The 72089-nt window shown below is 43.9% G+C and overlaps 3 protein-coding genes across 6 annotated transcripts in view; 2 read left to right on the forward strand and 1 right to left on the reverse strand.

Moving 5' to 3' along the window:
• The window catches only part of LOC106566237 (5-aminolevulinate synthase, non-specific, mitochondrial), a 13047-nt gene extending 5976 nt beyond the window's left edge, over window positions 1-7071 (reverse strand). The window contains exons 1-4 of the mRNA XM_014134127.3: window positions 6908-7071; window positions 2809-3036; window positions 2268-2450; window positions 673-798 (exon numbers count right to left, since the gene is read on the reverse strand). Coding sequence (XP_013989602.2) covers window positions 673-798; window positions 2268-2450; window positions 2809-3013 — 514 coding nt within the window. The 5' untranslated portion in view covers window positions 3014-3036; window positions 6908-7071. The remainder of the gene's footprint in view (window positions 1-672; window positions 799-2267; window positions 2451-2808; window positions 3037-6907) is intronic.
• Window positions 7072-12051: 4980 nt separating this feature from the next.
• Window positions 12052-44049, forward strand: LOC123725582 (protein shisa-5). Of its 2 annotated transcripts, XM_045691987.2 has the most exons (6): window positions 12052-12377; window positions 26315-26477; window positions 36842-36886; window positions 38652-38776; window positions 40879-41112; window positions 42564-44049. In XM_045691987.2, the coding sequence occupies exons 1-6, from the start codon at window positions 12314-12316 to the stop codon at window positions 42764-42766; spliced, it is 834 nt and encodes a 277-aa protein (XP_045547943.1). In that variant the 5' UTR covers window positions 12052-12313; the 3' UTR covers window positions 42767-44049. The 2 variants fall into 2 exon arrangements, with proteins under 2 accessions (XP_045547943.1, XP_045547944.1); XM_045691988.2 differs by lacking the exon at window positions 36842-36886.
• A 19857-nt stretch (window positions 44050-63906) lies between these two features.
• LOC106566244 (inositol-pentakisphosphate 2-kinase) overlaps window positions 63907-72089 on the forward strand; it is a 42006-nt gene continuing 33823 nt past the window's right edge. For all 3 annotated transcript variants that reach the window (XR_014379825.1, XR_014379826.1, XM_014134136.3), the window contains exons 1-5: window positions 63907-64161; window positions 64598-64657; window positions 65360-65455; window positions 67539-67605; window positions 68181-68308. Coding sequence is in view for 1 of the 3 variants with exons in the window: in XM_014134136.3 (XP_013989611.3) it covers window positions 64081-64161; window positions 64598-64657; window positions 65360-65455; window positions 67539-67605; window positions 68181-68308 (432 nt within the window). In the remaining 2 variants the exon portion in view is untranslated. The remainder of the gene's footprint in view (window positions 64162-64597; window positions 64658-65359; window positions 65456-67538; window positions 67606-68180; window positions 68309-72089) is intronic.

A 72089-nucleotide genomic window follows, 5' to 3' on the forward strand; every position in this document is an offset into this window, starting at 1 on the left:
TTTTAACTTAACAGCTTTGGCTCTAATTAATGATTCAACATATTGTCATTATGAAAAAAGTATAAACACAAACAGCAGTCCGTATTAACATGTCATCGGCTTGGTCAAAACGTTACATGCTCTATTTTTTTTTTACTACTAAAAATCCAAACTGTTTAAAATGTATTTAGGATTTATGTCAATCTAACAAGCCAGGTAACAAAAAGCAACTTTTCAGAGACAAAGATGTGGTTTGTTAGCTAACTAGCTGGGTCATAATTACCAGAACAAAATCTGACAACATTCTGTTCAACCATTTCAAACTTCTTTTTTTTTTTTTTAAATCACCATAAATGGAAACCACATTAAAAAAAAGGTAATGATTACATCTATGGTGATCTGATGACTGCGAGCGTGAATAAATTAATGCAATGTCACCTCTCCATGACATTCACAACACATTCGAAGTTAAACGTCACTTGGGACAAGCAAGGCGATATAAAAAAAAAAAGACTGACAAGAATGGTTATAGTCGTTCGAAAAAGGAACCATAAACCAATTCTTTTTTTTTCACCTTCAGGACACATAGTTACAAATCCTATTAAAAAAAACTGCTTTATATGCTTCAGGCTGCACAATTAAACTTCCCTACAGGGACAATAAAGTTCGGTTTGAACAGGCTTTGTGACTCACAGCTGGGCATGTTCTCCTGCAGCAGTTGGGAAACCCTGGTTGGACGTTGCTTCAGCAGCTTCTTCATCAGATCGGAGGTGTTGACCGGACCAGAGGAGCTGGCAAGCACCTGGGCTGGAGTCACATCTAGGAGAGACACACCGTGATTAGCGATGACTGAATTAAACAAAGTTTTATTGTATTATTTCTATGGGCTGTATCTGACAGACAGGTCAAGGCTAGACCCTAGATGTACCCTACATGACCAAAAGTATGTGGACACCGGCCAAAAGTATATGCTCGTTAGACATCTCATTCTAAAATCATGGGCATTAATATGGAGTTGGTCCCCCCTTTGCTGCTATAACAGCCTCCACTCTTCTGGGAAGGCTTTCCACTAGATGTTGGAACATTGCTTCCATTCAGGTACAACAGCATTAGTGAGTTCAGGCACTGATGTTAGGCAATTCGGCCTGGCTCAAAGCTGTTCAAATTCATCCTAAAAGTGTTCAATGGGGTTGAGGTCAGGGGCTCTGTGCAGGCTGATCAAGTTCTTCCACACCGATCTCAGCAAACCATTGCTGTATGGACCTTGCTTTGTGCACAGGGGCATTGTCATGCTGAAACAGGTAAGGGCCTTCCAACTTCTGCCAATGTTGGAAGTACAGAATCATCTAGAATGTCATTATATGCTGTAGTGTTAAGATTTCCCTTCACTGGAACTAAGGGGACCGAACCATTAAAAAAAACAGCCCTAGACCATTATTCCTCCTCCACCAAACTTTACAGTTGGCACTATGCATTGGGGCAGGTAGCGTTCTCCTGGCATCCGCCAAACCCAGATTCGTCTATCAGACGGTGAAGTGTGATTCATCACTCCAGAGAAGACGTTTCCACCCAACGCTTGGCATTGCCCATGGTGATTTTAGCCTGCTCGGACATGGAAACCCATTTCATAAAGCTCCCGACGAACAGTTCAGAGACAGTTGAGAACTCAGTGAGTGTTGCAAACGAGGACAAGCGATGTTGACTCGCTACAGCAGTTGGTGGTCCTGTTCTGTGAGCTTGTGGCGCCTACCACTTTGTGGCGGAGCAGTTGTTGCTCCTAGACATTTCCACTTCACAACTTGTTGGAAAGGTGGCATCCTATGACGATGCAACGTCAAAAGTCACTGATCTCTTCAGTAAGGATATTCTACTGACAATGTTTGTCTATGGCGATTGCATGACGGTGTGCTTGATTTTATACAGCCATCACCAAGGGGTATGGCTGAAATAGCCAAATGCACTAATTTGAAGGGATGTCTACATACATTAACTCTTGTTATGGGCTGAACAGTAATGTCAGTGTAATAGGCAGAATATCACCGATGAGGAAGGACATTCAAGACGACAAGGAAAACATGTATAGTATTTATTTTTTATGGCTTTTACGGCGTACATCTGTATTAGTCAAACAATATCAGCCTCCAGGTTATTAGGACTATTGTTATGTACCTGTGAATAATAAAGTAGATGTTTAAATTGTGAGCCTTAACCTGTAATAAAAAGCCTATGATGCTTCTGTATTAGTACTAAAAGGCATATAACTCCAGCTGGTTTAACCTCTTGTTTACCTTTCTGGACGGTGCGGACCTCCTGCACATCCTCCTGCAGCTGGATGCTGGCCTGGCGCACCACACCGCTGTTCTGGCCCATCTCAGCTGCCAGGAAGGGGCACTTTGAGGTACCCGAGGCCTGGCCAGAGAGGGGCATGGGGTGGCTCTGAGGCAACTTGATGGTGGTGCCCCCATTGGCTCCTAAAGAGGACAGAAGATACTAGGGGTTAGGAGATGAAGAGCAACACACACACACAGCGTTGAAACTACACCATACTCTGTCCTGGGGATCTCCATGGGTGTGCGCTTTGGGTTTTTTTGCCCTAGAAAACTACACAGCTGATTTAAATAGAGCTTGATGAGTCAGTTATTGGAATCGAGAGTTTTCCTTGCCATGAGTCCCAGCTGTACTCCTATAGACTGTTATAATGCCATAGAAGGTAAAAACTCATGTCTCAGGGCAAGAGTTTTCCCTGATCGTGTGATCTGACCACCATGAAGATTCCTGCCTCAACATAACCCAGCAAGGTTCAGTCGAAGATGATATCCCTCCACTTACCTGGTGTCTGGGCTGAAGTCACGGTGTCCTCAGTCTTCTGCAAGCTAGCTGAGGAGGAGCAGAGAGAGCGGGCCAGAGGCTTGGAGGCCAGGTTCATCATCACTGGACATTTCTGTGCATAGACCACCAGGGACTTCCGGGCCTGCTGGAGGAAGGACTGGGGCACGCGGGACAGGAACGGGCAGCGGCGAATTAAAGTCTCCATCCTTACACAGTGATTGTCAAAGCCTGAGGGGAAACAAAGGTGAAGATTAGGACAACATCTCTCCTTTAGAGCCCAACCAGGCTAGACAACATTTCATTTAGAGCCCAACCGATATAGCCATTCATCCATGTTGTAGGCCGATATTGGCCTTTCGACGCTATACATTGTGTCAGCCGATAACGGATAATAAATAGGATGAAAAGGGGAATGTCATGTGATCTGAACACTAGCGGCCATTCTCATAATGTCCTTCTTGTCACAATGTACGAATTCAACAATTGAAGCATAACTTATTGGACATTTACTCTTTTGGATGGCAATTTAAGAGAATTCAGTGTGGAAACATGACTAATTTCCCTGCTGTAAAACAGTCTATCAGCAGGTATATTGGTGTCAGACCCAAATTAATATACCTTTGGGGCTTTAATCTCCTTTGAGTCAGACTTTACAAGTAAAAAAATTTTTTAAAAAAATTTGAAATTGTGCTACTAATGCACATGACAGCACAAACACGTCTCATAAAAATAATGTTTTTGTTTGGTTAGCTTTTGGAAAATTTTAAAATAAAACATTTTTCCTTCTTTAGAAGTTCCAGCTAGGCAGGCTAACATCAGCTAATTCATTTGCTAGCTTTCATACAGTAGGCAAATATTCATAATTACATATTTAAAATGTAAGTAGACATGCAATCATAATTGACTTTAGCGCATATAAAGCACCCACAAGATACCGGTGGCTGAAAACACAATCGTTGCGGGAAAAACGAGTGACGAATTTCCAGACAAGGGCAGTCCATTTAAAATGCATTCCTTCCTCCCTTCCTCGCCCTGCAAGTGTAAACTCGTCAAACGTCATCAGAAGTGTCCACTTAAAAGACACACCCTCAAGTTAGGTGTTTGGAACACAGCCTCAGTTTTCCTAAACAACCTCCCTTTCTTGGAAACACTATTGTTACAGTTGGAAGGAAGGACCGTGTTGTTCCAGTAGGGAGGGTAAACATTCAGGCAGCTCTGACCCTAATGAAGCTCTGTATACAGCCTCCAGTTAAATTGTGTTTGAGGTATTTTAACCAGTTAATAAAAAATAAAGTAAATGTAATTGTTCCAATAGTTTGGGAGTGGGAAACATACCAGCACCCAAAATTGACATGTTGAATTATTTTGGCGTATTACATTTTAGAATGCCCTAATTTCCCCCCAATGTAATCGGGACAGTATGCATTACTACCTTAGGACAAGCTCTCATTTTCACCTCAAACAAGCAAGTGAAATTACACAATTTGTACCTCAGATTGTCAAAGTAAGCTTAACATCTGATTTGGTACTGTTGATTTTATTTATACACGCCTGACAGGTGTATAGATGGACGCAGCTGTCCATTTCAGACTCAAATGGCGAAGAAAATGTATGGCGCCCTCTTTAAAGAAAAAAAAAAAAGAGCCACTGTCCACAAACAAATACACATGACAGTCAAGCCAGCACTCAAATGAGATCCAATTCCTGTCTATGTAGAGATGAAGTTACCCAGTCAAAAATAAAGTTGTTTCATTGTTCGTTTTGGCCGTCTACCGTAAACTGTCCAACAGGTAGCCTGAAGGTTCAGAGCGTTGAGACAGTACTAGTGACCGAAAAGTCACTGGTTTTTTGAATTCCTGAACTGATTAGGGGAAGAAAAAACAAAATGCTGGTCATTGTGTCCTTGAGCAAGGCTCTTATCCAGAGACACATACAGGAGCAATTAGGGTTAAGAGTGTTAAATGACTCACTACTGTAGTGTCTGGATGAGAGAGTCTGCTAAATGACTCCCTACTGTAGTGTCTCTGGATCAGAGAGTCTGCTAAATGACTCACTACTGTAGTGTCTCTGGATCAGGGAGTCTGCTAAATGACTCCCTACTGTAGTGTCTGGATCAGAGAGTCTGCTAAATGACTCTACTGTCAATGTAAACAAAGACTTGATAAATGGCCACTACAGGTTCTCATGAAGTATACCCAAGTTTGTTGTGGTTAGTCTTTTAGCAGAGCGCAAAGGGCTCATGTAGCAGCAGAGAAATGTCCCCGTTTCAGTGATTTCCATACAATATCGATGTGATTAATTGAACACAAATTTGTTAACATCCTAAATTACTTATTTCAATTGATCGATTTCCTTATATGAACTTAAACTCTAAAATCGTTGCACACACACACAATGATCTAAAGCATGTGGACACCTGCTTGTCAAACATCTCATCCCAAAACTATACGCATTAATATGGAGTTGGTCCCCCCCCCCCCTTTAATGCTATAACAGCCTCCACTCTTCTGGGAAGGCTTTCCACTAGATGTTGGAGCATTTGTAGCTGAATGAAACCAGAGCATTAGTGAGTTTAGGCACGGATGTTGGGCAATTAGGCCTGGCTTGCAGTCGTTCAAATAAGTGTTGCAACCAAGGACAGATTATTATTCTTTTTTTTTTATGCTTCATCACTTGGCGCTCCCATTGTGTGAGCTTGCGTGGCCTACCACTTTGTGGATGAGCCGTTATTGATCCTTGACAATTCCACTTCACAATAACAGCACTTACAGTTGACCCAGGGCGGAAATTTGACAAACTTACTTGTTGGAAAGGTGCATGTCTGAATCTAGTTGATAATACCCATTAAAAAAAAACAAGTTCTAATTTAGCTAAATAAACGTAATATGAACAAACGTGTAATTGCAAAGAATCCCTTTACACCAAAAATATTGTATTTTCAGCTGGTGTACAAAACCTAATGAAAGAGGCAAAAACAAAATGGAAAGAATAGAAATAGTGCACATAGAACACATCTGCCGCTTCTTAGACTCAATGAGAATGATCTGTGTGAATTTCGTCTGGTCACCCAAGAAGTTACATATTGCAGATTTAAAATAAAAATTAAAGTGTAAACTACCGAATGAGCCCAAAAACATGTTGATTTTTTAAATTTTAAACAAGTGAAAATGAGTTTGTCCTGCCTTCTTCCAGTCAATATGATTTTTTTTTTGTCATGACAAAAACATTTGACATTTAAAAGTATTTTACAATCTAGTTATATTACATTTGTGTGTGATCTGACAGGCCAAATGAAGTCAAGTGAGCCTAAAATACCAGCAGTTAGTTGTAAATCAATTCAAGACAAAAGTTTCATATCTACCAGGTTAAGTATCTACACTTACATTTTCAATGTCATAACTCGCATGCTGACCACACCGTTTTATTTAACAAAATACAGTTACATGTTATTCAGTCACCAACACTTCTCACGGACGTCAAAAAGCGTCTGCGTAGCTAGCTGAAGTACCATACAGGTTTAATACTTCTCGACCTGTCCCCAAATTAATACAGTTTGGTTCAGAGTTAGTTTTCATACACCTGTGTGTCTTGATGGACAAATTTAACATGGTGGTGGTGGACGCACACACCCAGACCAGTCAGCATGTTACCCAATCAATCACTTTAGCAAAAAGGGTTTTTTCTCTTATTTTTAAAGAAATAAAAAATAAGTTAGTTAGCTAAATGAACTAGCAAGCTAAGCATGGTCCGTGTTAAATGGTATCTTTAGGACACCCCATTGAAGGTGACAGTTATAAAAGGTAAGGGTTAGCCGAAGGAGCTCGGTTAGCACTGACAAGCTAATCACTGACCCCGGTTAGCCCCTCTCCATGACGACCAGAACTCAATTCTTCCGTTTCTCTATACATTCATCCGCTACATACTTCATTGCGGATAACAAACGAACATCAACGGTTCGTGATGTAACGTTAACATTTTGACCGGAGCCTAAATATTCTGGGTAGACATGCAAGGTTAGCCCCACTAACTAGCATACCGGGCATGCTAGCTAACGAAACCTAATAAATGAAGGACGAATGTCTATATCTAGTTTGCTTACCTCGCTCGGTATGTTTCGGGTTACCTTCTCACGAACGAAGAAAGAAATGAAAAGATAACTTTGTAAGACCTCAACGCTGGTTTCAGTGTAAATATAACTCTAATGCTTCGTTATCCTGCACTGAGGACGAACGGAAGGACAGGGATATGCAACCGGCTTATAACATCTACTGCGGCTATTAAATATCGCGAGAATGGGAGTGTGTACGTCATAACCCCGTCCCAAAACAGTCCAGGCTGTTACCATCCCAGACAGTCCAGGATACCGTCACTAGTTACCACAGCCACAAAGTCATAACCCCCCATCCCAGACAGTCCAGGCTACCGTCACTAGTTACCACAGCCACAAAGTCATACCCCCCCCCCCCCCATCCCCCATCCCAGACAACCGTCACTAGGTACCACAGCCACAAAGTCACAAACCCAATCCCAGACAGTCCAGGATACCGTCACTAGTTACCACAGCCACAAAGTCATACCCCCCATCCCAGACAGTGCAGGCTACCGTCACTAGTTACCACAGCCACAAAGTCATACCCCCCCATCCCAGACAGTGCAGGCTACCGTCACTAGTTACCACAGCCACAAAGTCATAACCCCCCCCCCCATCCCAGACAACCGTCACTAGGTACCACAGCCACAAAGTCATAACCCCATCCCAGACAGTTCAGGTTACCGTCTAGTTACCACAGCCACAAAGTCATTACCCCCCTGTTTCTTCAATTTCACTTCTTACAATGTTTTTAAATGTCACCTTCACTTAACTAGGCAAGCCAGTTAAGAACAAATTCTTATTTACAATGACTGCCAACCGGGGAACAGTGGGTTAACTAACTGCCTTGTTTAGGGGCAGAACGACAGATTTTTTTTTACCTTGTCAGCTCGGGGATTCGATCTAACAACCTTTCGGTTACTGCCTCAACGCTCTAACCTGCCCCAACGCTACCTGCCGTCCCAAAATGTGATTGTAAACCTACCCTTAAACCACATTGCTAACCTTAAATGATGACCAAAAAGCTAATTTTAGTTTTCATGATTTTTCTTTTACAATATAGACAATTTAGATTTTGTGGCTGTGGTGGAAACCGCAGTCCCCCCTTGCCCCCAGGTAATGTTCCTTTATTTCAAAATCAACATGTATGACTCACTCATATCCTCTTTTTCTATAAACAATTAGCCTACGTGTAGCTAAACATTCATTTATGAAGTCTGCATTTAGAGTTTGTGGTTTCGAATACATGTTTTTGTAATTGTTGTCTTGGGAAATAAAATACCTTTATTGAAAGAGAATGGTCACACGTTGTATTTGGTAATACAGTTTAAATTGAATTGACCAAACACAATTTTGACCTTCCATTGTTGGTCAAATTAAGAGATGGGGAAGTGCTGAAACAAAAAGCTTGACTGTGATTTGTTGTGTAAGTGCTCCCTTTAGTGGCAGAGCTGCAATATAGCAGCATTGCATCGTGTTCTTATTTTTAATTGATCAAATCAATTAGGTGAATGATATTCTGGATATGTGAAGCATCTTTCCATTCAACAATTTTCTGTAAATTGAAGCTTGCAGAGAACTTGTGTGTTGAATGTTAAGCGTGTTTAAATGCCCATTAAACACGGGGACAGCCCTGCAAGTCAGCAAAACTGTCTTTGTTTCCAGCTATTACATTTGTGTGAAATATTCAAAAGCAATACGCTCAGATCTACTACTTAAAGATGGAATTAATGATAAGACCACCACTTACAGCTGCCACTTCTTCTGTGGATTTTTTTTTTTTTTATGGCAGTTGGCAAACAACTTTAAGGTGCATTACTGCCACCAACTGGCCTGGAGTGTGGACCAGAGACAGGGAAGGTATAAATCCTACCCAATAATCTCGTAACATCCCCTGAAGATTTCCCCAGCAGTTCACTTAATCCTGGCTCTTTAACCCAATTATTCCTCAAATCTAATAACAATCGTTCCCTTTCTCTCACATATTTCTGCCACTGAAATAGAATGTGTTCCACTGTCTTCATCTTCTCCTGACAATGATCACACCTCTCAGTCGGATGTTTTCTCACCAATTTCAATGTACTGTTGAGCCTTGTTGTGTCTCAGTCTCAGCCTTGTGAATACACTTTCCTCTCTTCTCTCTCAGCCTGAGGACCTTCCTGCCCTCCACCTTTTCCTCGATTTTATACAGGTGTCTTCCCTTTCCCCTCCCTGTTCCTTTCCCCTCCATAGAAAATTTGTGGGCAGAACTGAAAAAGTGTGTGCGAGCAAGGAGGCCTAGAAATCTGACTCAGTTACACCAGCTCTGTAAGGAGGAATAGGCTAAAATTCACCTAACTTATTGTGGGAACCTTGTGGAAGGCTACCCGAAACGTTTGACCCAAGTCCAACAATTTAAAGGCAATGCTACCAAATACTAATTGAGTGTATTTAAACTTCTTACCCACTAGGAATGTGATGAAAGAAATAAAAGCTGAAATAAATCATTCTCTCTACTATTATTCTGACATTTCAAATTCTTAAAATAAAGTGGTGATCCTAACTGACCTAAAACAGGGAATTTCTATTAGGATTAAATGTCAGGAATTGTAAAAAACTGATTTTCAATGTATTTGGCTGAGGTGTATGTGAACTTCCGACTGCAGCTGTACACACGTACCATTAACCACATAGAAGATAAATATTTTTACAATGAAATTATAGGTTGTCCTTTTTCTTTCATTCCTTTATCTAAATATTCTGCAAATGGAAACAAATCCTTTTCTCTGCTATTATTCTGACATTTAACATTAGGATTAATAATCACTAGGACTTCAACAAATGGAAATACCCAATGGACAAAAAACAATTTCAGTTTCTCCTCATCGCTCAGCCACATAATGCCAGGGAGTATCTGGTGGTCTGTCTCCTCATCACTCAGCCACATAATGCCAGGGTATATCTGGTGGTCTGTCTCCTCATCACTCAGCCACATAATGCCAGGGTACATCTGGTGGTCTGTCTCCTCATCGCTCAGCCACATAATACCAGGGTATATCTGGTGGTCTGTCTCCTCATCACTACATAATACCAGGGTACATCTGGTGGTCTGTCTCCTCATCACTCAGCCACATAATACCAGGGTATATCTGGTGGTCTGTCTCCTCATCACTCAGCCACATAATGCCAGGGTACATCTGGTGGTCTGTCTCCTCATCACTCAGCCACATAATGCCAGGGTACATCTGGTGGTCTGTCTCCTCATCGCTCAGCCACATAATACCAGGGTATATCTGGTGGTCTGTCTCCTCATCACTCAGCCACATAATGCCAGGGAGTATCTGGTGGTCTGTCTCCTCATCACTCAGCCACATAATGCCAGGGTACATCTGGTGGTCTGTCTCCTCATCGCTCAGCCACATAATACCAGGGTATATCTGGTGGTCTGTCTCCTCATCGCTCAGCCACATAATACCAGAGTATATCTGGTGGTCTGTCTCCACATCACTCAGCCACATAATACCAGGGTATATCTGGTGGTCTGTCTCCTCATCACTCAGCCACATAATGCCAGGGTACATCTGGTGGTCTGTCTCCTCATCGCTCAGCCACATAATACCAGGGTATATCTGGTGGTCTGTCTCCTCATCACTCAGCCACATAATACCAGGGTATATCTGGTGGTCTGTCTCCACATCACTCAGCCACATAATACCAGGGTATATCTGGTGTGATTAATTGTGCTTTCCGGAATAAGAGCAAGTGTATATTGTGGTAGAAAAGGGAGTAGAGAATCAAATGAGTTTCATTCTCTATTTATTCGAGGTCACAATAGTAACATAGTCTTTCCTCTTCCATTTCACCACAATATCGACCTGTTTCAATATGCAGAGGCAAAATCCCTGTTCTGACCTGTTTCAATACGCAGAGGCAATATCCCTGATCTGACCTGTTTCAATACACAGAGGCAATATCCCTGATCTGACCTGTTTCAATACGCAGAGGCAATATCCCTGATCTGACCTGTTTCAATACGCAGAGACAATATCCCTGATCTTACCTGTTTCAATAGGCAGAGGCAATATCCCTGATCTGACCTGTTTCAATACACAGAAACAATATCCCTGATCTGACCTGTTTCAATACACAGAGACAATATCCCTGATCTGACCTGTTTCAATACGCAGAGGCAATATCCCTGATCTGACCTGTTTCAATAGGCAGAGGCAATATCCCTGATCTGACCTGTTTCAATAGGCAGAGACAATATCCCTGATCTGACCTGTTTCAATACGCAGAGGCAATATCCCTGATCTGACCTGTTTCAATACACAGAAACAATATCCCTGATCTGACCTGTTTCAATACACAGAGACAATATCCCTGATCTGACCTGTTTCAATACACAGAGACAATATCCCTGATCTGACCTGTTTCAATACGCAGAGGCAATATCCCTGATCTGACCTGTGCACATAGCGATCTCTTCCTTTTAGTTTCGGTTATACATAATATATATCACACATACGAATTCACCCTTAATCAAACAAAAGGTTCTCAATTTGGGTTTATGATTAATCTCGTCCATCCATTTTTTCCCCCCCACATTGCATCAACAGTTGTTTTAAATCATATCTACGTCTCCCTTCATTTTGTCTTTCGAACAGATGTTCACAGTCAGACTGTTGAAAAAAGGTCAGACTCCCCTTATGTATAGATCCCATTGAAAAACTTTAACTAGCTATTCTGGCAGTTGGCATATCCAACAGTCTGAGTGTGAAGACGGTGGATTTTAATAGTATTTATCACACATGTGATTAATTGTACTGCACAAACAAAACAACGAGTCCAAGAAAGTGGACATTATAGTATCTGTGGCTGAAAAAGGTTTTTTTGGGGGGGGGGTTTCCAGGAATTCACTATCAAAACATTGCAAAGAATACTGTTACTCTTCATTCTCAGGCCCCAAAGCCTGTAGAGATCTGAATAATGAGTACATTGAGTTTTGTTTTGGTTTATTTGTATTGTGTTTTAAATGTTTTGGGCTGATAGTAAGTGGGGTCATGGACATCTAGAATTTGTTTGTGGACCACCATAATAATCAAAGAGTCTGTACACTAGGTGGAGACAAAACACCATTAGGTGTAGTGTGCTATAAAAGTTTATTAAGGAAGAAGAAGGATAAGGGAGGGGAGCTAGACAGCCTGCGGTACCGCTTTTGTGGACAACAACTCCCATTGTTGGGCGGAGAGACAAATATCTTGTCGGTATTTCCAAAAACCGCCATCTGTACATCGTTTCGGATTAGTAGTATGCGTTGAATACTTGCATCAATCTCCCATCATTAGTTGTTTTAGTATTTTTGGTAGGGACATAGAAAGTAGCTATTGTACCCGGTGGTGGGGGGCCGTGTTACCGTCTGAATTTAACGGAGCCATGGCGAAAAGTCTGTCTCTTCTTACTGGCATTTTGTGTGGGACTCTGATCCCCTTCGTGACAGGTGAGTTTGGTCATCCTATAACGAACAAACATTTTTTATTTTTTCTCCCTCTGTTCCAACTTTTTATATCAGTCTGGTTATTTGTTAAGTTTTGTTTTATTATTTCCAGAGCTAGCCTAGCTAACTAAGTGAAATGACATCATCTGCTGTTTGCATTGCTCAATGTCTTGAGGTGGGGCGAGTCTGACTGTCTGCCTGTCTGTCTGTGCTGTCTGTCTGTGCTGTCTGTCTGCCTCCCTGTCGATCTGTCTGTCTGCCTGCCTGTCTGTCTGTCTGTCTGTGCTGTCTGCCTGCCTGTCTGTCTGTCTGTCTGTCTGTCTGTCTGTCTGTCTGTCTGTCTGCCTGCCTGTCGATCTGTCTGTCTGTCTGCCTGCCTGCCTGCCTGCCTGTCTGTCTATCTGTCTGTCTAACATGCTCATGTCTGTTGTTAGCTACATGTTTCTATGACTAGTTATAGCATGACTTTGCCTTTTGAACTAAAGCGTGTTTCAGACGTCCAGTGGTATGTCGCCCAGCGCAGAAGTTGTGCTAAAGCTGAGCTCTGCATTGGGCCGTGCAGTGTTTACGGTGATATGCAGTGTTTACGGTGATATGCAGTGTTTACGGTGATATGCAGTGTTTACGGTGATATGCAGTGTTTACGGTGATATGCAGTGTTTACGGTGATATGCAGTGTTTACGGTGATATGCAGTGTTTACGGTGATATGCAGTGTTTACGGTGATATGCAGTGTTTACGGTGATATGCAGTGTTTACGGTGATATGGCCTCTGCACAAGTCAGGACATTTATACTTCCTGTGCGTCTTATCCTGGACATGGCAGAGTTGTTGCCAAGGAAGTGAGTTTGTGTGTGTTTTTTTATACAGGAGCTCCATCTTTCACCTACCCCAGTCATGTGAAGGCTCAGTCCTCCGCATTGTTAAACATGTTGAGAGGCGCAAAGCGATGCGGTATCGTCCATAGAGTCTGCGTGCATACGGAGGCTCCGCATTTTGCGTCACACCATCCAGCTGGCAACTCCGACCACATTTTCAGATTTAACAACAACAACAAAAATATTTCACCTTTATGTAACCAGGTAGGCTAGTAGAGAACAAGTTCTCATTTACAACTGCGACCTGGCCAAGATAAAGCAAAGCAGTGCGACAAAAACAACAACACAGAGTTACACATGGAATAAACAAAACATACATTCAATAATACAGTAGAAAAATATATATACAGAGTGTGCAAATGAGGTAAGGCAATAAATAGGCCATAGTTGTGAAGTAATTACAATTTAGCAATTTACACTAGAGTGATATATGTGCAGATGAGGATGTGCAAGTAGAAATACTGGTGTGCAGAAAAACAAATATTGTGATGAGGTAGGTAGTTTGTTGGATGGGCTATTTACAGATGGGCTGTGTTCAGCTGCAGCGATCGGTAAGCTGCTCTGACAGCTGATGCTTAAAGTTAGTGAGGGAGATAAGTCTCCAACTTCAGTGATTAAAAAATATATATATATATCACTGAAGTTGGAGACTTATCTCCCTCACTAACTTTAAAATATATATATATATATTTGCAGTTCGTTCCAGTCATTGGCAGCAGAGAACTGGAAGGAAAGGCGGCCAAAGTAGGTGTTGGCTTTGGGGATGACCAGTGAGATATACCAGCTGGAGCGTGTGCTACGAGTGGGTGTTGCTATGGTGACCAGTGAGCTGAGATAAGGTGGGGCTTTACCTAGCATAGACTTATAGATGACCTGGAGCCAGTGGGTTTGACGATGAATATGTAGCGAGGGCCAGGCGACGAGAGCATACAGGTCGCAGTGGTGGGTAGTATATGGGGCTTTGGTGACAAAACGAATGACACTGTGATAGACTGTATCCAATTTGCTGAGTAGACTGTTGGAGGCTATTTTATAAATGACATCGCCAAAGTCAAGGATCGGTAGGATAGTCAGTTTTACGAGGGTATGTTTGGCAGCACGAGTGAAGGAGGCTTTGTTGCGAAATAGGAAGCCGATTCTAGATTTTGATTTTGGATTGGAGATGTTTAATATGAGTCTGGAAGGAGAGTTTACAGTCTAGCCAGACACCTAGGTATTTGTAGTTGTCCATATTCTAGATCAGAACCGTCCAGAGTAGTGATGCTGGTCGGGCGGGCGGGTGCGGCAGCGATCGGTTGAAGAGCATGCATTTGGTTTTACTAGCGTTTAAGAGCAGTTGGAGGCCACGGAAGCAGTGTTGTATGGCATTGAAGCTCGTTTGGAGGTTAGTTAACACAGTGTCCAAAGAAGGGCCCGAAGTATACAGAATGGTGTCGTCTGCGTAGAGGTGGATCAGAGACTCACCCGCAGCAAGAGTGACATCATTGATATATACAGAGAAAAGTGTCGGCCTGAGAATTGAACCCTGTGGCACCCCCATAGAGACTGCCAGAGGTCCGGACAACAGGACCTCCGATTTGACACAATGAACTCTGTCTGCGAAGTAGTTGGTGAACCAGGCGAGGCAGTCATTTGACAAACCAAGGCTGTGGAGTCTGCCAATAAGAATATAGTGATTAACAGAGTCAAAAGCCTTGGCCAGGTCGATGAAGATGGCTGCACGGTACTGTCTTTTATCGATGGCGGTTATGATATATTTTAGTACCTTGAGCGTGGCTGAGGTGCACCTGTGACCAGCTCTGAAACCGGACTGCACAGTGGAGAAGGTACGGTGGGATTCGAAATGGTCAGTGATCTGTTTATTACCTTGGCTTTCGAAGACTTTAGAGAGGCAGGATGGATATAGGTCTATAACAGTTCCGCGGTAGCTTTCCAATCTTTAGGGATCTCGGACGACACGAGAGAGAGGTTGAACAGACTGGTAATAGGGGTTGCAACAATGGCGGCGGATCGTTTTAGAAAGAGAGGGTCCAGATTGTCTAGCCCAGCTGATTTGTACGGGTCCAGGTTTTGCAGCTCTTTCAGAACATCTGCAATCTGGATTTGGGTGAAGGAGAAGCTGGGGAGGCTCAGGCAAGTAGCTGGGGGGGGGGGGGGAGCTGTTGGCCAGGGCTGGGGTAGCCAGGAGGAAAGCATAGAGAAATGCTTATTGAAATGTTTGATTTTCATAGATTTATCGGTGGTGACCGTGTTACCTAGCCTCAGTGCAGTGGGCAGCTGGGAGGAGGTGCTCTTGTTCTCCAATGGACTTTACAGTGTCCCAGAAACTTTTGGAGTTAGAGCTACAGGATGCAAATTTCTGATTGGAAAAAGCTAGCCTTTGCTTTCCTGATTGACTGCGTATATTGGTTCCTGAATTCCCTGAACAGTTGCATATCGCGGGGACTATTCGATGCTATTGCAGTCTGCCACAGGATGTTTTTGTGCTGGTCAAGGGCAGTCAGGTCTGGAGTGAACCAAGGGCTATATCTGTTCTTAGTTCTAATTTTTTTGAAAGGGGCATGCTTATTTAAGATGGTGAGGAAATTACTTTTAAAGAATGATCAGGCATCCTCGACTGATGGGATGAGGTCAATATCCTTCCAGGATACCCAGGCCAGGTCGATTAGAAAGGCCAGCTCGCAGAAGTATTTTTAGGGAGCGTTTGACAGTGATGAGGGGTGGTCGTTTGACCGCGCACTCAGCGGATGCAGGCAATAAGGCAGTGATCGCTGAGATCCTGATTGAAAACAGCAGAGGTGTATTTGGAGGGCAAGTTTTTCAGGATAATACAGGGGGAAAAAATATTTTTCATTAAAATGCAAATCAATTTATAACATTTTTTGACATGCGTTTTTCTGGATATTTTTTTTGTTATTCTGTCTCTCACTGTTCAAATAAACCTACCATTACAATTATAGACTGATCATTTCTTTGTCAGTGGGCAAATGTACAAAATCAGCAGGGGATCAAATACTTTTTTCCCTCACTGTATCTTTGAGGGTGCCATGTTTACGGATGTAGGGTTGTACCTGGTAGGTTTCTTGATGATTTGTGTGAGATTGAAGGCATCTAGCTTAGATTGTAGGACTGCCGGGGTGTTAAGCATATCCCAGTTCAGGTTACCTAACAGAACGAACTCTGAAGATAGATGGGGGGGGTAATCAATTCACATATGGTGTCCAGGGCACAGCTGGGAGCTGAAGGGGGTCTATAACAGGCGGCAACAGTGAGAGACTTTTATTTCTGGAGAGATTAATTTTTAAATGTAGAATCTCGAATGTTTGGGCATAGAACTGGAAAGTATGACAGAACTTTGCAGGCTAACTCCTCCCCCTTTGGCAGTCCTATCTTGACGGAAAATGTTGTAGTTGGAGATGGAAATTTCAGAGGTTTTGGAGGCCTTCCTAAGCCACGATTCAGACACGGCAAGGACATCAGGGTTGGCAGAGTGTGCTAAAGCAGTGAGTAAAACAAACTTAGGGAGGAGGCTTCTGATGTTAACATGCATGAATCCAAGGCTTTTACAGTTACAGAAGTCAACAAATGAGAGTGCCTGGGGACACACAGAGCCTTGGTTAGCCTCCACATCACCCGAGGAACAGAGGAGGAGTAGGAGGAGGGTACGGCTAAAGGCAATCAAAACTGGTCGTCTAGTGTGTTGGGGACAGAATAAAAGGAGCAGATTTCTGGCCGTGGTAGAATAGATTCAGGGCATAATGTGCAGACGGGTATGGTGGGGTGCGGGTACAGCGGAGGTAAACCCAGGCAGCGAGTGATGATAAGAGAGGTTGCATCTCTGGACGTGCTGGTTATACTGGGTGAGGTCACCGCATGTGTGGGGGGTGGGACAAAGGAGGTATCTGAGGCATGTGAGTGGGACTAGGGGCTCCGCAGTAAACTAAAACAACGATAACTATCCTAAACAACAGTATACAAGGCATATTGACATTTGAGAGAGACATAAAGCGAGGCGTAAAGCAATCACAGGTGTTGATTGGGAGAGCTAGCTTAGACAACAACGGATAAGACAACAACAGGTAAAACGGTGATGAATGGGCAGAGAGGGTCGGTTAACTACACACAGGGCCTGATTGACAGAGTCGAAAGCCTTGATCAAGATCAAGCGCAAGTTGACTCTCACAAGGGGACAGCCCAGTCTATGCGATGGCCGCCGGTGACCATAGCAACGAAATAAACAAACATTATCGAAGTGCAACAAAAAAAAACAACGCGTAACGACACAAGCATGGATAAAAATGTATTAACATGCAACAGAAATTATTAATAAAAAAATGGAATAGAGTACAATTTTTTTATGTTAAACGTGACTGCTAGTGTTAGCCACCTAGCTAGCTAGCTACATAGAGTGGTCATGTTAGCTTGTCCTGCTGGAGGTATGTCTTGGTTTATCACCACACAGGCTACGTTTTCTACTGTGATTGTCAACAAAGACGCCACTGCTTGCTTCCATGGGCAGAGCACATTGGCCGAGCATCGATGACCGCTCTGCCTGGATATAATTTAGTCCCCAACCCCCCTCCCCCTAGGCTTCATTCACCCCCCCCCCCCCCTCCTGTCGAGGCTTCAATCACCCCCCCCCCCCCCCCCTAGGCTTCATTCACCCCCCCCCCCCCCTCCCGCCTAGGCTTCATTTCAATGGAAGGGAATCGGAGTGGGTGGAGGACCATTGGGTGACGTGAACGTGACGTGGGAGGCTGGGAGGCAGTGTGAAAGTTCAGCATTTCCCAACTTGTCACCAGCTGCGAATGCTGGGCGATGACCAATCGTATCGAGTGGTTCCGATGACTAATTTGACCGTCTGCGATACAACGCTGGAGACTTTCTTAAGCAAAGATGGCCGACAAAAATACTAGGATGGAAGCCAATGTAAGTAATTATGACGTCATAACAAATCATGCAAAAAATATACAGTTAAAAGGAATATGTTAGTTAACTTCTATGTGCTAGCGTCACAGCCAGTGCGGCAAATTCAAAAACAACAACAATGTCATAATTCAACTTTCTCAAACATACAACTATTTTACACCATTTTAAAGATGCACTTCTCCTTGATGTAACCACATTGTCCGATTTCAAAAAGGCTTTACAGCGAAAGCAAAACATTAGATTATGTTAGGAGAGTACATAGACAAAAATAATCAGCCATTTTCCAAGCAAGGACATGAGTCAATAAAACCCAAAACACAGCTAAATGAAGCACTAACCTTTGACGATCTTCATCAGATGACACTCCTAGGACATTATGTTACACAGTACATGTATGTTTTGTTAGATAAAGTTCATATTTATATCCAAAAACAGCATTTTACATTGGCGCGTGATGTTCAGAAAATGTATTCCCACCAAAACGTCCGGTGAATGTGAACATCAATTTACAAAAATACTCATCATAAACGTTGACAAAATATATAAAAATTATTTAAATAATTATAGATGCACTACTTCTTAATGCAGCCGCTGTGTCAGATTTCAAAATAGCTTTACAGAGAAAGCACATTTTTCAATATTCTGAGTACATAGCTCAGCCATCACGGCGAGCTATATAGACACCCGCCAAGTTCGGGGCAACCTAAACTCAGAATTAGTATTAGAAATATTCTCTTACCTTTGCTGATCTTTGTCAGAATGCACTCCCAGGACTGCTACTTCCACAATAAATTTTGTTTTTGTTTGAAATAATCCCTATTTATGTCCAAATACCTCAGTTTTGTTTGTGCGTACAGATCACTTATCCAAAGGCATAACGCGCGAGCACGGAACCATAGACGAAAAGTCAAAATGTTCCATTACCGTACTTAGAAGCATGTCAAACACTGTTTAAAATCAATCTTTATGGTATTTTTTACGTAAAAGGGTGATAATATTCCAACCAGACAATAACATCTTCATTCAGGAAGAAAAAGAAGGAACGGGGTGCTCGCGTGACTGCGCATAGCCAATCCCTTTGTTGCCAGGCAGTCCACTCAGAAACTGAGCTCCTATTATCTGCCCAGTGACAGGAGAATGCTCAAACCACTTTCTGAAGGCTGTTGACAGCCAATGGAAGCCTTAGGAAGTGCAACGTCCCCCACAGACACTGAAGTTTCGATAGAGAATCAAAAGAACTACAATTCTCAGACTTTCCACTTCCTGCTTGGATTTTTCTCAGGTTTTTGCCTGTCATATGAGTTCTGTTATACTCACAGACACCATTCAAACAGTTTTAGAAACTTCAGAGTGTTTTCTATCCAAATCTACTAATAATATGCATATTCTAGTTTCTGGGCCAGAGTAGTAACCTGTTTTAAATTGGGTACGTTTTTCATCCGGCCGTGAAAATACTGCCCCCTAGCCCAGACAGATTAATGTAGAGACAAACGATTATGCATAATTTACAAAAATCGCTATTTAGCAAGCTAACTGACTAACGAACATTAGCTATCTAGCTTTATGGGCGTTTTGACTTGACTTGAGTATGAAATTGTAATTCATGTCGAATGTTTTAGGGAACCAGCAAACCAGGCTGTTGTCTTGTGAAACAGTGGATGTAAAGAATCTATTCATTTACTGCAAATTAGTACAATTCTCTATAAGCTTTGCCTTGCTGATATTTGCCATGCAATGAAGTTGAAGTAACATAGCTAGCTAACTCTCTTCTTGTTTACTGGAGGATAGAAATACCTGTATGCCTATGAATGTGTAGCTAGCTATGTAGCCCATCTGTGTTTGGACCTTAAAACGGTTAGTATAAATATTAGTTCTTGACAGTGTTTTTTTTTTTTCATTTTTCCCACCAATTAATCATTCATCCCCAAGAAATTGCAGAAAATAACTGTTACACACACATTACTTTTACATGTCAATATTAGTTAGCTGGCTATGAACCTCGGCTAGGAACCTCGGCTAGGCTAGGAACCTCGGCTAGGCTAGGAACCTCGGCTAGGCTAGGAACCTCGGCTAGGCTAGGAACCTCGGCTAGGCTAGGAACCTCTATGGATTGAGTACATTATAATATAACATTGTGTCAAGGATGCAAGTCGTATATACATGTAGTTATTACCGTGCATGAGATTTCCCCCACATTGTAGCCTGTACATTTGAATTATGTTCACTGATCACGTACTCTACCTTGGCAAATAAAGGTGCGGTTCAGGAATGACAGACAGGACTTTCTCAGTCGTATCCAATATCAGGAGTATCGAATTACAGTCTTTGAATGATGCTGTGTCTGCCATGTATGTATTACAATGATACACTTCAACAGTGTTTACCTCTCCTGCTTCTGGGACATAGACTAGAACACATGATTTAACTAGTTTAAAGGCTGATTTGTAACGGTACACTAGACTTCCTATGCATCATGTAAATACTGTAAAACGGGTTCATCACACCTTCTCATTTCCTTCCATCTGCACTGATCTGAGGACACGGGAACTTCATTCAATATAGCGTTTCACATTCTCAACCAGTCGAGAATGTGAAACGCTATAATGAAATGAAGTTCATTATCCAAGTGTTGTCAATACATAATAAATCCATAAAAAAATAGAAGTTCAATCAGTAATTCAATGTGCATCTGGTGTGCATTTTATTAAAACAGTTAAGAAAGAGGAGGTGGGGAAGAGAGGCTGTGAGAGACAGAAAGGGATCGAGTTAAGAACAGAGGAGCCGGGAAGACGGCATATGATTAATGAATTATAGTAGCTACTAAACTTTTAATATTCTCTCAATTCATCACAATTGCGTAATGGTGTCTCCTAACCAGCCTTTCGCCCCCAGTTGGCCCGAGGGTTCTCTTGGAGCGAGTGGTGATGATGGCGCGTCCTCTCGCATCAAAACATACCTTCAGACGAGAGACAGACGGAGAGTGATATGGCAGGATTAATCCTTGTCTTTTTTAATTCTGCAAAACTGACCTTGGATCATTTAACCCAGGGACTAACTACAACTCTATCTGTATTTCAATGTAAAGCAACTCTTTAATACTTCCTGTTGACCCGACAGTGACCTCTCACCTCTGATCATGCTGTGCCCTCTATATAGCCAGTTCAGAAGTGGGAGGGGTTCACCGACACAGCTGATATAACCTAAACCAGTGGTTCCCAAACCTTCTTATAGTCCCGTACCCCTTAAAACATTCAACCTCCAGCTGTACCCCTTCAAACATTCACCCTCCAGCTGTACCCCTTCAAACATTCACCCTCCAGCTGTACCCCTTCAAACATTCACCCTCCAGCTGTACCCCTTCAAACATTCACCCTCCAGCTGTACCCCTTCAAACATTCAACCTCCAGCTGTACCCCTTCAAACATTCACCCTCCAGCCGTACCCCTTCAAACATTCACCCTCCAGCTGTACCCCTTCAAACATTCACCCTCCAGCTGTACCCCTTCAAACATTCACCCTCCAGCCGTACCCCTTCAAACATTCACCCTCCAGCCGTACCCCTTCAAACATTCACCCTCCAGCTGTACCCCTTCAAACATTCACCCTCCAGCTGTACCCCTTCAAACATTCACCCTCCAGCTGTACCCCTTCAAACATTCACCCTCCAGCTGTACCCCTTCAAACATTCACCCTCCAGCTGTACCCCTTCAAACATTCACCCTCCAGCTGTACCCCTTCAAACATTCACCCTCCAGCTGTACCCCTTCAAACATTCACCCTCCAGCTGTACCCCTTCAAACATTCACCCTCCAGCTGTACCCCTTCAAACATTCACCCTCCAGCTGTACCCCTTCAAACATTCACCCTCCAGCCGTACCCCCTCTAGCACCAGGATCAGCGCGCTCTCAAATGTTTTTTTGTTGTTGCCATCATTGTAAGTCTGCCACACACACACACACCACACACACACACACACACACACACACACCATACGAAACATTTATTAAACATATTAAACAGTGAGTTTTTGTCACAACCCGGCTCGTGGGAAGTGACAAAGAGCTCTTTATAGGACCAGGGCACAAATAATAATATAATAATAATCAATAATTTTGCTCTTTATTTAACCATCTGTCATATAAAACCTTATTTGTTCATTGAAAATTGTGAATAACTCACCACAGGTTAATGAGAAGGGTGTGCTTGAAAGGATGCACATAACTCTGTAATGTTGGGTTGTATTGGAGAGAGTCTCAGTCTTAAATCATTTCCCACACACAGTCTGTGCCTGTATTTAGTGTTCATGCTAGTGAGGGCCGAGAATCCACTCTCACATAGGTACGTGGTTGGAAAGGGCATCAGTGTCTTAACAGCGCGATTTGCCAAGGCAGGATACTCTGAGCGCAGCCCAATCCAGAAATCTGGCAGTGGCTTCTGATTTAAATTCAATTTTCACAGAACCGCTTGTTGCAATTTTGATGAGGCTCTCTTGTTCAGATATCGGTAAGTGGACTGGAGGCAGGGCATGAAAGGGATAACAAATCCAGTTGTTTGTGTCGTCCGTTTCGGGGGAAGGTACCTGCGTAATTGAGCACCCAACTCACTCAGATGCTTCGCTATATCACATTTGACATTGTCCGTAAGCTTGTTCATTTGCACACACAAATCATACAATAATGGAAAGACCTGTATGTTGTCCTTGTTCATGCAGACAGAAAAGAGCTCCAACTTCTTAATCATAGCCTCAGTTTTGTCCCACACATTGAATATAGTTGCAGAGAGTCCCTGTAATCCTAGATTCAGATCATTCAGGTGAGGAAAAACATCACCCAGATAGGCCAGTCGTGTGAGAAACTCGTCATTATGCAAGAGGTCAGACAATGAAAATGATCAGTAATCAGTAAAGAACTTCAATGTGTCAATACTTTGCCCCTTGATAACCAGCACACTTCTCTATGTTGTAAAAGTGTTACATGGTCTCGCTGCCCATATCATTGCATAGTGCAGAAAATACACTAATTCAGGGACCTTGCTTTAACAAAGTTAACCATTTTCTCTGTAGTGTCAAACGTCTTTCAAGCTGTCAGTCATTCCCTTGGCAGTAAGAGCCTCTCGGTGGATGCTGCAGTGGACCCAAGTGCCGCGTAACCACTCCACTATGTCTCCCTGTCATGGCTTTTGCTCCATCAGTACAGATGCCAACACATCTTGACCACCAAAGTCCATTTGATGTCATAAAGCTGTCCTGTACTTTAAAAATATCCTCTCCTGTTGTCCTGGATTCCAGTGGTTTGCAGAAGAGGATGTCTTCCTTAATAATTGACCCCCCCCCCATAAACGTAACGGACATATACCAGGAGCTGTACCAGGCCTGTTAACTCATCCATATACCAGGAGCTGTACCAGGCCTGTTAACTCATCCATATACCAGGAGCTGTACCAGGCCTGTTAACTCATCCATATACCAGGAGCTGTACCAGGCCTGTTAACTCATCCATATACCAGGAGCTGTACCAGGCCTGTTAACTCATCCATATACCAGGAGCTGTGCCAGGCCTGTTGACTCATCCATATACCAGGAGCTGTACCAGGCCTGTTGACTCATCCATATACCAGGAGCTGTACCAGGCCTGTTGACTCATCCATATACCAGGAGCTGTGCCAGGCCTGTTAACTCATCCATATACCAGGAGCTGTGCCAGGCCTGTTAACTCATCCATATACCAGGAGCTGTACCAGGCCTGTTAACTCATCCATATACCAGGAGCTGTGCCAGGCCTGTTAACTCATCCATATACCAGGAGCTGTGCCAGGCCTGTTAACTCATCCATATACCAGGAGCTGTACCAGGCCCGCCACGTCTGTTGACTCATCCAGCTGTAACACATATAATTCACTGTCTTGTATGCGAAGCAGTAATTGTTTCAAAACATCTCCTGCCACGTCTCTGATGCGTCGTGAAACAGTGTTGTTTGAAGAAGGCGTTGTCAACATAGTTAATTTTTTTGCCTTTTCCCCCAGCGTTGTCCCAGCCATATCCACGGCAGCAGGAAGAATTAAGTCCTCCACAATAGTATGGGGTTTGCCTGTCCTAGCCACTAAATCAGACCAGATAATCTTGTTTCTTATGGTCTGGAAGTCTTTTTAGGTGCCTTTTGGCAAACTCCAAGCAGGCTGTCATGTGCCATTTAGTGAGGAAGGCTTCCGTCTGACCACTCTACCATAAAGGCCTGATTGGTGGAGTGCTGCAGAGATGGTTGTCCTTCTGGAAGGTTCTCCCATCTCCACAGAGGAACTCTGGGGCTCTGTCAGTGACCAAGGCCCTTCTCCCCCGATTGCTCAGTTTGGCCGGGCGGCCGGCTCTAGGAAGAGTCTTGGTGGTTCCAAACTTCTTCCATTTAAGAAAGATGGAGGCCACTGTGTTCTTGGGGACCTTCAATGCTGCAGAAATGTTTTGGTACCCTTCCCCAGATATGTGCATCGACACAATCCTGTCTCGGAGCTCTACGAACAATTCCTTTCACCTCATGGCTTGGTTTCTGCTTTGACATGCACTGTCAACTATGGGAACTTATATAGACAGGTGTGTGCCTTTCCAAGTCATGTCCAAATCAATTGAATTTACCACAGGTGGACTCCAATCAAGTTGTAGAAACATCTAAAGGATGATCAATGGAAACAGGATGAACCTGAGCTCAATTTACAGTCTCATAGCAAAGGGTCTGAATACTTATGCAAATAAGTTATTTCATAATTTTTTTTTACATTTGCAAAAATGTCAACCTGTTTTTGATTTGTCATTATGTGGTGTGGTGTGTGTGTGTAGATGAGGAAATGTTTTTATTTATTCCATTTTAGAGTAAGGCTGTACCATAACAAGAACATTTTGAAAAAGTCGAGGGGTCTGAATACTTTCCGAATGCACTAGTGTAGCTAAGTAAATAGAAGAATGCTTATTGCAATGTGGGTGGCATAGTGTGGTTTTCTACATAGTGTAGTCTATGACACAAGGTGTTGCCAGGTAACAGCACCCTCCTCGAAGAAGTAGGAGGTGCTGCATTGTTGACCCCATCCTGGCAACATCTTGCAGAGCAGCAAACCTCTCCTCTGGCGCACGGCCTGAGAACTGCAGTTCCCCTCATGGCAACATCCTGCAGAGCAGCAAACCTCTCCTCTGGCGCACGGCCTGAGAACTGCAGTTCCCCTCATGGCAACATCCTGCAGAGCAGCAAACCTCTCCTCTGGCGCACGGCGGAGAACTGCAGTTCCCCTCATGTCCATCGTCATGAAGTTATGCAGGACACACGCCTGAATTCCCCTACGAGGCAGTCCCAAATGGCCCTGGTAACACTCGCAGCAATGCACCCAACCCGTTCACTGCCCTACACGGTAGCTGTAGGTAATCGTTTTGACGGAATCTCCAGTAGGCCCCTTACTTTTTACAATCTTTACTAACGACATGCCTCTGGCTGTTTATCGACGTATGCGGATGACTCAACACTATACACGTCAGCTACTACAGCGACTGAAATGACTGCAACACTTAATAACAAAGAGTTGCAGTTAGTTTCAGAGTGGGTGGCAAGAAATAAGTTAGTCCTAAATATTCAGATCATCAACCTCCATTTTTTTTTCAGATCATCTCCAAGCAGGTCTTCTCCAACTTTTCTAAAAGTCAACTAACTTGTAGATTCATCATCTGCCTGGGTTCCAGTCTGTTTTGTGCCATTTTTGCTACTCTTTGACATGGCAAGGAGTGGAATGATAACGCAAATATATCTGGCATCAGGCTACATTCACCCACACCAATAACTCTGTTATTCTATACGTGTCGATATTGTTGTTGCTGTTGTCTTTGCTGTGTGTCTTTCGAACACAACTCCCAACCTAATGTATTTTCTACCCAGCTGTGTCCAACTCCAACCTAATAATGTGCTATCATTCCAGTCCCACTGTAGCTCAGTTGGTAGAGCATGGCGCTTGCAACGCCAGGGTTGTGGGTTCGATTCCCACGGGGGGGGGGGGGGGGGGTTTATGTAAAAAATGTATGCACTGTACTGTAAGTCGCTCTGGATAAGAGCGTCTGCTAAAATGACTAAAAATGTAATAATGTATTTCTCTTTTTCGACCCAGCTGGAGACGACTGTGAAGCCTACCTAAACACCTTCGGACATTACCAAGCCAAACTGGACTGCGGTACATTCCAGTGGTGCTGTGGGACATGTGACAATAGATACTGCTGCAACAGCCTGTCCCTCAGGCTGAGTGAGTCTGAACAGGACAACTGCATATTCAGGTAGGGGAGGACCAACAAAAACGATGTCCCAAATCAAATGGCACCCTATGCACCATAGGGCTCTGGTTAAAAGTAGTGCACTATGTAGGAATTTGGGTGCCATTTTGGGACTGACTCAAGATAAAACCACTGACCAGGTAGTTCAGTGTACTGGGATTACTAACCCTGTCTGAGACCTGAAGTACATTGACAGTCTCTGTATTGCACTAAAACTGAAACCCCCCCCCCCCTGAGCCACCAACGCACTAGTCTGGTTGTGTTTTGACATTCTGTTTATGGTGTCAACCTCGACAACACCCCCTCCTTTCCTCTTTCCAACCAAGCTCAGTTCAGATCAGGTGCAACAAATGAAACGCCCCATTGCAGTAGATGGTTGGGCTCTGTCACAACCTCAGTATAAAAGAAACTCACATACACTAGACCACTCTCATCAACCCCACAGACGAGTTAGGACCCTAGGACTGAAAACCTCTTCTCTGCAACTGGATACTGGACTTCCTGACGGGCCGACCCAAGGTGGTGAGGGTAGGCAACGACACCTCTGCAACGCTGACCCTTAACACAGGGGGGGGGTCCCACAGGTGTGTGTGCTTAGTCCCCTGCTGTACTCCGTGTTCATCCACGACTTCATCCACATCGACGGGGCTGCAGTGATGAGGGTCTAGAGCTTCAAGTGCCTCGGTGTCCAAATCGCTAAGTAATTAAAATGGTTCCAATACACGCGCTGTCGTGAGGAGGTTGAAAAAGTTTGGGCCCTGAAATCCTCAGAAGTTCAGTACAGCTGCACCATTGAGAGGATCTTGACTGGCTGCATCCCTGCTTGGTATGGCAACGGCACCGTCCTCGATCGCATGGCGCTACAGAGGGTGGACTCTATGGCTTGTGTGGCTGGAGTCTTAACTGTTTTTCCCGGCCCTTAATTTCACGCTGCCTGATAGAGATCCTGGATGACAGGGAGCTCGGCCCCAGTGGTGTACTGGGCTGTAGACTGTTCTCTGTGCTTCCACACGGCAAGCGGTACCAGAGCATCAAGTCTGACACCAACAGGCTCCTGAACAGCTTCTATCCCCAATCCCTATCCCCTAAATAGATAACAAAATGGCTTCTATCCCCAATCCCTATCCCCTAAATAGATAACAAAATGGCTTCTATCCCCATCCCTATCCCCTAAATAGATAACAAAATGGCTTCTATCCCTAATCCCTATCCCCTAAATAGATAACAAAATGGCTTCTATCCCCATCCCTATCCCCTAAATAGATAACAAAATGGCTTCTATCCCCAGTCCTAAATAGATAACAAAATGGCTGAGTTGACTGTTGTATTTTTAATTTTTGCACTGTCTCTTTCCACACTCACAGAACACTACACACTGTCTGTCTCCCTGTCTCTCTGTCTCTCTGTCTCTGTCTCTCTTATGTTTATATATATATATATATATACTCTGCTGCTACTCATATGTCCTGCCTGTGTTATTTACATTTCTTGTGTGTTTTTGTTCTACATTTTATGTTATCTTTAGTACTACATTGATATTGATTTACTGTGTTGGGTTTAGAGGTTTCAATAAAGGCATTTCACTGTGACATTAAAACTTCAAAACCAAAGTTGCAGAAATCTGCTCTAAAAGCAGTGTCCACACCTATCGGATGTAGTGATCCTAATTTAACAGACATATATCTAGGAGAAACAAAGTTCCAAAGACTGCACCTAAAATAGTGTATGAGCGATCATACGAGAGGTTTTGCAAATGATTCCTACGTTGAAGACGTGAAAACTATTTGTTGGTCTGATGTGCGTAATGTGGAACATTCTAACGCTGCACTTGAAGATGCTTCTCCCGGTTAGTGACAGGGAGGATCCCATCAAGAAACTGACTGTTTTAGAACGGCCAAATCCCCATGTTGTGGTCCCGTGTGGCTCAGTTGGTAGAGCATGGTGTTTGCAACGCCAGGGTTGTGGGTTCGATTCCCACGGGGGACCAGTACGGAGGTAGGAGCCCATCAAGAACTAACTGACTGTTTAGAACGGCCAAATCCCCATGTATAGAATGATGAAATTGAAAAACCGTATGGCTAAGAGGGATTAGGCAAATGGAATAGCAAATAATTCTGACAACACAGCAGACTGGCAAACATTACAGTACATTACAGAAATCACGTAACTAAACTAAACAAAAAGGAGAAACTATGGAATCATAGAGCAAAAAGAAAGAATTAAAGAATTGATAGCTTTTCATTTAAAGGACTTTTTTTTTTTACTAACTCTGCTCCATCCTTCACTGAGGCAGATGGCTCATTCATAACAAAACCCTTTGAAATTTGCCAACCACCTTTTTAACTTTTTGTTGTTGACAAGATTAGCAAACTTAGGCATGCCATGCAAACAACAAATGCTGAGCCTTCATAGTCATGCATGTTCCTAGGCCGTCATTTTAAATATGAATTTGTTCTTAACTGAGTTGCCTAGTTAAATAAAGGTAAAATACATTTTTTTTAAATGCATAACGGACTAAATTATGATAGAAGAGCACTGTAGATATGAATTCCGCAAAGTTAGTGTGGAAAAGGTGAACAAATGATTGTTATCTATAAATAAGGACAAACCACCTGGTACCGACAACCTGGAAGGTAAATTACTGAGGTTGGCAGCAGAATACATTGTGACTCCTATTTGCCACATCTTTAATCTAAGCCTAGAAGATAGAGTGCCCTCAGGCCTGGAGGGAGGTCATTCCGCTGCCCAAAAGTAGCAAAGCACATTTTTAATGGTTCAAACTGCAGACCAATCAGCATGTTACTGGTGCTTAGCAAACTTTTTGGAAAAAAATCGTATTCGACCAAGTACAATGTCATTTTACAGAAAACAAATTTAAAAACAGACTTTCAGCTCATCGGGAAGGGCAATCAACATTCTCAGCACTGACACAAATGACTGATGATTGGCTGAAAGAAAGTGATAAGATTGTGGGAGCTGTTTTGTTAGACTTCAGTGCAGCCTTGGACAGTTGCCTATCCAATAGAACAGATGGTTTTTCTTTAATGGAAGCATCTCTAAATGCAAATTTATTTGTGTTTTGTGGTGTACCGCAGGGCAGCAGGCTTGGACAATTTTTTTTTTGTTTTTACAAATGACCTTCCACTGACCTTTTGAATAAAGCCTGTGTCCATGAACGCTGGCGACTCAACAGGATACACGTTGACTGCAACAGTACAATAAATAACTGACACCATTAATATAGATTAGTCAGATTCAGAATGGGTAACTACCAATAGGCTGGTGCTAAATATCTCAAACTAAAACCATAATTTTGGGGTCAAATCACTCGACTTGAAACTAAACCTCATCTGGATCTATTATTGAATAATGTGGCTATTGCATGTTGAGGAGAGTAAACTGCTGGGTGTCACCCTAGATAGCTAAAATTAATTACATTTTTTTTCTCTCCTCAATCTACACACAATACCCCATAATGACAAAGCAAGACCTTTTTTTTTTTTTTGAAATGTTTGCAATTTTTATAAAAAATAATCAACTGAAATATCACATTTACATCAGCATTAAGGCCCTTTACTCAGTACTTTGTTGAAGAACCTTTGGCAGCGATTACAGCCTCGAGTCTTCTCGGGTATGATGCTACAAGCTTGGCACACCTGTATTTGGGGAGTTTCTCCCATTCTTCTCTGCAGATCCTCTCAAGCTCTGTCAGGTTGGATGGGGAGCGTTGCTGCACAGCTATTTTCATGTCTCTCCAGAGATGTTCGATCAGGTTCAAGTCCGGGCTCTGGCTGGGCCACTCAAGGACATTCAGAGATTTGTCCCGAAGCCACTCCTGCGTCGTCTTGGCTGTGTGCTTAGGGTCATTGACCTGTTGGAAGGTGAACCTTCACCCCCAGGCTGAGGTCCTGAGCGCTCTGGAGCAGGTTTTCATTAAGAATCTCTCTCTACTTTGCTCCGTTCATCTTTCCATCGACCCTGACTAGTCTCCCAGTCCCTGCCACTGAAAAACATCCCCACAGCATGATGCTGCCACCACATTACTTCACCAGAGACTCGTGCCCAGCTTTGATGCACCTGTACTGACCTTGCCTTCTGGATGGTAGCGGGGTGAACAGGCAGTGGCTCGGGTGGTTGTTGTCCTTGATTATCTTTTTGCCCTTCCTTTGACATCGGGTGGTGTAGGTGTCCTGGAGGGCAGGTAGTTTGCACCCAGTGATGCGTTGTGCAGACCTCACTACCCTCCGGAGAGCTTTGCGGTTGTGGGCGGTGCAGTTGCCATACCAGGCTGTGATACAGCTCGACAGGATGCTCTCAATTGTGCATCTGTAAAAGTTTGAGGGTTTTAGTTGACAAACCAAATTTCTTTAGCCTCTTGAGGTTGAAGAGGCACTGTTGGGCCTTCACCACACTGTCTGTGTGAGTGGACAATTTCAATTTGTCAGTGATGTGTACGCAGAGGAACTTTAACTTTCCACCTTCTCCACTTCTGTCCCGTCGATGTGGATAAGGGAGGTGCTCCCTCTGCTGTTTCCTGAAGTCCACTATCATCTCCTTTGTTTAGTTGACGTTGGGTGTGAGGTTATTCTCCTGACACTACACTCCGATAGCCCTCACCACCTCCTTGTAGGCTCTCGTCGTTGTTGGTAATCAAGCCCACTACTGTTGTGTCATTTGCAAATTTGATGATTGAGTTGGAGGCGTGCTTGGCCATGCAGTCATAGGTGAACAGGGAGTACAGGAGTGGGCTGAGCACGCATCCTTGTGGGTCCCCAATGTTCAGTGTCAGTGAAGTGGAGGCGTTTTTTCCTACCTTCACCACCTGGGGGAGGCCCGTCAAGAAGTCCAGGACCCGGCCAGGGCAACTGGGTCCTGGACTTAATGATGAGCTTGGAGGGTACTATGGTGTTGAATGCTGAGCTATAATCAATGAACAGCATTCTTACATAGGTATTCCTCTTCTCCAGATTGGATAGGGCAGTGTGCAGTGTGATAGCGATTGCATCATCTGTTGACCTATTGGAGTGGGTCTAGGGTGACAGGTAAGGTGGAGGTGATCAATTTTATGTCACATACAACAGGTATAGACCTTACAGTGAAATGGTTACTTGAAAGCTGTTAACCAACAATGCAGTTTTAAGAAAATACCCCCCAAAAAGTATGACATAAGAATAACTAATAATTAAAGGGCAGCAGTAAATAACAATAGCGGGGCTATATACAGGGGGTACCGGTACAGAGTCAATGTGGAGGCTATATACAGGGGGTACCGGTACAGAGTCAATGTGGAGGCTATATACAGGGGGTACCGGTACAGAGTCAATGTGGAGGCTATATACAGGGGGTACCGGTACAGAGTCAATGTGGAGGCTATATACAGGGGGTACCGGTACAGAGTCAATGTGGAGGCTATATACAGAGGGTACCGGTACAGAGTCAATGTGGAGGCTATATACAGGGGGTACCGGTACAGAGTCAATGTGGAGGCTATATACAGGGGGTACCGGTACAGAGTCAATGTGGAGGCTATATACAGGGGGTACCGGTACAGAGTCAATGTGGAGGCTATATACAGGGTATATATACGGTACAGAGTCAATGTGGAGGCTATATACAGGGGGTACCGGTACAGAGTCAATGTGGAGGCTATATACAGGGTATATATACGGTACAGAGTCTGTACATGTAGGTAGAGTTGTTAAAGGGACTATGCATAGATAATAACAGAGAGTAGCATCAGTGTAGAGGGGGGGTGGGCAATGCAAATAGTCTGGGTAGCCATTTGATTAGATGTTCATGAGTCTTATGGCTTGGGGGTAGAAGCTGTTTATAAGCCTCTTGGACCTAGACTTGGTGCTCCGGTACCGCTTGCCGTGCGGTAGTAGAGAGAACAGTCTATGACTAGGGTGGCTGGAGTCTTTGACAATTTTTAGGGCCTTCGTCTGACACCGCCTGGTATAGAGGTCCTGGATGGCAGGTAGCTTGGCCCCGGTGATTTACTGGGCAGTACGCACTACCCTCTGTAGTGCCTTGTGGTCGGAGGCCGACCAGTTGCCATACCAGGCAGTGATGCAACCCGTCAGGATGCTCCCGATAGTGCAGCTGTAAAACCTTTTCAGGATCTGAGGACCCATGCCAAATCTTTTCAGTCTCCTGAGGGAAAATAGGTTTTGTCGTGCCCTCTTCACGACTGTCTTGGTGTGCTTGGACCATGTTAGTTTGTTGGTGATGTGGACGCCAAGGAACTTGAAGCTCTCAACCTGCTCCACTACAGCCCCGTCGATGAGAATGGGGGCGTGCTCGGTCCTCTTTTTCCTGTAGTCCACAATCATCTCGTTTGTCTTGGTTACGTTGAGGGAGAGGTTGTTGTCCTGGCACCACACGGCCAGGTCTCTGACCTCCTCCCTATAGGCTGTCTCGTCGTTGTCAGTGATCAGGCCTACCACTGTTGTGTCGACAGCAAACTTAATGATGGTGTTGGAGTCGTGCCTGGCCCTGCAGTCATGAGTGAACAGGGAGTACAGGAGGGGACTGCGCATGCACCCCTGAGGGGCCCCCCTGTTGAGGATCAGCATGGCGGATGTGTTGTTACCTACCCTTACCACCTGGGGGCGGCCCGTCAGGAAGTCCAGGATCCAGTTGCAGAGGGAGGTGTTTAGTCCCAGGGTCCTTAGCTTAGTGATGAGCTTTGAGGGCACTATGGTGAGCTGTAGTCAACGCTGAGCTGTAGTCAATGAATAGCATTCTTATGCATGTGTTCCTTTTGTCCAAGTGGGAAAGGGCAGTGTGGAGTGCAATAGAGATTGCGTCATCTGTGGATCTGTTGGTGCGGTATGCAAATTGGAGTGGGTCTAGGGTTTCTGGGATAATGGTGTATCTGAGACATGACCTGCCTTTCAAAGCACTTCATGGCTACAGACGTGAGTGCTACGAGTCTGTAGTCATTTAGGCAGGTTGCCTTTGTGTTCTTGGGCACAGGGACTATGGTGGTCTGCTTGAAACATGCTGGTATTACAGACTCAATCAGGGACAGGTTGAAAATGTCAGTGAAGACACTTGTCAGTTGGTCAGTGCATGCTCGGAGTACATGTCCTGGTATTCCGTCTGGCCCTGCGGCCTTGTGAATGTTGACCTGTTTAAAGGTTTTACTTGCAGAGCATGATCACACAGTCGTCCGGAACAGCTGATGCTTTCATGCATGTTTCAGTGTTACTTGCCTCAAAGCGAGCATAGAAGTTATTTATCTTGTCTGGTAGGCTTGTGACACTGGGCAGCTTTTGATTGTGCTTCCCTTTTGTATTCTGTCATAGTTTCGCCCTGCCACATCAGACGAGCGTCGGAGCCGGTGTAGAACAATTAGATCTTAGTCCTGTATTGATGCTTTGGCTGTTTGATGGTTCGTTGGAGGGCATAGCAGGATTTCTTATAAGATTCCGGGTTAGAGTCCAGCTCCTTGAAAGCGGCGGCTCTACCCTTTAGCTCAGGGCAAATGTTGCCTGTAATCCATGGCTTCTGGTTGGGGTATGTACGTACAGTCACTATGGGGACGACGTCCTTGATGCAGTTATTGATGAAGCCAATGACTGATGTGGTGAACTCCCCAATGCCATCGGAAGAATCCCGGAACATTTTCCAGTTTGTGCAAAACAGTCCTGTAGTTTAGCATCTGCTTCATCTGACCACTTTTTTTATAGACCGAGTCACTGGTGCTTCCTGCTTCAATTTTTGCTTTTAAACAGGAATCGGGTGGATAGAATTATGATCAGATTTGCCAAATGTAGTGCGAGGGAGAGCTTTGTACGTGTCTCTGTGTGTGGAGTAAAGGTGGTCTAGAATTTGCTGATCGAAATTAACCTCTTGGGGCTATGTGGGACGCTAGCGTGCCACCCGTGGTGCACCCTATCAACAGCAGGTGCATTTCAAGAGCGGCAAATTTGAAACCAAATAAATGTCAAAATTCAAATTTTTCAAACATACAACTATCTTACACCCTTTGAAAGATAAACATCTCCTTAATCTAACCACGTTGTCCGATTTCAAAAAGGTTTTACGGCGAAAGCATAAAGTTAGATTATGTTAGGAGAGTACATTGACAATGGCTGTGTGTAATGTTTTGTCAATTCAAAGACAGGCGTCACCAAAACCATAAAACCAGCTAAAATGATGCACTAACCTTTTACAATCTCCATCAGATGACACTCCTAGGACATTATGTTAGACAATGCATGCATTTTTAGTTCTATCAAGTTCATATTTATATCCAAAAACAGCGTTTTACTATGGCGTTGATGTTCAGGAAATCGTTTCCCTTCAATAACCGGCAGTCAAGTCAGCACCACAAATTAAATAATTAAAATTAGAAAACATTGGTAAAATATTATATTGTCATTTAAAGAATTATAGATTTACATCTCTTGAACGCAATCGACTTGCCAGATTTAAAAAATAACCTTACTGGGAAATCACACTTTGCAATAATCTGAGCACTGCGCCCAGAAAAATACGCTTTGCGATACAGACTAACCGCCATGTTGGGGAGATCTAAAATCGAAAATACTATGTAAATAATCCATTACCTTTGATTCTCTTCATCAGATGTCACTTCCAGGAATCCCAGGTCCATAACGAATGTAGTTTTGTTCAAAAAAGCTCATCATTTATGTCCAAAAAGCTCCGTGTTGTTATCACATGATCTAAGCCCGCCGGACTTCACTTCATGAACGAGGGGAAAAAATATATTTACGTTCGTTCAAACATGTCAAACGTTGTATAGCATAAATCATTAGTGCCTTTTTTAACCAGAACATGAATAATATTCAAGGTGGACGAATGCATTCTCTTTTAAAACGTATTGGAACGAGGGTACCCAACATGACCTCGCGCGCCAGAGTCTAATCGGTCCATCACCGTTCCAACGCTCTTGTTCGGTCAGATCTCATAGTAGAAGACTCAAAACACTTTGTAAAGGCTGGTGACATCTAGTGGAAGCAATAGGAAGTGCCAAAACATTAATCAGCCCCTGTGTGTTTCAATGGCATAGGCTTAAAGGTAAATTCAACACATCAGGTATCCACTTCCTGTCAGAAAATGTCTCAGGGTTTTGCCTGCCAAATGAGTTCTGTTATACTCACAGACACCATTCAAACAGTTTTAGAAACTTTAGGGTGTTTTCTATCCATATAATAAGTATATGCATATTCTAGTTACTGGGTAGGATTAGTAACCAGATTAAATCGGGTACGTTTTTTTTATCCAGCCGTGAAAATACTGCCCCCTAGCCCCAACAGGTTAAGTAAAACTGATTTAAGTTTCCCTGCATTAAAGTCCCCGGCCACTAGGAGCGCCGCCTCTGGGTGACCATTTTCCTGTTTGCTTATGGCAGAATACAGCTCATTGAGTGTGGTTTTAGTGCCAGCATCAGTCTGTGGTGGTATGCAGACAGCTACGAAAAATTGAGTTAAACTCTCTTGGTATGTAGTGTGGTCTACAGCTTATCATGATATACTCTACCTCAGGCGAGCAATAGCTCGAGACTTCCTTAGATATCGTGCACCAGCTGTTGATTACATATATGCATAGGCCCCTGCCCCATGTCTTACCAGAGGCTGCTGTTCTATCCTACCAATAGTGTGTATAACCCGACAGCTGTATGCCCCTTGGGCGGTTAATGTCGTCGTTCAGCCACGACTCGGTGAAACACAAGATATTACAGTTAATGTCTCGTTGGTAGGATATACGTGCTTTCAGTTCGTCCCATTTTATTTTCCAGCGATTGAACATTAGCTAGCAGGACGGAAGGCAAAGGCAGATTAGCCACTCGTCGCCTGATCCTCACAAGGCACCCTGATCTTTTTTCAGGAATCTCAGTTTCCTTCTCCAGCGAATGCCGGAGATCTGTAGTATATCCCTCCCGTCCGACTCATTGAAGGAAAACTCCTAGTCTAATCTGAGGTGAGTAATCACAGTTCTGATGTCCAGAAGCTCTTTTCGGACATAAGAGACGGTAGCAGCAACATTATGTACAAAACAAGTTACCAAAAAAATAGCGAGAAAAACAAACAAAATAGCATGGTTGGTTAGACGGCAGCCATCACTGTTATCCTCAAAGCGGGCAAAGGTGTTTTGCTTGTATGTCAGCAAGACATCGGTGTCCATGACGTGGCTGGTTTTCCTTTTGTAGTCCGTGATTGACTGTAAACCCTGCCACATACGTCTCGTGTCTGAACCGTTGAATTGCGATGCCATTTTCTCGATATTGACATTTTGCCTGTTTTGATTGCCTTGCGGAGTGAACAACTACTCCGTTTGTATTCTGCCATATTCCCTGTCTCCTTGCCATGGTTAAATGCAGTGCTTTGTGCTTTCAGTTTTGCGCGAATGCCATCTATCCTGCCATCTATCCACGGTTTCTGGTTAGTATGTTTTAATAGCCACAGTGGGTACAACAACTTATTGATGAAATCAGTAATCGTCTCAGTGTACACGTCAATATTATTCTCAGAAGGTATCCGGAACATGTCCCAGTCTGCATGATCAAAACTATCTTTAAGCGTGGATTCCGATTGGTCAGACCAGCGTTGAATAGTCCTTAGAATGGGTGCTTACTGTTTATGTTTCTGCCTATAGGAAGGGAGGAGCAAAATGGAGTCGTGGTCAGATTTGCCGAAAGGAGGGCGGTGGAGGGCCTTGTATGCATTTCGGACGTTGGAGTAGCAGTGGCCGAGTGTTTTAGCAGCGCAAGTGCTACAGTCAATTTGCTCATAGAATTTAGTTATCCTTTTCCTGAAATTTGCTTTCTTAAAATCCCCAGCTACAATAAATGCAGCCTCAGGATATATGGTTTCCAGCTTGCATAAAGTCCAGTGAAGTTCCTTGAGGGCCGTCGTGGTATCGGCTTGAGGGGGATGTACACGGCTGTGACAACCAAAAGAGAATTCTCTTGGGAGATAATGCGGTCGGCATTAGGTTGTGAGGACTTCTAGGTCAGGTGAACATAAGGACTTGAGTTCCTGTATGTTGTTACAATCACACCATGAGTCGTTAATCATGAAACATACACCCCCGCCGTTCTTCCTGGAGAGATGTTTATTCCTGTCGGTGAGATTTACTGACAATCCAGGTGGCTATACCGACTCCGACAGAGTATCCCGATTTGAGCCATGTTTCCTTGAAACAGAATATGTTACAATCCCTGATGTCTCTCTGGAAAGCAACCCTTTGCTCTGGTCTCTTCAACTTTTGTTATCTATGGACTGGACATTAGCGAGTAATATACTCGGAAGCGGTGGGTGGTGTGCGCGCCTCTGACTAGAAGACTGCTCCGACTCCCTTTTCTCCGGCGGCGTTGTTTTGGGTCGGCCTCTGGAGTCAGTTCAAATGCCCTGGGGGGTGGTGCAGACAACGGATCCGCTTCGGGAAAGTCGTATTCTTGGTCGTAGTGCTGGTAAGTTGACGCCGCTCTGATGTCCAATAGTTCTACCCGGCTGTATGTAATAACGCTTAAGATTTTCTGGGCTAGCAATAAAATAAATAATTCATTATTTCAAAAAAAACAAATACTATAAAGTTTCCTAAGGGCTAGAAGCGAGGCAGCCCTCTGTCTGCGCCTTTTTCCACTTCCCTTACCAAGGCCCTTCTTCCCCAATTGCTCAGTTTGGCCAGGCGGCCAGCTCTGGGGAAAAGTCTTGGTGGTACCGAACTTCTTCCATTTAAGAATGATGGAGGCCACTGTGTTCTTGGGGACCTTCAATGCTGCAGACATTTTTTGGTACCCTTCCCCAGATCTGTGTCTTGGGGGACTACGGATAATTCCTTCGACCTCACGGCTTGGTGTTTTCTCTGACATGTACTGTCAACTGTGGGACCTTATATAGACAGGTGTGTGCCTTTACAAACATGTCCAATCAATTGAATTTACCACAGGTGGACTCCAATCAAGTTGTAGAAACATCTCAAGGATGATCAATGGAAACAGGATGCACCTGAGCTCAATTTAGTCTCATAGTAAAAGGTCTGGTAATAAGTTACCATTTCCAAAAACCTGTTTTTGCCTTGTCATTATGGGGTATTGTGTGTAGATATAGGATTTAACTTTTTTTTTTTTTAAATACTTTTTTGAATACTTTCCGAATGCACTGTATGTTTCACTGACTGATGTTATGTCTCTCTCTATTCCAGTGGCAATATGAGCACTTTGACCATCTTGTCATTCGTAGTGACAGCTGTCATCTTCACGATCAGTTTAATCTGTTGCTGTGTGTGTCCCTGCTGCTGCTTGTACAAAATGTGTCGGAAGCCCAGACGTAAGTCTCTCCTTGCACCATCACAACATGAATACTAACATGTTAACTCCCAAGACTGATTTACATGTAAAAAAAAAAAAAAAACAAGTATATGCTTTAATTGTTTTTCCTCAAGTGTGTGCACTCCTCTCCACACCTCCTGTAGTAGTCTGGTGGTCAGTTCTGACTGTAGTATCTCTGTGTAGTCTGGGGGTCAGTAGTTCTGACTGTAGTATCTCTGTGTAGTCTGGGGGTCATGTAGTATCTCTCTGTAGTGTGTTTTATAAGTACTTTGTGACTATATAAGCACATCTGCTGATGTAAAAAAGGGCTTTATGATTAAATTAGATGTGATGATACAGGAAGTGGTTTGACCACTCCCACTGTGATCCCGGCCAGCAGGGTGTGTGTCCCAAATGGCAACCTATTCCGTTTGTAGTGCACTACCCTGATTAAAAAAAAAAAAAACTAGGGTACTACACTGATCAAAACTAGGGCACTATATAGGGAATAGTGACATTTGGGACGCACAGGCACAGCCTAGCCCTCCCTGGAGTGGGCTAGGACGTGAGGGTTGATTTTCAAACAACACCCAATTGTGTAAACCACTTCCTCCTTGCAATGGAACAGAAATCCACTGTCGGTAACCAAACCTTAGTGGAACAAAACATCTCTTCCTCTTTTTGAGTTTCTGGAAAAGATACAACTCAAAATTATGTATTTAAAAAAAAAAATAAAAAAAAATGTTTGCTCAACATGCAAAAGACCCCCCACAGATTTATACACTTCCTGAACATTTTCTGATTCATCCGACTGAATGATTCAACAAGACATCACCAGAATGTATTTATGTAACCTTTCTATTTTGAAATGAACACAAAGATTGGCGTTTGGCACATTTGGAAACTGGCAGCGTTGAGTAAGAGTGGAATGTTACCAGGTTGTTTGGCAAAACATTTTTATTTTTATATAAATGAACATGCTGTGTAAATGTCTGTGGCATTATGAGACAGATATCCTTCTGAAAACCTATGCTGTTCTGACGGTTTTCTCACCGCTCTTTGTGATCATCAGGCTTTGTTGCTGCTGCCTACATATTGCCCCTGTGTGTCACACACACACACACACACACACACAACCTCGCTCTACTGCTAGCTCCTGTCTTTTGAGTATGACATGTATCTGTCAGACAACCCCTCTGCTTCCACCTACAATCAAATCAAATGTATTTATATAGCCCTTCTTACATCAGCTGATTCAAAAAAAAAAACTCCCTAGAAAGGCCAGAACCAAGGAAGAAACCTAGAGAGGAACCAGGCTCTGAGGGGTGGCTAGGAAAAACTCCCTAGAAAGGCCAAAACCAAGGAAGAAACCTAGAGAGGAACCAGGCTATGAGGGGTGGCTAGGAAAAACTCCCTAGAAAGGCCAGAACCAAGGAAGAAACCTAGAGAGGAACCAGGCTATGAGGGGTGGCTAGGAAAAACTCCCTAGAAAGGTACACTCTATGGTTAACACTAAGGTATTCCAAACACACTGGGACTCTTCTCATCCCGCCACGCTCGTCTTGACTAGTGAACCGTAAACAAAGGGGACGTGAGCTGTCTGAGGCTGAAGGTCTGTTTTAGTGGTCGTCCAACTAATGGCTCTAATAGCCTGCTCGGCTGAAACGTATTCCTAAATGGTGTTTTTTTTTTTGTTCTAATATTTTCCCTTTGCTCTCAACTACCTTGAGAGCAACCCAGGTGTTCCTTTTACAGGGGACCCTATACAAGCCCAGCCCTCCATGCATTTCCCTGTATGTGATGTATGTGCTGTGGTGTATATCTCGTCTTGACAGAGTTGATGGCCAGCCCCAACAGCCCCATTATCCCCAACAGCCCCATTATCCCCAACAGCCCCATTATCCCCAACAGCCCCATTATCCCCAACAGCCCCATTATCCCCAACAGCCCCATTATCCCCAGCAGCTAAAACAGCCCCATTATCCCCACCAGCCCCATTACCCCCAGCAGCCCCATTATCCCCAGCAGCTAAAACAGATAGTAATGCCTGTCACAATAGGGAACTGTGTGAGGGTTAGTCATTGTATTTCCATTTACCCCTGGTGCATCTCTCCTCCCCAGCGGTGATAGCCACGACGGCCCACACAACGGTGGTGAATACCCATTACCCCCAGCAGCCCGTCCAGCCCTACCAGGGGGCCCCCCAGTACCCTGCCTACCAGACCGTGCCGGTCCAGCCTGGGTATGGGGTTCAGCCTCAACCCGGCTATGGAGGTGGCCAGCCCATACCCACAGCACCAGGCTACCAGGGACAGCCTTTCCAGCCAGGACCACCCCCTCCTTACCAAGAGACTGGTAAGTGTCAGGAGAGTCTGTCGTGAGGGGAGAGTCTGTCGTGAGGATCGTGTTTAGTGGGGCACACTGAAGCAAAACATTTTACAACAGAAAATGGCATGTCATGATAGTTTTAAATGTATTACTTAGTTGTGTGGTAGTGTATTACTTAGTTGTGTGGTAGTGTATTACTTAGTTGTGTGGTAGTGTATTACTTAGTTGTGTGGTAGTGTATTACTTAGTTGTGTGGTAGTGTATTACTTAGTTGTGCGGTAGTGTATTACTTAGTTGTGCGGTAGTGTATTACTTAGTTGTGCGGTAATGTATTACTTAGTTGTGTGGTAATGTATTACTTAGTTGTGCGGTAATGTATTACTTAGTTGTGTGGTAATGTATTACTTACATTTACATTTTTACATTTTAGTCATTTAGCAGACGCTCTTATCCAGAGCGACTTACAAATTGGTGCATTCACCTTATGATATCCAGTGGAACAACCACTTTACAATAGTGCATCTAAATCTTTTAAGGGGGGGTTAGAAGGATTACTTTATCCTATCCCAGGTATTCCTTGAAGAGGTGGGGTTTCAGGTGTCTCCGGAAGGTGGTGATTGAGTCCGCTGTCCTGGCGTCGTGAGGGAGCTTGTTCCACCATTGGGGTGCCAGAGCAGCGAACAGTTTTGACTGGGCTGAGCGGGAACTGTGCTTCCTCAGAGGTAGGGAGGCGAGCAGGCCAGAGGTGGATGAACGGAGTGCCCTTGTTTGGGTGTAGGGCCTGATCAGAGCCTGAAGGTACGGAGGTGCCGTTCCCCTCACAGCTCCGTAGGCAAGCACCATGGTCTTGTAGCGGATGCGAGCTTCGACTGGAAGCCAGTGGAGAGAGCGGAGGAGCGGGGTGACGTGAGAGAACTTGGGAAGGTTGAACACCAGACGGGCTGCGGCGTTCTGGATGAGTTGTAGGGGTTTAATGGCACAGGCAGGGAGCCCAGCCAACAGCGAGTTGCAGTAATCCAGACGGGAGTTGTGCGGTAGTGTATTACTTAGTTGTGCGGTAGTGTATTACTTAGTTGTGCGGTAATGTATTACTTAGTTGTGCGGTAATGTATTACTTAGTTGTGCGGTAATGTATTACTTAGTTGTGCGGTAATGTATTACTTAGTTGTGCGGTAATGTATTACTTAGTTGTGTGGTAGTGTATTACTTAGTTGAAAACAAACAGAGGAGATGGAAAGTGAAGCTTATTTGTAAGTGAAAAGAGGAGGAGCCCGACGCTTCCTGCCAAAGAGGAGGAGCCCGACGCTTCCTGCCAAAGAGGAGGAGCCCGACGCTTCCTGCCAAGGAGGAGGAGCCGTCTGGTCTGGTGTGTTCTCAGTGTCTCTGGTGTGGTGTGTTTTTAATGTCCTCTCTCTCTCTCTCTCTCTCTCTCTCTATCTCTCTATCTCTCTATCTCTCTATCTCTATCTCTCTACCAGGTCCAGCCTATCCTCCTGCTGTCCCAGTGTCTTATAGTCAGGCTGGGTTCAGTCCAGGACAGCTATCTTATCCCCTCCAGGCTCCAGCCCAGCCTCAGCCAGGCTATCCCTGTGCCCCTCCCGCCCAGCCCGACTTCCTCTCTGCCCAGCCTGCCTACAACCCTGCCTTCATGGAGACCCAGCCTCCCAAGACTGGCAACTGAAGAAGCTCCTCTCCCGTTCTCCATCCACCCGCTCTCGTGGGACAGACAGACAGACTGACTGGTGGGATAGAAACACAGACAGACAGACTGACTGGTGGGATAGAAACACAGACAGACAGACTGACTGGTGGGAAAGAAACAGACAGACAGACAGACAGACAGACAGACAGACAGACAGACAGACAGACAGACAGACAGACAGACAGACAGACAGACAGGGGGACAGAAACAGACAGACAGACAGACAGACAGACAGACAGACAGACAGACAGACAGACTGGTGGGAAAGAAACAGAGACAGACAGACAGACAGACAGACAGACTGGTGAGATAGAAACACAGACAGACAGACTGACTGGTGGGATAGAAACAGACAGACAGACAGACAGACAGACAGACAGACAGACAGACAGACAGACTGGTGGGATAGAAACTGACTGACTGGTGGGATAGAAACTGACGGACGGACAGACTGGTGGGATAGAAACTGACGGACTGGTGGGATAGAAACTGACTGACTGATTGACTGACTGGAGCCATACATCGTCATGATCCGGACAATTCCCTAAGCTCTTCTTACCTTATCAATATGACTCCAACCTGTTCTCACACGTGGGATTGAACTGAACTATGTTTGTATCTCAAATTGCACCCTATACGGTGCACTACCCTGGTCAAAAAAGTAGTGCACTACATAGAAAATAGGGTGCAATTTGGGATGTATCCTGTGTGTTCACTTTGCTTTAGGGCCAGCGGTTCTTCTGGTTGCCTCGTAACCTGGCCAGGAGACTTTGGTCCAGGGTATATTTAGGGCCTGGTCAAGCCTTGGTTTTCATCTCAAATGGTACCATATTCCCTATATAGTACACTACTTTTAACCAGGACCAATGGTCTTGGCTTGTGGTCTAAAGTGGTGCACTATATAGGGAATATGGTGCCATTTGGGAATAACTCTGGGCCCCTATGTTAAGGGTAATGTCTCATGTTGTTGGTGTTCTCGTTAGAGTATGTTCATTACAAACCACACGGAGGAAGACTACCTTTGATTTCTGTCATAAAACGTTTTTCTGATGAACCACAACCCAGAATAAAATTAAACCTCTGTCATAAAACGTTTTTCTGATGAACACAACCCAGGATAAAATTAAACCTCTGTCATTTCCATCAAGATACTTTTTAAAAAAAAAATTATTTACCAGCGCCTTATTTACCAGAGTAATCATGTTAAAAACAGTTTCATAGGCCGTAATTGCTTATTTTTTTGTAACCTAACGGTGAAAGTACAGCGATACAAGAAGATTCCCTATCTGCTACCAGTCTTCCGTGTGCAATGCAAAACACCGGTGTTGTCAGATAAACAAGAAGTCATATTCTGATTTTTTTAAATTTTTATTAAAAACAACAGATTTTGCACTGTAGATGACAGCCAAGAATGAAACGTCGGAATAGTACGTCAAAGTAGTTTAGTGGTAAAACGTTCTACTAAAACAGACCCTATCAAGTTCACAAAGCGGGTGAAGAAACTGAATGCAAGAAACTATTGCCTTTTTTACCACAAATTCTTCACCCAACCAAATATGAGATTTATTTTTTATTAAACGATCAGTCTTTTTTTTTTTCTCTCTCTCTCTCTCTCGTTTCCATGTCGGTTGTATTTAGACGTTAAATCAGTGTTGACCGTTATGGCTGTGTTCCTAACGGGCACCTTAATCCCTACAAAGGGTACCGTGTCGGGAATGGCGTTCTTTACTTTACTTAACGGCTTTCTTTACTTTACTTAACGGCGTTCTTTACTTTACTTAACGGCGTTCTTTACTTTGCTTAACGGCGTTCTTTACTTTGCTTAACGGCGTTCTTTACTTTGCTTAACGGCGTTCTTTACTTTACTTAACGGCATTCTTTACTTTACTTAACGGCATTCTTTACTTTACTTAACGGCATTCTTTACTTTACTTAACGGCATTCTTTACTTTACTTAACGGCGTTCTTTACTTTACTTAACGGCATTCTTTACTTTACTTAACGGCGTTCTTTACTTTACTTAACGGCCTTCTTTACCTTCTTACTTCTTACTTTACTTAACGGCGTTCTTTACTTTGCTTAACGGCGTTCTTTACTTTACTTAACGGCGTTCTTTACTTTACTTAACGGCGTTCTTTACTTTACTTAACGGCGTTCTTTACTTTACTTAACGGCGTTTCTTTACTTTACTTAACGGCGTTCTTTACTTTACTTAACGGCGTTCTTTACTTTACTTACGGCGTTCTTACTTTACTTAACGGCGTTCTTTACTTTACTTAACGGCGTTCTTTACTTTCTTAACGGCTTCTTTACTTTCTTAACGGCGTTCTTTACTTTACTTAACGGCTTTCTTTACTTTACTTAACGGCGTTCTTTACTTAACCAGGGAAGTCCCATTCAGGCAGTCTCTTTTTTTTTCAAGAAGGCAGCAGTAGTCAGGAAGAAGGCATCAAACAACAACAAATATCTTCAGTGAAATGTTTCAGTATACGGTGTAGTATTTGGGTATCGTTTGACATAGCCCGTTTTTAGGAATGTCAAACGTCCACTATAATATGCCTTGTGGCGAACACTTGACACCCAGCATCATAACACGTTATGACATTGTCATAACCATGTCATAACAGTTGACTTAACTTGTCATAATATGTTCATAACACTGTCATGACATACTTAGACCTGTTGTGACATATATTGTGTTATTTTAAGGCTGGTTATAACACCTCCATAAGGGTCCAAACCTACAACACAAGGCAAAACATACCATTACATCAGAGCCTACTGGTGAACAGGTTGTTAAAATGTTACATAACATTCTCTGAAATTGCCGTCATATTGACATCAGACATGCACCTTCCCCAGTGCTCTGTTTCTGATGACTGGGATGAACACAGGAGCAGATTTCAGGAGCAGATTTCAGGAGCAGGACAATCTCTTTTCCACTGATGACTGACGTAAGGACATGTACGTGATACGACTATCTGGCGTATATGGTTATGACGGTCATAATGCTTCATGACAGTGTTATAAAGTGTATTTTCTACAAGTTATTTAAAATATGAAAAAACATGACTTTAAGGAATTCATTACTACAACAACAACAAAAGATTTAAGAAAGCAAACTTTCAAATGAAAGAACTTCTTGTCAGGAAAAAAAACTAATTTGAATAAATGTTGGTTTTGACACTACTATGTAGGTGTTATGACAGCTGTTAGGACATATGACATGGTTATGATGCGTTATGACACTGGGTGTCAAGTGAAGTGCCAGCGCCTTGTGTTTCCACTCATGCTGTGAGATCATTTAAAAGCTTTCTGCACCAAGCCTTACAGGTGAACCAAGCTGAATGAAATGCCTTCAAATCTCTTTCTATAAGTGACCTCTTTTGCTTCTTTCTCTGTATAGCCTCAGTCAATTTTCATGTCCCAAATGGCAACCAATTCCCTATATAGTGCACTACTTTTGACCAGTGTCCTAGTAAGTGCTCGAAATGGGGAATAGGGTGCCAGTGAAAAGTCAGGGGTTCTGTCCAGGAAGGAACAGTCAGATGGTGACGAGTCAGGGGTTCTGTCCAGGAAGGAACAGTCAGATGGTGACGAGTCAGGGGTTCTGTCCAGGAAGGAACAGTTAGATGGTGACGAGTCAGGGGTTCTGTCCAGGAAGGAACAGTCAGATGGTGACGAGTCAGGGGTTCTGTCCAGGAAGGAACAGTCAGATGGTGACGAGTCAGGGGTTCTGTCCAGGAAGGAACAGTCAGATGGTGACGAGTCAGGGGTTCTGTCCAGGAAGGAACAGTCAGATGGTGACGAGTCAGGGGTTCTGTCCAGGAAGGAACAGTCAGATGGTGACGAGTCAGGGGTTCTGTCCAGGAAGGAACAGTCAGATGGTGACGAGTCAGGGGTTCTGTCCAGGAAGGAACAGTCAGATGGTGACGAGTCAGGGGTTCTGTCCAGGAAGGAACAGTCAGATGGTGACGAGTCAGGGGTTCTGTCCAGGAAGGAACAGTCAGATGGTGACGAGTCAGGGGTTCTGTCCAGGAAGGAACAGTCAGATGGTGACGAGTCAGGGGTTCTGTCCAGGAAGGAACAGTCAGATGGTGACGAGTCAGGGGTTCTGTCCAGGAAGGAACAGTCAGATGGTGACGAGTCAGGGGTTCTGTCCAGGAAGGAACCGTCAGATGGTGACGAGTCAGGGGTTCTGTCCAGGAAGGAACCGTCAGATGGTGACGAGTCAGGGGTTCTGTCCAGGAAGGAACCGTCAGATGGTGACGAGTCAGGGGTTCTGTCCAGGAAGGAACCGTCAGATGGTGACGAGTCAGGGGTTCTGTCCAGGAAGGAACAGTCAGATGGTGACGAGTCAGGGGTTCTGTCCAGGAAGGAACAGTCAGATGGTGACGAGTCAGGGGTTCTGTCCAGGAAGGAACAGTCAGATGGTGACGAGTCAGGGGTTCTGTCCAGGAAGGAACAGTCAGATGGTGACGAGTCAGGGGTTCTGTCCAGGAAGGAACAGTCAGATGGTGACGAGTCAGGGGTTCTGTCCAGGAAGGAACAGTCAGATGGTGACGAGTCAGGGGTTCTGTCCAGGAAGGAACAGTCAGATGGTGACGAGTCAGGGGTTCTGTCCAGGAAGGAACAGTCGAATAGAAATATGTTATATAGAACAGACATGTTGAGGAAAGAATCATGTCCAATTGATTGCATTTCTATCTGTGTTCAATATGTTGTTGTACTTTTTTTAACACAACCCTCTTGTTGTTGGAACTTGTTGCCCAGGGTTGTTTTGTCGTTGTTGGCTGCATGCCAAATGGACCCTATTCCTATCTAGTGGTAATAGTCCACTGCTTTGCTCTGGTTAGAAGTAGTGCCATAATACAGGGAAGGGTATATCCCTATCTCGGTCCTCGTTCTGTTTGTTTGCCCTGACACTACACAGCTGATTCAAAGCTTAACGGTGAGTTGATTCTTTGAATCAGTTGTGTAGTGCTATGGGCAAACGCAAACCAAAATGTTCCCCTCCTTTGGGGTCTCCAGGACCAAGTCTGGTTAAAAACCTGCTGTAGGGAATAAGGTGCCATTTGGTATGTAGCCTTTGTCTGTTCACGTGACTTCAGGGTGTGAGCACCTTGTCAGCCATATTACATTTTGTGTCTGCTTGTTTGACTATGAAATGAGTACATGCCATACTGTATGTAGTTGAAAAGTTATTTTATCAGGAATAAATACCAATCTGTTATAATGGCAAATACACACTTTCTCTCCCCTCCCCACACAACATTTACATTTTAGTCATTTAGCAGACGCTCTTATCCAGAGCGACTTACAGTAGTGAATGCATACATTTCATACGTTATTTTTTTTCCTGTGCTGGCCCCCCGTGGGAATCGAACCCACAACAATGGCGTCGCAAACACCATGCTCTACCAACTAAGCTACAGAGAAGCTACAGAGAAGCTACAGAGAAGCTACAGAGAAGCTACAGAGAAGCTACAGAGAAGCTACAGAGAAGCTACAGAGAAGCTACAGAGAAGCTACAGAGAAGCTACAGAGAAGCTACAGAGAAGCTACAGAGAAGCTACAGAGAAGCTACAGAGCACAACTCTTGTCATGATGGTACTTCATTTAGCCTGGTCCTAGATCTGTTTTGTGCTCTTGTCAACTCGATCTCATTTGTCAAGCCAAATGGCAAGACCAGGAGTTGGCATGATGGCACCAACAGACTGGCATTCAGGCTAGTATAATGATAATAGTTGTTTGCTCCAAGACTTTTCTAGTCAGAATATATTGATGTTAATGTGAAAATGTAATTTTAATGGGTTGGACACATTCAAGTAAAAACTCACTGAGAGAAATGTAATCATAGGAAAACAACTGTTGAAAAATCACCTTTTTTTTTTTTACAGAATATTCCAAAATTAAGAAAGGTTTTCCTTCGTCAACATTCACAGAAAGTATGAAAAGATATGATTCCCAAATGGGACCCTATTCCTCATTTAGGGCATCTTTGACCAGGGCTCTGTAGTGCCCTAAATAGTGAATATGGTGAAATTTGGAACGCAAATGTAATGGCACCATTGGCAGCGATTACAGCCTCGAGTCTTCTTGGGTATGATGCTACAAGCTTGGCACACCAGTATTCTTCTCTGCAGATCCTCTCAAGCTCTGTCAGGTTGGATGGGGAGCGTCACTGCACAACTATTTTCAGGTCTCTCCAGAGATGTTCGATCGGGTTCAAGTCCGGGCTCTGGCTGGGCCACTCAAAGACATTGAGACTTGTCCCGAAACCACTCCTACATTGTCTTGGCTACTTTCCTAGTCCCTGCCGCTGATAAACATCCCCAAAGCATGACGCTGCCACCACCATGCTTCAGCGTAGGGATGGTGCCAGGTTTCCTCTAGATGTGACGCTTGGCATTCAAGCCATAGAGTTGGTTTTCATCAGACCAGAGAATCTTGTTTCTAAACCCAAACAGGATGTTCAGAAAAACAGTTATTCTTCTTTGGTGTGTGTGTTGATTCTGAGAAAGGGAACCATCCTTTAGGTCCACGTAATGAGATATGTGACATGTTAAATACCTCAGACTAATTTCCATGTCATGTCATATGGTCTCATGAGATACGACATGTATGTAATATATGTATATATATATTTGACTGGCCTTTGATAGTGCGTCCAAGCAGATCAGAGTGTATGACTCAAAGGGCTCCCCGCCGAGGCTTCGGGTACGAGGCTTCCGGTCCGAGGCTTCGGGTTCGAGGCTTCGGGTGCGAGGCTTCCGGTTCGAGGCTTCGGGTTCGAGGCTTCGGGTGCGAGGCTTCGGGTGCGAGGCTTCGGGTGCGAGGCTTCGGGTGCGAGGCTTCGGGTGCGAGGCTTGGGGTGCGAGGCTTGGGGTGCGAGGCTTGGGGTGCGAGGCTTGCTGAGGTACCTCAACCCTCTCCCTACTTCAGATTCCAAAACACATGGGAAATCTTGGTTGTGATATATTTAAGCAATAAGGCCCGAGGCGGTGTGGTATATGGCCAATTTACCACGGCTAAGGGCTGTTCTTATGCACGACGCAACACGGTATGGATACACCCCTTAGCCGTGGTATTTTGGCCATATATCACAAATCCCAGAGGTGCCTTATTGCTTATAAACTGGTTACCAACGTAATTAGAACAAAACATTATTATAATTTTTTTCATACCCATGGTATATGGTCTGATATAACACGGCTTTCAGCCAATCAAATTAAATTGTATTTCACGTGCCGAATACAACAGACCTTACTGTGAAATGCAAGCCCTTAACCAACAATGTGGTTTAAGAAATTGTTAAAATATTTACTAAATGAACTAAAGATATAAAAATGTACAAGTAACACAACACAATAAAATAACAATAACGAGGCTATAAACAGGGTATTACGGTACAGAGTCAATGTGGAGGCTATATACAGGGGGGTACTGGTACAGAGTCAATGTGGAGGCTATATACAGGGGGGTACTGGTGCAGAGTCAATGTGGAGGCTATATACAGGGGGTACCGGTACAGAGTCAATGTGGAGGCTATATACAGGGTATTACGGTACAGAGTCAATGTGGAGGCTATATACAGGGGGGTACTGGTACAGAGTCAATGTGGAGGCTATATACAGGGGGTACCGGTACAGAGTCAATGTGGAGGCTATATACAGGGGGGTACCGGTACAGAGTCAATGTGGAGGCTATATACAGGGGGTACCGGTACAGAGTCAATGTGGGGGCTATATACAGGGGGTACCAGTACAGAGTCAATGTGGAGGCTATATACAGGGGATACCGGTACAGAGTCAATGTGGAGGCTATATACAGGGGGTACCGGTACAGAGTCAATGTGCGGGGGTACAGGTTAGTCGAGGTAGTTTGTACATGGAGGTAGGGGTAAAGTGACTGTGCATAGATCATAAACAGCGAGGAGCAGTGGGGGGGCGTGGTAAATAGTCCGGGTGGCCATTTGATTAATTGTTCAGCAGTCTTATGGCTTGGGGGGTAGAAGCTTTTTAGGAGCCTTTTGGACCTAGACTTGGCGCTCCGGTACCGCTTGCCGTGCGGTAGCATAGAGAACAGTCTGACTAGGGTGACTGGAGTCTTCGACGATTTTAGGGAACGGTTCCCTATTTTGGGCTTTCCTCTGACACCGCCTGGTATAGAGGTCCTGGATGTCAGGAAGCTTGGCCCTAGTGACGTACTGGGTCGTACGCACTACCCTCTGTAGCGCCTTACGGTCAGATGCCGAACAGTTGCCAATCCAGGCGGTGATGCAACCGGTCAGGATGCTCTCGATGGTGCAGCTGTAGAACTTTTTGAGGATCTGGGAACCATGCCAAATCTTTTCAGTCTCCTGAGGGTGGAACGCTGTTGTCGCGCCCTCTTCACAACTGTCTTGGTGTGTTTGGACCATGATAGTTTGTTGGTGTTGTGGAAACCAACTCTCAACCTGCTCCACTACAGCCCCGTCGATGTGAATGGGGGCGTGTTCGGCCCTCCTTTTCCTGTAGTCCACGATCATCTCCTTTGTCTTGCTCATGTGGAGGGAGAGGTTGTTGTCCTGGCACCACACGGCCAGGTCTCTGACATCCTCCCTATAGGCTGTCTCATCATTGTTGGTAATCATGCCTACCACTGTTGTCATCAGCAAACTTAATGATGGTGTTGGAGTTGCGCTTGGCCACGCAGTCGTGGGTGAACAGGGAATACAGAAGAGGACTAACCACGCACCCCTGAGGGGCCCCTGTGTTGAGGATCAGTGTGGCAGATGTGTTGTTACCTACCCTCACCACCTGGAGTCGGCCCATCAGAAGCTCCAGGATCCAGTTGCAGAGGGAGGTGTTTAGTCCCAGGGTCCTTAGCTTAGTGATGAGCTTTTGTGGCCACTGTGGTGTTGAACGCTGAGCTGTAGTCAATGAACAGCATTCTCACATTGGTGTTCCTTTTGTCCAGGTGGGAAAAGGCAGCGTGGAGTGCGATTTGAGATTGCGTCATCTGTGGATCTGCGAATTGGAGTGGGTCTAGGGTTTCCTGGATGATGGTGTTGACGTGAGCCATGACCAGCCTTTCAAAGCACTTCATGGCTACAGACGTGAGTGCCGCGGGTCAGTAGTAATTTAGGCAGGTTACCTTAGTGTTCTTGGTCACAGAGACTATGGTGGTCTGCTTGAAACGTGTAGGTATTACAGACTAGGTCAGGGAGAGATTGAAGACACTTGGCAGTTGGTTCGTGCATGCTCTGAGTACACGTCCTGGTAATCCGTCTGTGAATGTTGACCTGTTTTAAAGGTCTTGCTCACATCGGCTACGAAGAGCGTGATCACACAGTCTTCCGGAACAGCTGGTGCTCTCATGCATGCTTCAGTGTTGCTTTAGTCTTCAGTGATTTCACGTTGGCCAATAGAATGGAGGGTAGAGGCGGGTTCCTCACTCGCCGATCAATTCTCACAAGGCACCCTTAATTCCGCCCCCTGTATTTCCATATTTTCTTCACACAAATGACAGGGATTTGGGCCTGGTCTCGGAGGAAGCAGTATATCCTTCGTCGGACTCATAAAAATAAAAAAATCTTCGTTCAGTTCGAAGTGAGTAATCCCAGTTCTGATGTCCAGAAGCTCTTTTCGGACATAAGAGACGGTAGCAGCAACATTATGTACAAAACAAGTTACAAACAATGCAAATAAACACACAAAATAGTACAGTTGGTTTGGAGCCTGTAAAACGGCAGCCATTATTTTATTCAGAGCTTGAACCACCCGGTTTGTAATAACCCTTTACACTCGTGGGAATTGGCCTATATGGGCTAAATTGATATGTTTCTTACAGAAGAAATTTGAAAAACATGCATAACCTTTTGTAGTAATTGAAAGGATTAGATTAGACCAAAAGTGAGGATAACAGTAGCAGAAGTGTATTAACGAAATCTGAAAATACTCTTGATACAATCGGAAACATGATAAGAATATTCCTGGAAAATGCAGTGCATTCGGAAAGTATATTTCTGTGCAACTTCCGGCGCACGTTTTCAGAACACTGAGGCTGTACTCGCTTTAAGTTACAGTTTTACTGTGAACACTGAGGCTGTACCTGCTTTAAGTTACAGTTTTACTGTGAACACTGAGGCTGTACTCGCTTTAAGTTACAGTTTTACTGTGAACACTGAGGCTGTACCCGCTTTAAGTTAGTTTTACTGTGAACACTGAGGCTGTACCCGCTTTAAGTTAGTTTTACTGTGAACACTGAGACTGTACCTGCTTTAAGTTACAGTTTTACTGTGAACACTGAGGCTGTACCCGCTTTAAGTTACAGTTTTAACAGTGGCCAAGTAGGCTACTGTGTCTATTTGATCATAATGTCGGACTACCAGAGTTGTCTACCATCAAAAACAATGGAGAAAATGCATCTCATACATATTTTAACATGGAAATAGCTGTTCTATCATTCAGCCTACAGTAGCAGCCAATGTGTGGTGTTCAATGTATTTTTTTATTTCACCTTTATTTAACCAGGTAGGCCAGATAAGAACAAGTTCTCATTTACAACTGTGACCTGGCCAAGATAAAGCATAGCAGTTCGACAACATACAACAACAACAACACAGAGCTACACATAAACAAACATACAGTCAATAACACAATAGAAAAAAATCTATATACAGTGTGTGCAAATGAAGTAAGATTAGGGAGGTAAGGCAATAAATAGGCCGTAGTGGTGAAATAATTACAATTTAGCAATTAAACACTGGAGTGATAGATGTGCAGAAGATGAATGTGCAAGTAAGCCTACATTCCATGAGACTTTTGGAGCAAAAGAAACATGCAGGCTTGGCATTAACCTGTTTATCCACTTGTCCATCAGACAAGGAGGGGACCACTTTACAAAATAAAAATACATTATTATTCCCATACCATTATTATCAGAGGAAACTCCAGAAAGTTGAGTGAAGTTGAATCTCGTGCTTCTCTGCACGCGCTAAAATGTCTTCTGGATGGCAGTCATGCAGCTTAGAGGGTTCTGAGTGTTGGATGTTCTGAACTAAGATGTTCAACTCCATCATATTGTTGCTGATGTATTAGAGATGTTCAACTCCATATTGTTGCTGATGTATTAGAGATGTTCAACTCCATCATATTGTTGCTGATGTATTAGAGATGTTCAGCTCCATCAGGCCGTCCATTGTAAATAAGAATTTGTTCTTAACTGACTTGGCTCGTTTAATAATAAAAACTGTAATAATCCTCAGTGTGGGTCGTTAGGTTCAACCTAAGACATATTGTTTCTGTATTAGATGGAAGTTCATGTATCCAGATAAGTATTGAATAATCTTGAAAGACAAAGCTGTTCTTCCCTATTAACACGTATGCCATTTATTTTGTGAGTATGCAATGTCACCATCGAATTGTAATACCAGCTTTTTATTTTGTAAGTATGCAATGTCACCATCGAATTGTAACACCAGCACACCGTTCTTACGAGCCGCCTCATGTCAAGTAAATCTCATCTATTGTGTTATTGTTGCAGATAGGCTCTAGAAGAAAACGAAAGTTATAAATCCTATCTTTGTTATTGTGGTCTGCTTCTACTGAACAAAATATAAACGCAACACCTGCGCCTCTCAAATGTTGTAACAGTCCGTATCGACGTGATTTGGTTAACGGTGGGTGAGCAGGACGTCTTGTGTAAACACAAGCTCACTTCCTTGACACCTTCCTTCTCGACACCTCTGTGCTGCTTGGCGAACCGCAAGAAGTATGAGTATCCTGACTTCTGCAGAGGCGCCATATCACCGTAAATACTGCACGGCCCAATGCAGACGTCAGATTTACCATGTAGTGCCTTTTAGAACAGACATAGCTCTGAACCTTGGCGACTGGAGCGGCGTAAATGGAATGGCATTAAATCATGTGTTTTACCACGAGCCCCGTCCTTCCCCAATTAGTGTGCCACCAACCTCCTGTGGTTGAAAGTATACAGATTACAGAATATACGACTATTTTTGTTGGTTATCTATACTCATTTGATTAGCTTTTTAAACGTGTCATAAAATACCCTGCTATAAGACCGTAGATTGCTAAGACGTGACTTGTTTATGAAGGTGGGTTTTTTTGTTTTTTTACATCTGACCTGTTCACCGGACGTGCTACCTGTCCCAGACCTGCTGTTTTCAACTCTCTAGAGAGAGAAAGGAGACAGAAAGGAGCGGTAGAGATACTCTCAATGATCGGCTATGAAAAATCCAACTGACACTTACTCTTGTGTTACTGACTTGTTGCACTCTCGACAACTACTATGATTATTATTATTTGACCCTGCTGGTCATTTATGAACATTTGAACATCTTGGCCATGTTCTGTTATAATCTCCACCCGGCACAGCCAGAAGAGGACTGGCCACCCCTCATAGCCTGGTTCCTCTCTAGGTTTCTTCCTAGGTTTTGGCCTTTCTAGGGAGTTTTTCCTAGCCACCCCTCATAGCCTGGTTCCTCTCTAGGTTTCTTCCTAGGTTCTGGCATTTCTAGGGAGTTTTTCCTAGCCACCCCTCATAGCCTGGTTCCTATCTAGGTTTCTTCCTTGGTTCTGGCCTTTCTAGGGAGTTTTTCCCAGCCACCGTGCTTCTACACCTGCATTGCTTACTGTTTGGGGTTTTAGGCTGGGTTTCTGTACAGCACTGTGAGATATCAGCTGATGTAAGAAGGGCTTTATAAATACATTTGATTTGATCTAATTGTTTTGGTCTGATATCTGCCTGAGGGAGGACGGTGGATTCACTTTAGCCTGTAATGTCTCTTCCCCTCATACTCGGAGATAAAATATGTTCACTCAAATATTTCACTGTCAATTTATGTTATTAACCTACTAATTTAAGCATAAAATGATGGCCATAAATGACATCAAGGACTTGCTTTCTCCATAGCAATGTTCAGGCGACAAACTTGGAAGACAGTCGAGTCTTAACACATCACTGCACTCTGTACTCCTCTGCAAACTGGTCATCTCTGTATACCCGTCGCAAGACCCACTGGTTGATGCATATTTATAAAACTCTCTTAGGCCTCACTCCCCCCCTATCTGAGATATCTACTGAAGCCCTCATCCTCCACATACAACACCCGTTCACTTCCCCCTATCTGAGATATCTACTGAAGCCCTCATCCTCCACATACAACACCCGTTCACTTCCCCCTATCTGAGATATCTACTGAAGCCCTCATCCTCCACATACAACACCTGTTCACTTCCCCCTATCTGAGATATCTACTGAAGCCCTCATCCTCCACATACAACACCTGTTCACTTCCCCCTATCTGAGATATCTACTGCAGCCCTCATCCTCCACATACAACACCTGTTCACTCCCCCCCTATCTGAGATATCTACTGCAGCCCTCATCCTCCACATACAACACCCGTTCACTTCCCCCTATCTGAGATATCTACTGCAGCCCTCATCCTCCACATACAACACCCGTTCACTTCCCCCTATCTGAGATATCTACTGCAGCCCTCATCCTCCACATACAACACCCGTTCACTTCCCCCTATCTGAGATATCTACTGCAGCCCTCATCCTCCACATACAACACCCGTTCACTTCCCCCTATCTGAGATATCTACTGCAGCCCTCATCCTCCACATACAACACCCGTTCACTTCCCCCTATCTGAGATATCTACTGCAGCCCTCAGCCTCCACATACAACACCTGTTCACTTCCCCCCTATCTGAGATATCTACCTTCTTGCCCTTTGTGCTGTTGTCTGTGCCCAATAATGTTTGTACCATGCTGTGATGCTACCATGCTGTGTTGTCATGTGTTGCTGCCATGCTGTGTTGTTGTCTTAGGTCTCTCTTTATGTAGTGTTGTGGTGTCTCTCTTTATGTAGTGTTGTGGTGTCTCTATGTAGTGTTGTAGTGTCTCTTTATGTAGTGTTGTGGTGTCTCTCTTTATGTAGTGTTGTTGTGTCTCTTTATGTAGTGTTGTGGTGTCTCTCTTTATGTAGTGTTGTGGTGTCTCTCTTTATGTAGTGGTCTCTCTTTATGTAGTGTTGTGGTGTCTCTCTTTATGTAGTGTTGTGGTGTCTCTCTTTATGTAGTGTTGTGGTGTCTCTCTTTATGTAGTGTTGTGGTGTCTCTCTTTATGTAGTGTTGTGGTGTCTCTCTTTATGTAGTGTTGTGGTGTCTCTCTTTATGTAGTGTTGTGTTGTCTCTCTCTATGTAGTGTTGTAGTGTCTCTTTATGTAGTGTTGTGGTGTCTCTCTTTATGTAGCGTTGTGGTGTCTCTCTTTATGTAGTGTTGTGGTGTCTCTATGTAGTGTTGTGGTGTCTCTATGTAGTGTTGTAGTGTTGTGGTGTCTCTCTTTATGTAGTGGTCTCTCTTTATGTAGTGTTGTGGTGTCTCTTATGTAGTGTTGTGGTGTCTCTCTTTATGTAGTGTTGTGGTGTCTCTCTTTATGTAGTGTGTGGTGCTCTCTTTATGTAGTGTGTGTCTCTCTCTTATGTAGTGTTGTGGTCTCTCTCTTTATGTAGTGTTGTGGTGTCTCTCTTTATGTAGTGTTGTGGTCTCTCTCTTTATGTAGTGTTGTGTTGTCTCTTTATGTAGTGTTGTGGTGTCTCTCTTTATGTAGTGTTGTGGTGTCTCTCTTGTCGTGATGTGTGTTTTGTCTTGTATTTTATTTTAAATCCCAGCCCCCATCCCCCCCAGCACACCTTTTGGTAGGACTTCATCGTAAATAAGAATTTGTTCTCAACTGACTTGCCAAGTTAAATTAAAATAAATATAAATTCAGTACCACATTACGACAGTAGAGGCCACTCAAATGACAAATGACAACAAAAACATGTTTTTGGAGAAATTGCAGTAGCATTAGATTAGTTGATTAGGCTGTCCCACGAATTAGCAATGTATTTATTTGCAGTGCTGCCATTTACTTTCCAGCCCAGGATTGCGCCAGAAGAGACTACTGTTGGCTTTGGGTAATGTTTTACACGGTGGGTAAAGTTAGAAACTAGCTTGTGTACAATATCATGTGATACACGGAACGGCAGATATATTGCGCAATACATTTGATTCTCAAAATAACATCTTTGAACAATGTAAAAGTAACTCGTTTAGATTTGAAACCGTTGTTAATAATTTGGTTAAAACCTAGTTTTTATTCTCGTCTTTTTGTTTAGCTATACAAACAAGCTAAAACTGCACCCCTCAACCAGCCATATCGACCAGCTGACAGCTAATTAATCAAAACATTGGTAGGCTAGAGGAATTTATTGACTTAATATCTCAATCAAATTCACTACGGTTTATTGCCTTTTAATATCTCAGTCAAATTCACTACGGTTTATTGCCTTTTAATATCTCAATCAAATTCACTACGGTTCGGGTAATCAATGAACGAGCTGTTCTACAGCAACAGACCAAACACTGTAGACCAAACACGCAGGACCAAATATCAGAACTGAACGTGAAATATTAATGGACATTTATCTTGCTGTTGTTAGTTACATTTTCCTGGGAGATTATTATTGGCTTGTTATTTTACAAGAAATGTATATGGTCCTTTTTTTTTACTGTATCTTCATATCATTTTTGTCCCAGAGTCATGCAAAATTGACTACAAACACTAGATAAACTGGGCCTCGAGCAATCCCGTTCTGAACCAATGCATTCTAACATTGTAATAAACTAATTTCATATGTGCTATTGCAAAAAAAGAATGATTTGGTTGTGTTTATGAAGGTATCTGGGAACATTAGAATACGAAAGGGGAAAAAACTTCAACACAAAACACTGTAATTTAAATAAATGCATTATTATTGTAAGGCAGGTATTAAGAAACAACAAAAAAACTATTGTATTTAAAAAGAACGGAATATGGATTTAAAAAATAAATTGTAGCTGAGTGCCCACTCCGCTAACTACGTGTCTCATGTCGCTCCTCCGTCCTTAGTCGTCTTTGCAGCTATTTACATGTTTTAGACAACTTACGGACATGTTCATACAAACTTCGTTGTCAGTATTGCAAACATAAATAAGCACGACACAAACAGGCAGTCTTAGCGATGCTATGTTCTCCTTAGCTGCTGAGTCACATGCAGCAACTTACTCTCGCCACTATTTCAGCATACGGTATATTTGTATTTATTATGGATCCTCGTTATCTACTCTTCCTGGAGACCAGCAAAATGAAGGTAGTTGTATGTATTTTACAAACATTACAATACATAACAAATTTCACAGATAATCAAATCAAATGTATTTATAAAGCCCTTCTTACATCAGCTGATATCTCAAAGTGCTGTACAGAAACCCAGCCTAAAACCCCAAACAGCAAGCAATGCAGGTGTAGAAGCACGGGGGCTAGGGAAAACTCCCTAGAAAGGCCAAAACCTAGGAAGAAACCTAGAGAGGAACCAGGCTATGAGGGGTGGCTAGGAAAAACTCCCTAGAAAGGCCAAAACCTAGGAAGAAACCTAGAGAGGAACCAGGCTATGAGGGGTGGCTAGGAAAAACTCCCTAGAAAGGCCAAAACCTAGGAAGAAACCTAGAAATAAATTGACTGAGAACACAGTCTCATTTACAGCAGCAACCTGGACCATAGTTACAGGGGAATTGAAAGCTACCATGAGGACTATATGTGTTTTAGTAATGTCACGTGTATACTACAGTCATGTTATCATGGAATGCCCCACAATGCAACCATAGTACAAACACACGGTGCAGTACACATGAAGACCACTAGGTGTCCCACTAACATGTTGTCCCACTAACAGGTAAAATATCCCCTGTAACAAGGACCAGATATTGAGCCAGAACACCAGGGTTAACACCCCTACTCTTACAATAAGTACCATAGAATCTTTAGTGATTTATCTGAAGACAGCACCCTACACAGAGCAATGTGCCTGGGAATGTATTTATTAGACCAGAGGTGAGAGTGCCTCCTACATGACCCCCCCCCAACACAACTTCCAACAGCATCTGGTCTCCCATCCAGGGTCTGACCAGGACCAACCCAGCTTAGCTTCAGAGGCAAACCTGTAGTGTGATGCAGGGTGGTATGTTGCTGGCCGCGGGACAGAGGAGCAGGCGAGGAAGAGAGAGGATCGGGGCAGACAGTCAGAACCGTGCGTATTGGCTATATCTCGGTCATATGTATCGAGCAATGTCTTGACGAGCAATGCCTCGTAAATTCACCAAAAGTTTAATAAAGTATTTATTAGGCGATCAGTGAATATGGCTAAGCTATTCTTCATTGTGCCAGTGAATTGAAGTTGAATATTGACAATTGCATCAGTATAATTTGGCCTAAATGTGCAATAAAAAGTATTGCCTATAACGTATTGTAACGACCCTGGGTTTATAAGCGCGGAAATCGACTCTGCCGCTTGAGCATGCTTTTGCGGCACAGTCGATAGCGCGCCGGACTTCGGGCTTTGAAGGTCGAGGGTTCGAGACCTGCTCCCTGCCTGCTGTTTCATTACACTGGTGTCAATGAAACCCTGGGCTGGCTGTTGATGTCCTTTGTCAGGGCTCTCCAACCCTGTTCCTGGAGAGCTACCTTCCTGTCGGTTTTTGCACCAACCCCAGTTGTAATTAACCTGATTCATTTTATCAACGAGTTAGGCTAATTATTGAATCGGATGCTCTAGATTAGGGTTGGAGTGAAAACCTACAGGATGGTAGCTCTCCAGGAACAGGGTTGGAGAGGCCTGTCCTAGGCAATAGATCGCAAAGCACAATCCCTGCTAAATTTATTGGAAATGGCAAGTTCCCTTTCTCATCCCATAAACACAGTCAAGTGCAAATACGGTTCAGCAGCTCAAATCAGCAGGATGTGGCGTATTGTTATTAGGAAGGACGTCTACCATGGACGGATCGCTAAAATAATGATTACGACACTTCATAAATTTAAATATTGTGGGGGCACCATCTGGCAGCCAAGCACGAGTTATCAGTGCAGCGTCCAGACGTGACGTTAAATATCTTCACGCCTACATGGAAAAACCTCCAAGCTTCCGTCATAAGTGTCAATTCATTTTGAAAATATTAAGAATTACAGGGGGCGGTTTGGAGAGAATAACTAATCCTGTGTGAATAGTCTTCTGGAATAACGCACGTGCTTCGATAATAATTACAAAACCAACGTCTCTAGTAATACCCGTCCGGATAGAGCAATAACATGGCAAAGAAGAGGCTCATCAGCACAGAAGTATCGCTGAAATATTGTACAATGAACAAAAAATATAAACGCAACATGCAACAATTTCAATAGTATCTAATCTATGGATTTCACATGAATGGGAATACAGATATGCATCTGTTTGTCACGGATACCTTAAAAAAAAAAAGGGGTAGGGGCATGGATCAGACAGTCAGTATCTGGTGTGACCACCATTTGCCTCATGCAGCACGACACATCTCCTTCGCATAGAGTTGATCAGGCTGATGATTGTGGTCTGTAGAATGTTGTCCCACTCGTCTTCAATAGATGTGTGAAGTTGCTGGATATTGGCGGGAACTGGAACACGCTGTCGTACACGTCGATCCAGAGCATCCCAAACTTGCTCAATGGGTGACACGTCTGGTGAGTATGCAGGCCATGGGAGAACTGGGACATTTTCAGCTTCCAGGAATTGTGTCCAGATCCTTGTGACATGGGGCTGTGCATTATCATGCTGAAACATGAGGTGATGGCGGCAGATGAATGGCACAACAACGGGCCTCAGGATCTCATCATGGTATCTCTGTGCATATGCTGATTCAATTTTGCTTTACCTCACTAAACTAGACATTAGTTGAGATCCTGAAAGAATATGGGACTGGCCTGAACAAAAGGAGATGAAATAACAGTACTTACAGTTGACCGTGGCAGCTCTAGCAGGGCAGAAATTTGACAAACTCACCTGTTCGAAACGTCGTATGACGGTGCCACGTTGAAAGTCACTGAGCTCTACAGTAAGGCCATTTTACTGCCAATGTTTATGTATTGAAATTGCATGGCTGTGTGCTCGATTTTATACACCTGTCAGCGACAGGTGTGGCTGAAGTAGCCGAATTACCACTAATTAAAAAGGGTGTCCACATACTTTTGTGTATATATAGTGTCGTTTGTTCACAAAATAATCCAGAATGTTGCAGTAAATAGTCCCACACTCAGGCAGAATGTTCTACTGAATGTTCTGTTCTCAGCCAGGCCCATCTTTTCAAAGGAAACACCATTTAATTATATCTCTATTTGAGCAAAATATGTAGTGTTGTTGTGATTACAAGAAAATCCTAATAATTCAGGTAAAGAACCCCACAGTCAGGCAGACATATCTGAATGTTCTATCATAAAGTGAGCACAATTAGTTTCCCTGGCTGATATGGCTTCTACTTATAAATACTACGAGTAAATGAATAGATGACATTCACTGTTATAAAGTAATGTTAGGATATATGAGTTATGCTGTTTAGAGCTTTTGTGCCGAATCCACTGCGGTGTTCTAGGTGCCAAGCGTATGGTCATGTCACAGCAGTGTGTAGGAGGGAGATTCCAAGACATGGAAAGTGTGCAGGAGGACATGGGACAGAGGAATGTGTGTCAACTGTAGGGGTGCCCAATGTCAAATCAAATCAAATGTTATTGGTCACATGGTTAGCAGATGTTAATGCGAGTGTAGCGAAATGCTTGTGCTTCTAGTTCCGACAGTGCAGAAATATCTAACAAGTGATCTAACAATTTCACAACAACTACCTTATACACACAAATGTAAAGGAATGAATAAGAATATGTACATATAAATATATGGATGAGCGATGGCTGAACGGCATAGGCAAGATGCAGTAGATGGTATAGAGTACAGTATATACATATGAGATGAGTAATGTAGGGTATGTAAACATTATATAAAGTGGCATTGTTTAAAGTGGCTAGTGATACATTTATTACATCCAATTATTAATTATTAAAGTGGCTAGAGATTTGAGTCTGTATGTTGGCAGCAGCCACTCAATGTTAGTGATGGCTGTTTAACAGTCTGATGGCCTTGAGATAGAAGCTGTTTTTCAGTCTCTCGGTTCCTGCTTTGATGCACCTGTACTGACCTCACCTTCTGGATGATAGTGGGGTGAACAGGCAGTGGCTCAGGTGGTTGTTGTCCTTGATGATTTTTTTGCCCTTCCTTTGACATCGGGTGGTGTAGGTGTCCTGGAGGGCAGGTAGTTTGCCCCCGGTGATGCGTTGTGCAGACCTCATTTTACATTTTTACATTTTAGTCATTTAGCAGACGCTCTTATCCAGAGCGACTTACAGTAGTGAATGCATACATTTCATACAATTTCATACATTTTTTTTGCTGGCCCCCCGTGGGAATCGAACCCACAACCCTGGCGTTGCAAACACCATGCTCTACCAACTGAGCTACAGGGAAGAGCCTTGCCGTTGTTGACGGAGCAGTTGCCGTACCAGGCGGTGATACAGCCCGACAGGATGCTCTCGATTGTGCATCTAAAAAAAAAAAAAGGTGTGTGAGTGTTTTCGGTGACAAGCCAAATTTCTTCAGCTGTCTGTGTGGGTGGACCATTTTCAGTTTGTTGCTGAGGATCGGAGGTGTCCTGTGCGAGAGAGGCAGGTTGAGGTGGCCATGGTCAGAGTAGTACAGAAGGTGTTGTACTGTACGCTGAGGCATTGAAGAAAGTAGAGGAGGATGGATCAACGGTGAGGTATTCTGAGAGGATCCCTGTGAATATAATGATGTGGTGGTAGCTGCAGAGAAGCACTTGGGGGTGTGAGATTTGACTTCAGACGAGTTTACAGGGTGTGTTGACTGGTGTCCCGTCCTCTCTGGTCATTGGCCTGGGGTAGGATCAGATCTGGTTAAAGTAGTAGAATAAGGCGATGGGATTTAATGAGTGTAGGGTTAGTTGGAAGGGTAATTAAAAATAGATGTATATTTTTTATTGTATTCATGTAAAAATAATAAATCCGGTTCCCCTTTATCATTTTGTATCACTAAGTGTAATGTATCTATACTACACTTCATTTGGGGGCGGTAATGAACCGTCGTTAAACCTCGCGGAAGGAGAAGAAGAAGAAGACATCAGTGGGCGGGACTTCCTCCAGAAACCGGTAGTTGCAGCAAAACATTTTTTTTTTTTTTAATAATGAACTATCTGTGGTAGCACTGTCTTGGTGTCAGTAGCTGAACTTATTGTTACAACATCGGAACTTGTGGTGTGTTGGCCTTGGAAAGTTATTGGGAGTTTATACAGAGATATACATTTGCGTACATCGCATAGTTGTGTTATGGAACTGGATAAAATGGACGAGAACGACTGGAAATACCACGGAGAGGGCAACAAAAGCCTAGTGGTTTCTCATGTTCAGGTGAGCTAGTTAGCTACAGTAGCATATGCAGCTAGCTAGCTAACATACATTAGTAAGCTTAGAGCTAATACCTAGCTGGCCAAGTTGTCTGTCGCCGTCCATGTCTAACAGTGGAAAGTTAAATATTGTTTGCTTTAGTTGCTACAAGATAGTTTCCCTAGAAGTCTTCTTATTCTTGTACTTTTCCACACCAGTTGCTAGGTGACAAGCTAGCCAATTAACGTTAGCTATGACGCTAACGTTAACTAAACTTAGCTGCATGTCTTTGATGCTTTGGAAGTCAAACGAGCTAGCTAGCTATCTAACCTTGCCGAGTTATCAAGTGGGTTTCAGCAAATACATTTTACTTCACCGTATTTATGTTTAAATACCTTTTTTTTTTAAAAATACATACAACTTTGTGAATCCTAACAACCTTCTCCTCTGTCCTATCCAGCACGCCAGAGTCCTTCGTCTACTGAAGTATTCTACAGAAGATGCCGAAAACTCACATAAGGTTAGAAAATCCGATCTAGCAAAAAAGTTGTCCCATTAATAAGTAGACTTGTTAGTTCATAAACATTCCAACCGTAACTTGCTTGGTAACAAATGTACTACCATATGTCTAGGACGGGTTTATTCTGGGAAACGTTTAGTGTCATATGGTTCATTAACAACTCGATTCAATTGGGCTCCCGAGTGGCGCAGTGGTCTAAGACACTGCATCTCAGTGATGCCTCTTGCACTGGTTCGAATCCAGGCTGTATCACATCTGGCTGTGATTTGGAGTCCAGTGTCGTCTGGGTTTGGCCGGGGAGTTAGGCCGTTAATGTAAATAAGAATTTGTTCTTAACTGACTTGCCTAGTTAATTAAAAGGTTGGATAAATAAATTCATAAACTCCTTGTGATAATATCTAAGGAATTTGATATACATTTTGATTTTGGAAATCAGCACTGGTGGGAGCCAGGCTAGGGTGAAGTTGCCCCTTAGTTTTGCATTTCATCCTCTAATGGGGAAGGGGAAGCTGATCTGTCTTGTGTTAAAAAGGCCCGATAAGGTCCAGCTTGGAGTTAAAGGCTTTCATTGACTGCTTGTATCAACCAAGCAAGCGAAGCCACAAACACAAGTATGCATCATCCATAACTATGAAAAATGAACACACTCAGGATTGTTACATAAACCTAATTTCTCTTTACGGTCTGTTTCTTCTCTTCCAGACAACAGAACAAGCTTTCCGCCACATACAGAACATAGTTGACTATTGTCAAAATGTCATGAAGCCACTGCTGGGGGAGAAATTCGTCCACAATGGAGTAAGATATTGTTGCAAACAGCATGGTGCCTTTTCCCCCATATGGTAGCGGTGTCATGTAGTGCCATTAGCGTGGTAGCGGTGTCATGTCATGTAATGCCATTAGCGTGGTACCGGTGTCGTGTAATGCCATTAGCGTGGTAGCGGTGTCATGTCATGCCATTAGCTTGGTAGCGGTGTCATGTCATGCCATTAGCATGGTAGCGGTGTCATGTAATGCCATTAGCTTGGTAGCGGTGTCATGTCATGCCATTAGCATGGTAGGGTGTCATGTCATGCCATTAGCTTGGTAGCGGTGTCATGTCATGCCATTAGCATGGTAGCGGTGTCATGTCATGCCATTAGCATGGTAGCGGTGTCGTGTCATGCCATTAGCATGGTAGCGATGTCATGCCATTAGCATGGTAGCGGTGTCATGTAATGCCATTAGCATGGTAGCGGTGTTATGTCATGCCATTAGCATGGTAGCGGTGTCATGTCATGCCATTAGCATGGTAGCGGTGTCATGTCATGCCATTAGCATGGTAGCGGTGTCATGTCATGCCGCGGAGCGTGTCAGCATGCCGCTGGAGCGGTGTCATGTCATGCCATTAGCATGGTAGCGGTGTCATGTCATGCCATTAGCATGGTAGCGGTGTCATGCCTTGCGGAGCGGTGTCAGCCTAGCTGGTAGCGGTGTGCCTTGCCATTAGCTTGGTAGCGGTGTGCCTTGCCATTAGCTTGGTAGCGGTGTGCCTTGCCATTAGCTTGGTAGCGGTGTGCCTTGCCATTAGCTTGGTAGCGGTGTGCCTTGCCATTAGCTTGGTAGCGGTGTGCCTTGCCATTAGCTTGGTAGCGGTGTGCCTCGCCATTAGCTTGGTAGCGGTGTGCCTCGCCATTAGCTTGGTAGCGGTGTCGTGCCACGCCATTAGCGTGGTAGCGGTGTCGTGTCACGCCATTAGCGTGGTAGCGGTGTCGTGTCACGCCATTAGCGTGGTAGCGGTGTCGTGTCACGCCATTAGCGTGGTAGCGGTGTCGTGTCACGCCATTAGCGTGGTAGCGGTGTCGTGTCACGCCATTAGCGTGGTAGCGGTGTCATGTCATGCCATTAGCGTGGTAGCGGTGTCATGTCATGCCATTAGCGTGGTAGCGGTGTCATGTCACGCCATTAGCTTGGTAGCGGTGTCATGTCACGCCATTAGCTTGGTAGCGGTGTGCCACGCCATTAGCTTGGTAGCGGTGTGCCACGCCATTAGCTTGGTAGCGGTGTGCCACGCCATTAGCTTGGTAGCGGTGTGCCACGCCATTAGCTTGGTAGCGGTGTGCCACGCCATTAGCTTGGTAGCGGTGTGCCACGCCATTAGCTTGGTAGCGGTCGTGCCACGCCATTAGCTTGGTAGCGGTGTCGTGCCACGCCATTAGCTTGGTAGCGGTGTCGTGCCACGCCATTAGCGTGGTAGCGGTGTCGTGCCACGCCATTAGCGTGGTAGCGGTGTCGTGCCACGCTGGTAGCGGTGTCGTGTAACGCCACGCCATTAGCTTGGTAGCGGTGTCGTGTAGCGGTGTCGTGTAGCGTAGCGGTGTCGTTAGCGTGGTAGCGGCGTCACGCCGTTAGCGTGGCAGCGGCGTCACGCCGTTAGCGTGGCAGCGGCCTCACGCCGTTAGCGTGGCAGCGGCCTCACGCCGTTAGCGTGGCAGCGGCCTCACGCCGTTAGCGTGGCAGCGGCCTCACGCCGTTAGCGTGGCAGGGGTCTCACGCCGTTAGCGTGGTAGGGGTCTCACGCCGTTAGCGTGGCAGCGGCGTCACGCCGTTAGCGTGGCAGCGGCCTCACGCCGTTAGCGTGGCAGCGGCCTCACGCCGTTAGCGTGGCAGCGGCCTCACGCCGTTAGCGTGGCAGCGGCCTCACGCCGTTAGCGTGGCAGCGGCCTCACGCCGTTAGCGTGGCAGCTGTTTGTTGAAATGGAAGTACTTTATTAGTTCCATATGGCAGTCAAATAGTTCAAACTTCAGAGATTATAGTCAGTTCTTATGTTCCCTGATATAGATTTTAATGGTGTAGATTAATGATGTAGATTAATTCATCAGTTAATCCATGTTGTTGCAGGAGGCTGTGAAGCTCCCATTAGACTTTGTCCGCCGGCTGTCATTGAAGGTCCAGCAGGAAAGGCCAGGTTCGTGTTGTCTTTACTTTATTATCAGGGTTTGACATATTTCAGGTTTTATCATGAGATATGTCATTTCCTCATTGTGTTATGGAATTTATTCTGCGTCCCAAATAGCACCCTATTCCCTTCATAGTACACTGCTTTTTGATTGAATGAGCCAGAGGAAATGCTTCCTTTGCGACTGTAGAATGTTATTTTTTAGTTGATGACTATGTGTATGTCTATAGTGTAGAGGTTTCAGCTCTATATTCTACAGTCGCAAAGGAGGCAGTCCTTTCCTCTGTCTCATTCAATCAAAAGCAGTGTACTATGAAGATAATAGGGTGCTATTTGGGACGCAGGCATATTCCACAACACAATAGGAGGAAATGACATATTCCACAACACCATGAGGAAATTAGATTCTCCATTGAGAGTTGTTTTGTTTTTGTCCACAGCCAGGCTAAATAGGAGTCTGGGAAACCCGCCCCTAATGTCTTTGACTGTAAATTCCTGTATGTGTTTATAGAAAGTTGTCACCAAAGCCTGTGTGTTATGAATGTGTTATAACAACGCTGTCTGTGTGTTCTATGTCATGGCAGAGTCTCGCTGTGACAAAGTGATGGATACGTTGAGTGGATGTGCCTTGTGTCTGCCTAACCTCACCCAGCTCTCCTCCTGCTGCTGCTGCAGTAGAGAACACAGACCTCCTCTCTGTATAGAGATTAAGGTACAGTCTCAGCCCTCTCCTCTCTGTATAGAGATTAAGGTACAGTCTCAGCCCTCTCCTCTCTGTATAGAGATTAAGGTACAGTCTCAGCCCTCTCCTCTCTGTATAGAGATTAAGGTACAGTCTCAGCCCTCTCCTCTCTGTATAGAGAATAAGGTACCCTATCAGTCCTCTCTGTGTAGTGTTAGGTACACTCCTCTCCTTCAAGACTCTTGGAAAAGCATTCCAGGTGAAGCTGGTTGAGAGAATGCCCAGAGTGTGCAAAGCTGTCATAAAGGCAAAGGGTGGCTATTTGATTTGTTTAACACTTATATAGTTCTCATGTCTTCACTATTATTCTACAATTTAGAAAATAGTACAAATAAATAAAAACCCTGGAATGAGTAGGTGTTAGCTTTTGACTGGTACTGTGTATGTCTATCAACTCACGGGGCTTTATTGGCACGGGAAACGTATGTTAACGTTGCCAAAACGTGTGAAGTTGATGAGTGAAATAAACAGTAAACCGTACACTCACAGAAGTTCCAAAAGAATTAAGACAATTGAAATGTCATATTATGTGTATATACAGTGTTGTAACTATCTCTATCAAACACACACACACAGCCTTCGCAAAGTATTCCCCCCCCCCCCCCCCCACCACCCCCCAAGAACACAGTGGCCTCCATCTTTCTTAGATGGAAGAAGTTTGGAACCACCAAGACTCTTCCTAGAGCTGGCCGCCCGGCCAAACTGAGCTATCGGGGGAGAAGGGCCTTGGTCAGGGAGGTGACCAAGAACCTGATGGTCACTCTGACAGAGCTCCAGAGTTGCTCAGTGGAGATGGGAGAACCTTCCAGAAGGACAACCATCTCTGCAGCACTTCACCAATTTCTTATTTTTAATTTTTTTATTTAACCTTTATTTAACTAGGCAAGTCAATAATTCCATTTAATAAGCAATTCGGCCTTTTTGCTAGAGTGGCCAGACACAGTATTTCTACCCTTTACCTCTTGTTTCTCAGGGGGTGGTCAGCTTTAATATTGAGGCTAGATTGTTGCTTCCGTCAATGTAATTGTCTGCATCATTTCCAATCCCCCATATAGTTTTTTGTGTGTGTGTATATACCTTCATTATTCCCTGCAAACCCTACCACCCTTCCCCCAATTGGAGTAAACTAATAAACAATAACACTTAGGCTTCTACCTTCAGTATATACATCTTATACACATTTTACAGACACAATCTGTTTTACAACAGTTATATTTTGTTTGTTTTTAATCCTTCCTCTATTTCTGATGTCCATCCAGTTTGATTTCTATTTGTAACTGTGCTATTTCACAATTTCTGAACCTATATACAGACCCCGTATGTTTTACATTGGTTTTATTAGTCCCACTCTTAAGCTCCATTCAACCCCTCCATCTCTCAACACCATCCATTTTGGGTTTCTATTGGCCATATATTTTTCAACTGTGCTGTGATGTTTCACAAAAGTACTGAACCTTTCTATTCTCATAGTTTCTACAGATAGTAAATAAATAAAAAAATTGCTAAAATAATTACATTATTAATGCTACGAGTGGGTGCTGCTATGGTGACCAGTGAGCTGAGATAAGGGGGGACTTTACCTAGCAGGGTCTTGAAGATGACCTGGAGCCAGTGGGTTTGGCGACGAGTATGAAGCGAGGGCCAACCAACGAGAGCGTACAGGTCGCAGTGGTGGGTAGTATATGGGGCTTTGGTGACAAAACGGATGGCACTGTGATAGACTGCATCCAATTTGTTGAGTAGAGTGTTGGAGGCTATTTTATAGATGACATCACCGAAGTCGAGGATCGGTAGGATGGTCAGTTTTACGAGGGTATGTTTGGCAGCATGAGTGAAGGAGGCTTTATAGCGAAATAGGAAGCCGATTCTAGGCTTAATTTTGGATTGGAGATGTTTAATATGAGTCTGGAAGGAGAGTTTACAGTCTAACCAGACACCTAGGTATTTGTAGTTGTCCACGTATTCTAAGTCAGAGCCGTCCAGAGTAGTGATGCTGGACCGGCGAGCAGGTGCGGGCAGCGATCGGAATAGCATGCATTTAGTTTTAATTGCTTTACTATGGCTTTTCAAATCATCCAGTATTGCTATCTGCAGCGTTAGTTCTAGGCACATTTTGCAACTCCTCAGCCATTCCTGGAGCTGTGACCAAAAACGAGCTACATATGGACAATACCAAAACAAATGATCTAATGACTCTGCCGCCTCACAGCAGAATCTGCAGAGCTGGGAAGATTGTATCCCCCTTATTTATATAGTCATGGCCAACATTTTTGAGAATGATAAAAATATTAATTTCCACAAAGTTTGCTGCCTCAGTGTCTTTAGATATTTTCGTCAGATGTTACTATGGAATACTGAAGTATAATTACAAGCATTTCATAAGTGTCAAAGGCTTTTATTGACAATTACATGAAGTTGATGCAAAGAGTCAATATTTTCAGTGTTGATCCTTCTTTTTCAAGACCTCTGCAATCCGCCCTGGCATGCTGTCAATTAACTTCTGGGCCACATCCTGACTGATGGCAGCCCATTCTTGCATAATCAATGCTTGGAGTTTGTCAGAAAAATACTTTACCGCAGTCCTCAGCAGTCCAATCCCTGTACCTTTTGCAGAATATCAGTCTGTCCCTGATGTTTTTCCTGGAGAGAAGTGGCTTCTTTGCTGCCCTTCTTGACACCAGGCCATCCTCCAAAAGACTTCGCCTCACTGTGCGCGCAGATGCACTCACACCTGCCTGCTGCCTTTCCTGAGCAAGCTCTGTACTGGTGGTACCCCGATCCTGCAGCTGAATCAACTTTAGGAGACGGTCCTGGTGCTTGCTGGACTTTCTTGGGCGCCCTGAAGCCTTCTTCACCACAATTGAACCGCTCTCCTTGAAGTTCTTGATGATCTGATAAATGGTTGATTTAGGTACAATCTTACTGGCAGCAATATCCTTGCCTGTGAAGCCCTTTTTGTGCAAAGCAATGATGATGGCACGTGTTTCTTTGCAGGTAACCATAATTGACAGAGGAAGAACAATGATTCCAAGCACCACCCTCCTTTTGAAGCTTCCAGTCTGTTATTTGAACTCAATCAGCATGACAAAGTGATCTCCAGCCTTGTCCCCGTCAACACTCACACCTGTGTTAACGAGAGAATCACTGACATGATGTCAGCTGGTACTTTTGTGGCAGGGCTGAAATGCAGTGGGAAATGTTTTTGGGGGATTCAGTTAATTTGCATGGCAAAGAGGGACTTTGCAATTAATTGCAATTCATCTGATCACTCTTCATAACATTCTGGAATATATGCAAATTGCCATCATACAAATTGAGGCAGCAGACTTTGTGAAAATTAATATTTGTGTAATTCTCAAAACTTTTGGCCATGACTGTACATACATTTTTCTATTGTTTTTGACTGTACATTTGTTTATTCCATGTGTAACTCTGTGATGGTGTTTTTGTCGCACTGCTTTGCTTTATCTTGGCCAGGTCGCAGTTGTAAATGAGAACTTGTTCTCAACTGGCTAACCTGGTTAAATAAAGGTGAAATAAAAATGTTAATTTTCTTTTATTTTTTTAAATGTAATGGAGTGTGATCTGATGAAATGTGATACCTCTTTCCCCCCTCAGGAGGAAAAAATAAAAGATACAGTGTGTGTATGGAGAATAACATCTGCCGGAGAGACCAGCTGTCCTGTAGACTCCTCCGGGTGCTTTGCTGCTAAAGACAGTACGTCAAGGCCAGCATCCCGGAGTCGCCTCT

The sequence above is a fragment of the Salmo salar genome, chromosome 12 (assembly GCF_965601325.2).
Source record: "Salmo salar chromosome 12, fSalSal1, whole genome shotgun sequence".
NCBI lineage: Eukaryota > Metazoa > Chordata > Actinopteri > Salmoniformes > Salmonidae > Salmo > Salmo salar.

What these genes read in the sequence shown, in the direction of transcription:
- LOC123725582 (XM_045691987.2), top strand. Translation starts at nt 12,314, where the DNA reads ATGGCGAAAAGTCTGTCTCTTCTTACTGGCATTTTGTGTGGGACTCTG. An exon ending in CCATCTATCCACGGTTTCTG is followed by an intron (nt 36,887 to 38,651) that starts GTTAGTATGTTT and finishes TCTCTATTCCAG; the next exon opens with TGGCAATATGAGCACTTTGA. An exon ending in CCCTCCTTACCAAGAGACTG is followed by an intron (nt 41,113 to 42,563) that starts GTAAGTGTCAGG and finishes TCTCTCTACCAG; the next exon opens with GTCCAGCCTATCCTCCTGCT.